The following is a 72,089-nucleotide window of genomic DNA, read 5'->3' on the forward strand; positions in this document are numbered from 1 at the left end:
TGCTAAAACGTATATGATAGTAGCAGCAGCATCAGCAGGTGTACCCTGTTTGTACAAGTGACTTATAGTGTCTCTGGTTTAGCCCACTAAAGGCACATTATACATACTCTGAACAATAGTCCTCTACTGGACGTTCACCTTGCTGTAATCTGGTTAGTTGTCGCAGAGAAAAACCTGTTGACTGTCTGCACGTCAGGGGAGTCAGATGACAGGGAGAATGCTCATTCCTGAGGGGGCCCCTGGAGACGGAACATAGCTATGCCCACTCTCTGAGCCTCGTCTCCAGAGGAGCAAGGGCGTAGCCTGAAAAACAGTTTACAACCCTCCCGGAAGGTACAGAAGCTTCTCCTGTCCCCCTTGAATTTCTCTGTGAGCTGGACTGGAGGCTCAGGAGGTAAGGGGGAGGTCATAGTAAACTGTCGGGGGGCAATCTCCTGCTCTTGGACTCTTTCAGCGAGCTCCTGCACCATGGTGTTGAGCTGCTACATGTGGTCTACTATGGTGATCATGGGGTTCATGTTGTCCGTGAGGCAAAACCAGTTGGCTGGCTATTCTGTCAGGACAGGGGGGGAAGGGAAAAGACATGGCAGTGAGCCCTGATGCTGAACCCACCAACTGTCCCTACCTACTTGCCTTAAACGGCCCTAGGCGGCCGTGGACAACCACGAAGACGTTCCCTGTACTAGATACGTGCACACAGAATGAGACAGACAAACAAACAAACAAACAAACAGAATAGTGGATAGTAAATACAAGTAAACAAATAAATAAATAAATAAACATGTTTGTTATCGCCGCGTGCGTAATCACCCGAACTATTAATTAATCACATTCCCGATCTCGCACAGTAAACAACGTCAGCAAAAAAAAATCCCAAAGTGCAAAATTGCACATTTTCGGTCGCATCAAATCCAGAAAAATGTAATAAAAAGCGATCAAAAAGTCGCATATGCGCAATCAAGGTACCGATAAAAAGTAAACATCATGGCGCAAAAAATGACCCCTCACACAGCTCCATAGACCAAAGGATAAAAGTGCTATAAGCCTGGGAATGGAGCGATTTTAAGGAACGTATATTTGTTAACAATGGTTTGAATTTTTTACAGGCCATCAGATACAATATAAGTTATACATGTTATATATCATTTTAATCGTAACGACTTGAGGAACATGCATAACAAGTCAGTTTTACCCCAGGGCGAATGGCGTAAAAACACATACCCCACAAATAAAAGAAATGCGTTTTTTTTTTTTTTTTTCAATTTCACCACACTTTGAATTTTTTCTGGTTTCACAGTGTACTTTATGCAAAAATTCAGCCTGTCATTGCAAAGTACAATTAGTGACGCAAAAAATAAGGGCTCATGTGGGTTTCTAGGTGGAAAAATGCAAGTGCTTTGGCCTTTTAAACACGAGGAGGAAAAACCGTAAATGCAAAAACGAAAATGGGCCCCGTCCTTAAAGGATTAAAGGGATCCATTTTGCTCTTAAAGGAATATATTTCACTCCTAAAGGGAAGAGGAAGAGGAAGAGGAAGAGGAAGAGGAAGAGGAAGAAGAAGAAGAAGAAAAAAAATAGGTTTAGTTCATACTAGGTTACAGCACAATCCTGACAAGATGTTTGAAAATAGGGCCCATTCTCCAGGCACTAACATATTTCTGCTCAGGCGATCTGCTAGAACATTGTGGGGCCTCCTTATATGGACTTCCATTATGTGGGGTACATTCATTTCTGCCCAACTCAAGATCTTTCCTACTAATGAAAGAAGAGGTTTCAATCGGGTACCTCCCTGCTTGTTGATGTAGAAGACTGATGCCATGTTGTCTGTCTTCACTCTCACCACCTGACCCTAAAGATGAGGGAAGAAGTGTAACAGGGCTCTGTATATAGCTCTCAACTCTTTTTCATTGGAAGAGATGATTCTATCTAAGGATGACCATATTCCCCGAACTGTTAGGTCATGGAGGTGTGTCCCCCACCTACAAACTAAAGCGTCTTTGGAAACTAAATCCCAAACTGGATCTTCTAGAGTGATCTTCCTGTCTAGATCTTGTAGATATTGTGAAAGATAAGACGCTGAGTGCTGCTTCTAGCCCAGGACCATGGCTATTAGCGGGCATGGTCCGATTGCCGTGTCCGCTTATAAAGTTTTCAGATGCAGCTTTCAAGGTTGACAGCTGCATCTGAAAACTTACTGCAGCCTCATCCGTGGTGTCTAGTGGGGTGGATCGACCCCCCGCGACATAGTCATGGATGGGTGATCCTTGCTTCCGGCACCTGCCGGGGTCTGCGCCGTAACGGCGCTCATCCCAGCTCGGTACTCGATTGCTTTCGGCTGCAGCAGCCGAAAGCAATCCAGTGGCTATCTCATTGATCTATGCAGTATAACTATACTACATAGATCTCAATGAGAGATCAGTGTAATTATACTAGAAGTTCCCCAGGGGAACTTCTAGTATAAGTGTAAAAAAAAAGTGTTATTATTAATTAAGAAACCCTCCCCTAATAAAAGTTTGAATCACCCCCTTTTCCCATGTTATAAATAAATAAATAAACATGTTTGGAATCGCTGCGCAAACTATTAATTAATCACATTCCTGATCTCGCACGATAAACGGCGTAAGCGTAAAAAAAAAAAAAAAAAAAAGGTGCAAAATTGCGCATTTTTGATAGCATCAAATCCAGAAAAATTTTAATAAAAAGTGATGAAAAAGTCGCATGTGTGCAATCAAGGTACCAATAGAAAGAACACATAATCGCTCAAAAAATGACACCTCACCCCATAGACCAAAGGATAAAAGCGCTGTAAGCCTGGGAATAGAGCGATTTTAAGGAACATATATTTGTTAACAATGGTTTGAATTTTTACAGGCCATCACTTAAAATAAAAGAACATATATAACAAGTCAGTTTTACCCCAGGGCGAACGGCGTAAAAACAAATACCCCCATATATATATATATATATATATATATATTTTTTTTTTTTTTTTTTTTTTTTTTTTTTTTTCAATTTCACCACACATTGAATTTTTTCTGGTTTCGCAGTGTACCTTATACAAAAATTCAGCCTGTCATTGCAAAGTACAATAAGTGGCGCAAAAAAATAAGGGCTCATGTGGGTTTCTAGTTGAAAAAAATGCAAGTACTATGGGCTTTTAAGTACAAGGAGGGAAAAACGGAGGTGCAAAAATGCTAATTGGCCCGGTCCTCTTAGAGTTAATAGCACTATCTTTTGTTTATGCAATTCTGACATTGGATAATTAGTAGATTGTATGCTATTAGGTTATGTTCCTCTGGCATAACCTAGAACCATTGGTCATCATCCCACAACCCTATAAGAACTGTTAGCTGACTATCTTCATCCATATTTTCTGGATGTCTTCCCCAATCCCAATGCTATTTTTCAAAAGGGAAATGCTCCCTTTCATCTACCTATAATCACTAGGGATTGGTTAGAGAAAACATAACGCTGCCTTTCCCCCTATACTTACTGGACTCATTGAGCATGTCTGGGATATGCTGAAATGGGCTACATGGTTTCTTCTTACTCCTCCAAAAAAATGCACCAATAGAGCTGCTGTAGCCCAAGAATGGGTCAACCTGAGTATGGAGAATATTTGCCATCTTGTGCAATCTGCCCATCAATCTGCCCGTCTGTAAACAACGATTAACCAGAAATGTGGCCCATCCCGTTAATGAGTGACATCATTCAACTATAATGTGTGAAGGTGTGATTTCACCTGTATGTCATGTTTAAGATGTACATCCACCACCTCATGTCTCAGAAGGTGTTATTCCGAGCCTTGGTGAAAAAAGGAAGTAAATGATGAGGAGCAGAAGGCATCAGCCATATTCTACTGCTTAGACAACCCTGTTGAGAGACAAACTCAATAACAATTCTTATCATGTTTGAAATTACCCCAACAGTTTCCAAAATCAAAATGTCAGAGCTCGGCCACATGCTGCTCCCTGCACTATTGAAGCGCACGATCGGCCCTCTGGTAACGTCAACTGTGCCCCTAATAACAGGCCCGTCCGGTTGTTAGGGATGGGCTGATGACGTCCCTGGCGACTGGCTGGGCAGGTCACTAGGGGAGTGCAGATGGCTTGGTTCTACACAGGAGGTTGGAGTCCCAGCCCCAATCATTTCTGGGGCTAGGACTTCACCTCCTATATAATCTACCCAGTCCTCTCCCTCCTTGCCTGTGATAGAACCTTGTTTAATAGTGTGTCTTCACCTAGCATTCAATGCATTGTGTGCTTGGTATTCTGACTTTTGGCTTTTGGACTTTTGACCTCTCTGTTAGATCACAATTTGTATTGCGCTGCCCTCTTGTTACTGACTCAGACCCTTGACCCTGATTTATTGTGTTGTGTCTATCTTGTATTTGTTCCGTGTTCACACTTATATAGGATTAGGGAGCGTACACCAGTTGTCCGCTGTCGTTAGGGCTGTTGAGGCAAGTAGGCAGGGAAAGCGAGGCGGGTGTCAGAATCAGGGCTACATCTGTCCTTTGTTGTCCTGGTGCCATATCCTGAAAAAAAAAAAAAAAAAAAACAGTTGACCCCCACATAGACACTTATATCATTCATATCACTCAACAGTGTCAACAAATTTGTAGGCTATTCGTCTGGTGACAAACATTTTTGGTTGTCTTAAGCTAATATAAGGATTGTCTGTGTTATGAAGAATATGTATATTTTTTTTCTAAATATATATATATATATATATATATATATATATATATACTGTGAGATAGTGACTGGAGAAATAATAGATGGCGGGTATGTTTCTCAGATTTCTGTCATACGTGTTATAGCTCCAGGGAGTGCCCAGTGTGTGTTTGGAAAAACATTATCTGGCTTTGTAAGGAAGCCAGAATAGGGCCTGGAGTTTTCTGGATTGGGGAAGAGTTGGGCGGGTTCCCCAATCCATAGTCCACTGCTGGTAGTGGACTAGGCTGAGACCTAATCAGCTGCACCTGCAGCCGCTGCATATAGAGAAGCCTGGCAGAGTGGTCAGTCTCCTCCTCAGTCCTGTGTCATGCCTGAAGATGCTAAACCGCTATGTGAGTAGCTGAACCAGTGCCTGGTGGTAAAGTAATGGAGTTAGTTAGAGGTGATATGTTTAGTTAGTGCTCAGACGAGCAGGGTTTTGTTTTGTGTTTTGCCATTGAATCTGCCTGATGTGTAAAGGCTGTTTACTGGACTGGACTTTTATTATTGGACTTTATGCCTGAGTGTCCCTGTCTCTGTCTGCCAAATGAGCCAATCCTGCGTATACCACAGCTAATTCCTACAATACACACACACACACACACACACACACACTTTGTCTACTCTTTTTTTCTTTTTATCAAATTACTTAATACTCTGTACATGTATGAAATTTATTACTGTGAGCTGCCAATTCTTTATTCATATGTGTATATATTTCTATCCTAGATCAGTTACGGGGCAAGAGATCCTCTTCTAAGTGACAAAAGGCTTTATCCAAACTTCTTCCGCACAGTCCCCAATGACAATATACAATATTCGGCATTTGTGAAATTATTGAAAAGATTCAATTGGAATTGGGTCGGGATCATAACATCAGATGATGAGAGTGGACAGCGAGAGCTACTAGAACTACGGAAATTCTTCAAATCTCATCAGATCTGTGTAGAATTCCGTATTCTTGCACATGAGAGCCTTTATCAGCGTGGCATTTTACAATTATTGGCCTCAACTACTGATGTTATTATTATATGTGGCTCCTATAGTCTGTCTTACATCAGATTTTTGAACAGTGTAGTTCCTGTTCTAAATAGTAAGACTCTTATACTTCCAAGTTCATGGTCACTTGCGAAAGACCTTTTACTTGACAATAAACGTGGAGTTCCTGCTAATTGTAGTTTAGTGTTTTCCACTTTCAGTCACAATATTCCTGGAAAAGATTTTTTTAATGTTCTTCACTTACCTGATCGGCCTTCGGATGGGTTGCTGGAAGATATCTGGATGACTTTATTCCGTTGCTATTCAGGAAATATTGTAAAAGATAAACTTTTGCCTATTTTTCAAAAAAATACATATCGCCATTGTTCTGAGGAGATGCAACAAAAGTATACATTTTATGGAGACACGACTCCTTCACAGGTTTATACTGCTGTCTATATTATAGCTGAGGCTTTGCACAAAGCAAATATTTTTCCAAATAACAATGGGAGGCTAAGTGCTTCATACATAAACAACTATAAAAGAAGAGTGAGTATATAATAATAATAATAATAATAATAATAATAATAATAATAATTAGAGATGAGTGAAGCGAATCTGGCGAATCGCATTGTCAATCAACTTTTTCTGTGAAGTGAATTTCTGCCGATTTGTTAAGGGAATTCGCAAAAAAAAAAAAAAATGGTGGCTGCTCATGCTGTCTGGAGCATCACTGGGCAGGAGAAAGGGGTTAACCATTATCTGTCTGTCCAATCAGCTGCAGGTCCCTCTGGGATGTCACCTCATCCTTTGTAGAAGTCGGTTCGTTAACGGAGGTGGCCAACCGGCTGTGTGTGGAGGAGAGAGCAGGATGGACGCAGAGCAGGGAGAGACTAACAGAGCGATAAAGGGACAGAGAGGAGAGGAGAGGAATGGCCGAAAGTGGATGATTGACTGGCTGATTGACTATTTTTTTAAATTGGGATTTTCCGTTTTTTTTTACACTTTTATAACAACATGCTTTACCAAATGTGTCCTTCTGTAATAGTTTAAGTGCAGTAGCTACTAACATTTTGCCTGTTATAATAAAATTTGTTTAGATTTGATTTGCCAATATTAACAAATTTGACGAAAATTCATGAAGCTTGTGAAAAAAATTGTCTGCTGCTTCCCTCATCTCTAAAAATTCTACTACTACTACTACTACTACTAATAATAATAATAATAATAATAATAATAATAATAATAATTATTCCTTAATTTACAAAATTTATATATTTTTTTATATTTCTACAGTGTTTTACTTAGGGGTGGTGGCATCCCGGAGGAGATTCACCCAATATACTGTAAGGAATGTGACTTTGCGCTCCTCAGTCCATGCCGGGCTGCCGAGAAAGCGCTGAGTTTCTTTCTGCATTTTTTCACTGTCTGAATTGTCTGAAATTTCCAGGCACAACTGCCTTGGCTGCCAGACTTCTGGCAGTGCAGGGGTTACTGCACTGCTAGATCTGCTCACCTGAGCTTGGTTCTGGGATCAGGGCTGGTCCAATCAGCTGCTGGACCCAGTCTCTGTTCCTGTGTAAATAGCAACAGGCTCCTCATTTCCCTGCTTACTATTAAGAGTTTACTCGCCTGCTCTGCTCCCTTTCCCTTCTCTCTGTGCTCAGTGTTCCTAACCTGCTGCAACCCCAGACCTCTTGCTAATGACCCCGACTATTCTCCTGCTTATTGTTTTGTACTACGCCGCCTGACTGTTGATGACCTGGTTTGTCTGACATCTCTTATTGTGTTTTTTTGTCTGTCAGTGTTCTGTGTTCCACTTATTGAGAGTAGGAAACATCTTGTAGCACGTAGGCAGGGACAGTGGTCGGGTTCAGCTTTGGGTTTACTGTCCATGTCTTGTCAGACTGCCTTTTCCACACCTGATCCTTACATATACATTGTAAGTAAGAACAGACTCATTCCCAAACCAGAGTGGGGTAGATTACCTAGATAGGACTTTGTTGGGTCCAATAGGGACTAGTACCGACATTTTTTGGTTGCTCTTTATAATCTATATTGCCTATTTTGGACCTTGCTGGTATTAATGATTATACATGTACATTTACCTAATGTCCTAATACATAACATATGCACAAGCCTAAAGGACAGAAGTGTCTGAACATCGCACCCATGGTTGACATGAAAGCTTGTTCAGCTACATTAAAAACCAACATCAGAAGTTAGTATAAAATTTGATCAAACCATATTGCCTCATGTATCACATGCAGATCTCTGATGCACATGAGTCCATAACCAAACAACACTATGCCGGTCAGTGGGCGCACACCCCGCAAAGCGTGCGCAAGCAGGGAAGGGAGACCACAGAATGGTTCCTTGCTCTAGTACATGCAGTAGTTAGATCCCCTGTGCCCCTATATAGTAGTTTGGCCCCTCTGTGAAACCCTTTTAGCACGTGGCCCCCTCAGTGCCAACTTCATATAGTGGGCACCCATCCATTCTGTGCAATCTACTATAGTAATGCCTCCCCATGCAGTCGCCTCCACATATAGTATTGGCTCCCTTTGTGCAGTCCCCTATAGTAACTAGGGTTGATTGAACCCTGGAAAATCCTAGGTTTGATCGAACTCAAACATTACTTAACCTTTCACATTAGATTGCTGAAGTCTTCACGATCCATGTGGAAGGAAGAGCGTGCCCTTGGACCACCTGGAATTCTGGGATTTAGCCTAGGTAATAGGCTGAATCCAGGAATTCTAGGCAGTTCCTGGGCACTCTCTCCCTTCCCCACAGACCAGGAAGGCATCAGCAATCTAATGCGGAAGGTTCGGAAATGTTCGAGTTCGATCGAACCTATGATTTTCCGAGGTTCAATCAACTCTAATAGTAATAACCCTGATGTAGTCCCCATAGTAGATACTCCCTCTCTGTCTATTCCCCTTTAGTAGATGACCCCCTGTGTAGCCCCCAATGTAGATGCCACTTCTGTGTATTCTCCACAGTAGAGACCCCCTCTCTGTCCAATCCCCTATAGTAGATACCCACCAGTTTTTTAAATCCCCTATAGTAATGGCCCGTTGTGTAATTCCCTAACAGTAATGCCCCCGGGTACCCCTCTCAAATGCCCCTCCCCCGTGTGCCCCCCCTCAAAGTAATGGCCTTGTTGGTGTGCTCCCCTCAAATTCATGCCCCCCACGAGCTGTAATTCACCAATGTGTGCTCTCCTTATAGCAATGCCCCCCCACCTGCTCCCCTTATAGTTATCGCCCGTGTGCTACCTTTAAAAAAATACCCCACCTCTGTGTGCTCTCCTTATAGTAATTTCCCCATTTGTGCTCTTCTTATACTAATCTCCCCTTATAGTAATTCCCCCTGTGTGATGTTATTAGAGTAATGTCCTCCTGTGTGGTATCCTCGTAGTCATTTCCCTTACGTGCGGCCCTTTATAATAATGCCCCCCCCCATGACGTAATGAGGTTCCCCCATGTGCACACCAGAAACAAAACAAAACAATTAACTTACCTATTGCATGCTCCATCGCAGCAGCGTCTCTCCATGAATGGCTATCTGCTTCCATCCGACACAGGCTGTGTCTCTGACGCAACGTCTGTGCCAGAAGTTCCGGCTGCTGGGGCTGGCACAACAGTTGTCTTGGCATCCCAGGTGGCCCTGCAGTTGTCGGTGCCCACAGGAGGATCTTCTGATCTTACAGACGTTGCACAGGTTGCACACCCCTAAGGCTGGCCCTGAGTAGGTGCATACGGAAGCGCTCATAAGTCGACACAAAAAAGTTAAGCCTTGATTTCCTTGTGATAGGGTTCATCAGTTGTCTTAGCCCAGTTCGGGTATTTGTTTTATCATTAGGTCTGCATTCTGATGAGCACAGTTTAGAGGAATTTAGAGTATTTTAGAGGAAGCCTATCCTGAGGTGACTCATTTCCAAAGAATGCTAAATTATGGATGGGCCACATCTTAGGGTCCCCGGCAAAGAATGGTAAGACAGGTATTTTTATCCTTTTTCATAAAATCCTAAATTGTTCTCAGGAATATGATGAAGATGGGAGACTGGTACATGTGGTCTTAGAAGGCCAAATGGGTAGACTCAGTATGTACGGTAGTTATGATAACAAATCTTAATTTTTAGGATGGTAGAACAATGTCTTTTGGTAGGCAGGGGTGCTTTTTCCATATGTATGTAATTATTGAATGCAAAGTTAGGTGCCGGCACGCTAATAGATCCAGTCAATGGTATTTCTTTGTCTGGAACAGATACAGTAAAGTGGTGCCTTGGATTATGAGTATAATTTGTTCCGGGACCGTGCTTGTAATTGGTTCCACACACCCCAAAATGATAATTTTTTTTATGCTGAATAACATGTAAAACAAATGAAACAAACATTTAGAAACAGCTGAATATGTCATATTATAAGTTATTGTACAGTATAGCAATCAGCATGTGGTGTATAATGTATAGTAAGTGAATAAACCTGAAATACAGCAGCACTTTGTAGATACAGGATGGAACTGCAGATCCCCATAATGCAGTAGCGTAGTACAACAGACTAGAATTACCTCCACAGTCCTGTCCCCTGATGCAAGCCCCAGCCTGAACTGAATCTGCTATGATTTGGACAGTGAGGGAGACTTCCTGTGTCAGAGTACAGTGCTGTAAACCACACTATGCAGACCATGCCCCTCCCCAACTCCCCCTCCCACCCAGTACAGGGAGCTCTTAAACCAAAGCAATGCTCTTAAACCAAGTTACAATTTTGAAAAACTGTAAGCTCTTCTTGCAAAACGCTCTTAATCCAAGTTACTCTTAAACCAAGGTACCACTGCATAATACTGGCTAAAGGAAATGGCCATGACAATTCTCTGAGGAGGGGTGGGCAGGAGTGTTTTTGTAAAAGTATAATGTTGGAATGTTTCATGATCTCATGACATCAATTTCTATATTTTCTGCCTGAGACATAGATTCAGGAAAACTGGATCTTGGCCAAGTATGTTCCTGGCAATGTTTGCCATTTTATTGTATTTTAATTTACCTTAAATTGCCTAAAATTAAAAACAATAATAATGGGGAAAAAAAAGTAGTGGTTCAGTGGGCAGCTAAATAAAAGTGCTCATCAGAGACTCCAGGCCTCCTTTGATTACTGTTGCTCCTCCCCCTTGTTGCAGTTAAGCGACGGGAAAGTGAGCCCCTATGGTCCCATCTAAATATGAGCAAGCTTTTGGAAACATTCAGTTTGGCAAGTTTTGCCCTAACTTTGCCCAAAATTTCGGGATTGTTTATAACTGAAACTTAAAAGAACCACACTAAAACAGCTAAGCAATTGCAGCTAAAATAATGGGACACAAGTTTTAATGCCGAGAAATGTGTGAAATGCCGCGGAATAGGGAATGCCGCAAAAGAGTGAAATGTCACTTCTTAGGATCTGTCTGCTTGTTTCAGGAATTAAGAAGTAGTTTTGTGTCAAATCCGCACCTAAAAATACCTAAAAAAAGGTTGGCCCTTCTCAGGGTATGACTACTGGCAGTGGCAAAACTAGCAATAGAAGTGGGAGAAGCAGAGGCACAAGCAGCCAAGGTGCTGGTTTTAGTAATGGTGCACATACCTGTAAAATCCAGGGGCCGTTTGTTTATCAGCCAGCCTGCAGTCCTGGATTGGTTACACAGAATACCAGCCCACACCAAGCAGTAGCTAAACTTGCAGTAATCGATCCGCAGGATTATCAGACATCATCATTCCGTGGCAAGAGGAGACCCATTCCTCTGCCAATTCTCCTGTCCTGAGTGTGCCTCCAATATTTGGAGCACCGTCATCCTGAGAGTTTTCTGGAAGCCTATACCCCTTGTGGATTCTCAACGACTGTTCAGCCACGTCTAAAACTTTAAAGATCAGTAGAGTCAGTATTCATTTGAATACTACACTCTTAGAAATTTTTGTTTTCGAACAACCATCAGACCGAAAACACAGTAAAAATTTCCTTCTGCTTTTTTTGTTTTTTAACCATTAATTATGCGAGGGGGGGGGGTGACAGGCCCTAGGAGCACTCTGACATTGTGAGAACAGCATCTACATTCTTTGGTTGGCTTACTCTTGTTGTCTGATGAATATAACAACTTGGCTTTTTCTGCTTGTCGTCAAATGCCATCTTGAAAGTAGTCAGGAAGAGAAGCTGGAGCAGGGAGAGCGAGAATTTAGCTGATTCTAGGCAGGAAAGGCCGCAAAAGCCCTTCTTAGGGGTACTACAATAAACAGCACAGTATATTTCTACAGATTTCCTGTAAATAGGTCGGCTACAAAACATCTGCAGCTTATTCTCACAGACAGTCAGGCATCTGCTCACTGTGAAGAATTAGCTGCAGTTGATCTATTTACTCCTAGAGTGTATGCAAGTAGTGAGGGATAGAAAGATTACAGTAGGGACAGTGGGCATCTTATCAGTTTGTAGGCAGGAAAGACCCCAAAAGCCCTTCTTAAGGCTACTACACAGCACAGCATATACATACGCATATACAGTGCATAGACTAGCCACACATCAGCAAGTAAGATATACAGACAGGAAGGCATGCAGCTAAGAATTTTCCTGAATTTACCTGTGTCCGTCTATTTTGTCCTACAGTTGTATTGTTGTGCCTGTTAAAAAAATAAAATAAAAAATAAATATATATATATATATATATATATATAAAAAAATAAATAAATAAATATATATATATATATATATATATATATATATATATATATATATATACACATATGTAGTATATAGTTGGTGGAGTTCCTGTATACGTGTAGTGTATAGTTTTGGGGTCCTGTATACCTGTAGTGTATAGTTTTGGGTCCTGTATACCTCTAGTATAGAGTTGGTGGGGGTGCTGTATACCTGTAGTATAGAGTTGGTGGAGGCCCTGTATACCTGTAGTTTATAGTTTTGGGGTCCTGTATACCTGTAGTATATAGTTGGTGGAGGTCCTGTATACCTGTAGTATATAGTTGGTGGAGGTCCCCTGCACCTGTAGTGTATAGTTTTGGGGTCCTGTATACCTGTAGTGTCCTGCATACCTGCAGGGTCGTATTTACCATTAGGCACCCATGGTCTGGTGCCTAGGGTAGCACCTTGCAGAGGGGCAGTAGCCTTCCGTTCAGACTTGCCAGAAAATCTGGTGTCTTTTCGAGGGGGGGGGGTATGGCGGTATTGGTCAGGTCTGGTATGGCAGTGTTATCCAGTCAAAGTGTGTCGGTATTGGTCAGGTCTGATATGGCGGTGTTATCCAGTCACAGTGTTTGGGTATTGGTCAGGTTTGCAGTAGCGGTGTTATCCATTCACAGTGTTGCGGTATTGGTCAGGCCTGGTTTGGGGGTGTTAAATGTGACGTGGGGAGCTATTACCTACCTATCCTGATGCTAATTGGTGAGTGAGGATGGGGCATCTTCAGGTTTAGTGCTTAGGGCAGCAGCAGCTGGTAATACTGCCCTGTATACATGTACTGTATAGATGGAGTAGGGGGCCCTGTATACATGTAGTGTATGGATGGAGTAGGGTCCCTGTATACATGTACTGTATGGATGGAGTAGAGGGCCCTGTATGCATGTACTGTATGGATGAGGTAGGGGGTCTACCATATATTTCTGTGGATCTGTTGTGAGGCAGCTGCCCATAGCAACCAATTACATGGTTGCTAAGGCTCCCAACTGCCATTTTCTCTGGGCAGCTGCAGCTAATCACCTGTGTGTGCAGTGAGGAGATTTTCCCATTCATTTCTATGGGGCTCTCTTTCCCCTCCCCCTCCCCTCCTGTACATCTGGCGGGGACAGGACCTTAGCTAGAACCTCCACGGCACCAAATGTATATGTGTGCCAAATTTGGGGTCAAACAGTTCAGGCGTTTGGAAGTCTATACGGGACAGACAGACAGACTTTCATTTTTATTATATATAAATATATATATATATATATATATATATATATATATATATATATATATACTAGTGATGAGCGAGTACTAAAATGCTCGGGTGCTCGTTACTCGAAACGAATATCTCCCAATACTCGAGTGCTCGTTTTGAGTAATGAACCCCATTGAAGTCAATGGGAGACTCGAGCATTTTTTGAGGGGACTCAGGTTTGGTAGAGGGAAGGTCGTGTGGAAACCTGTCAACCTCAGAAATTGATGGAAACACAACGGAAATGGACAGGAAACAGCAGGGGCTGCATGTATGCATGCCTCTGAGGCTGCCTAATGGCACCATTATGCCTAATTCTGTGCAACAGCCTGGTTAAAACAGAGGTAGGCATATGGACCACCCCAAAACTCCAACTGACACAGCATGGCGGTGAGGACAGAGTGAACAAGGTAGAAACGGTAGCCAGTCAGCCTTCCAAAAATTATACCAGACCTAGCATGGCAGTTAAGCTCACAGAGAACGATTAAAAGTGAGTGAGGAAGAAAGAGAGCCTCCCCAAAATTAGTCCAAACACTGCATGGCATTAGGCACACAGAGAACTGCCAGGATCAGCAGTAGCCAACATGGAGGCCAGGCAGGAGCAACAGTAACCAACATGGAGGCCAAGCAGGAGCAACATTAGTTAACATGGCGGCCAGGCAGGATCAGCAGTACCCAACATGGAGACAAGGGCAGGCACACCAGTAATCAGCAGTAGTCAACATGGATGCCAGTAAAGGCCCAGCAGTAGTCTACATGGATGCCAGTTAAGGTCCAGCATTAGCAAACATGTAGGCAGGGCAGGCACACTGTGGGTTTCCTACGGGTACTCCGGTTTCCTCCCACACCCAAAAACATACAGATTGGTGAAGCGCTGCGGAATCTGTGTGCGCTATACAAATAAAAAAAAAAAAAAAAAAAAACAAGGGCAGGCACACCAGTAGTCAACATGGATGCCATTTAAGGCCCAGCAGTAGCCAACATGTAGGCAAGGGCAGGTACACCAGTAGTCAACATGGATGCCAGTTAAGGCCCAGCAGTAGTCAACATGGATGCCAGTTAAGGCCCAGCCAAAAGGAGGCAAGGGCAGGCATAGAAGTAGTCGACATGGATGCCAGTTAAGGCCCTGCCAAAAGGAGGCAAGGGCAGGCATAGCAGTAGTTGACATGGATGCCAGTTAAGGCAGTCCATTCCATTGGTTCTGCGCAGATGGGGAGAAGAGAAAGCGGAGGAGGAAGAGGAGAAGATGGAGAGTCATCCTTCCAGTGGAGGCAGCAAGGTCATGCCTATTCAGAGTCTGACACACATGGCTTCTTTTCCTGGGACAAACACTTTGTCCACATAATGGAGAGCAAAAGATATTGGATTTTGTCTATCATTGACTCCCGGTATAAGGGTAAAATCTCCTCCCTTATTCTGGTAGAGGAGAGGAGCAATAGACTCTCGGAATACCACAGGAAACTGCTGAAGAACATGATAGAAATCTTTCCACTTAACATCGCTGGCGGCAGAGATAAGAGTTCCTTCCAGAGCCTGAGAACATCCAGTAGGTCCACAGACATCAGTGGAACACTCTCCAAGGTGTTGGACACTTCCATGGCACCCCCTCCAGAAACTTTCACCACTGCGGGGCCTGTTGTGAGCAGGATGGACAAGTATCAGCGGATGTTGAGGGAGTACCTTGCTGACCGTAACCCTGTCCTCCCTGATCCCTCTTAACACTTAACAAAGAGGTTTTTACCTACAGTAGAAATGAATTGTCCGTATTAAACATGGTTTTTATTGCCTACTATTACTCAACATTCGCACTGCACCTGTGCTACGACTTTGCTGTATCAGTGCCTATGTACCTGAACCCTTGCTACCTGTGGGCCTCCACTCGTCTTACCTGCTCTACACTTATTGGGTGTCCAAGCTGGACATGTGGCTGGAACTGTCCCTCTACACCTTGGAGATGTTGGCCTGCCCTTCCGCCAGTGTTCTTTCAGAGAGAGTACTCAACGCAGTCAGGGGCATTATTACCGATAAGCGCAGCTGCCTCTCAACTCTCAAGTTGACAGGCTGATGCTTATCAAAATGAACAGCCATTAGAGTAACCCAGAGTTTACTTCTCCACCGGTGGAAAGCAGCAAAACATGAAGTGCCATGTTTGCTGAAGCTCATTTCTTCTTCCTCCTCCTCAACCGCCGTATAACTGGGCCATTTAAAAAATGTCTAAAGGCAGGATGACACAAGACTCACATTTTTTTAGAGGGCTCACCTCAAGGGCCTAAAAAATAATTTATCCACACAAGGCAACAATGTTGGCACTGTCCAAGTATTCAGAAACAAATATATGGACCTCCACAAGTCCCATAATCGGTATCACTCAACCGCTGGTGGTGCTCAGTTTTAAAAGTCCAATGATGTCCTTACACAAGAGAATATAAAGAAGGCGGCACTCACCAGATACGGTAAAAGATGCTTAATTAGGACATTAACCCCTTAACGACATCGGGCGTAAACTTACGCCCTCGCGCCCTGGTACTTGGCGCATCAGGGCGTAAATTTACGCCCGATGTTTCCCCGATCGCTGCGTGTTCGCACACAGCGATCGGGGAAGATGGCCTGCTATAAATCTATGCTATTTTTATATAAATGCTATTTTTTTTTAATTTTTTTTTTCTATTTTCCGCACCCTATCGCCGCTGAGTGTTGATCAGCATCGCACGAAAGTGCGCTGCCAATCAGCAACTCCTTCTTTTTGGCGTAGGGTGTTTTTTTTCTATATTCTACTGCCACGGTCTGCTGATAAGTGCCGTACATAAGTGCGGCATTTATCAGTAACTCCTTTGTTGGCGTAGGTTTTTTTTTTAATACTTACTGTAAAAAAACACGTAAAAAACACTACATTACACCACACTACATTGAATAAAGTTTGACACTACACCACGACATACCCCATATACCAATCTCCGTATAAAGATGGCCCCCAGGGTGTTTTCGGCGTCAGAGGGATACGTTATTGCCTCCGACACCGAAACAGCCAGTGAGGATGAATGAGGGGATCCTTCTTTCCTCCATTCATCCTCATCATCCTCATCATCCAGTGACGTGTCTGGGGGGTAGCGTAGTGTACGCTGCCCCCCAGACACGTCTTTTCGCCAGTACCGTCCCAATAAGAGATCACGGTATGGCGTGAAATTCTACAAACTGTGTGAGCGTACCTCAGGGTACACTTACAGATTTCGGGTACGTGCACACTGCGGAATGGCGAAGGATAACTCTTTGTGCATTCCGCAGCTGGCACCCGCCGGTGGACTGATGCGAGCGCATGTCTCTACCCGTGTCATAGACTCCATTCTATGCACGGGCGGATTCCGTCGTCCATCCAAAGAATGAATACGTTGGACGGAGAGCGGAATCCGCCCATGCATAGAATGGAGTCTATGACACGGATGGAGACGTGCGCCCGCATCAGTCTGCCGGTGGGTGCCAACTGCGGAATGCACGAAGGTTTATCTGTCGTGATTCCGCAGTGTGCACATACCCTTAGAGTGTATGTAGGAAGGGACACCCGAATGCAGCCCCCAGATGCCCCCTCCCCCCCCATCCTCGGAACAAGTGGGAAGATCGTCCGGGAACTGATCTTCCCACTGCTGGATAAAGGTCACCACCTGTATGGGGATAACTTTTATACCAGCACCCCCTCTTCCGGTCCCTCGCTGCCCGAGCTACGAAAATATCAGAAGTAGTAATAGAGCCCTAATATTTAGCAGCCATGGAGCGGACCCAGCGCTTCTGGATATGAGGGACCCCGTATCGCACCAGGACAACATTTTCCAGGTGACGTCCCCCACACTGGAAAACAGGAGACCCCAGAAGAAGTGCAGAGTGTGGCGTAACAGGGGGATCAGGAAGGACACCATTTTCCAGTGTGACACCTGTCCTGATCACCCCGGCCTCTGCATACTGGATCGCTGCAAGGCGTACCACACGTCATTGGGGTTCTACATTATCTAAATTCTGTCCCTTATTCCTATTTCAGGGGTCACGTTGATCCAGGGATTATTCTGATCGCCATTATGGAGTCGGGAAGGAATTTTTCCCCTGTGATGAGGCTACTGTCGTCTGCCTCACGAGGGTTTTTTGCCTTCCTCTGGATCAACACAGATTGAGTTTGATGGACACCTGTCATTTTCAACCTTATAAACTAATAATTGGCCTAATACCCCCAAATAAATTAGAATTGTCCCTTTTCCCCAGCTAAGTAGGTATGGCCGCCATTCCCATTAGAGGATGCCATGATGCAATTATAAACCCTCTGTATGGCCAGGACAGTAGAAACCCCCCACAAGTGACCCCATTCTGGAAACTACACCCGATAAGGAATCTAACAAGGGGGGCAGCGGGGATATGGCCCCCTGGTGACGGCCACATTTGGGACGTGAAAATGAAAAAAAATATATTTTTTGTTTTCTCGGCACATGTTCTACGTAAGTGCCCGTCACCAGTGGGGTCCATATGCTCACTGCACCCCTTGTTAGATTCCTTATGGGGTGTAGTTTCCAGAATGCGGTCACTTGTCTGGGGTTTCTACTGACCTGGCAGCACAGGAGCTTTGTAATTGCGACATGGCCTCCATCCTCCATTCCAGCCTCTAAATGGCGCTCTGTCCCTTTGGTGACTTGCCCTGTGCCCATATGGCACATTATGCCCACTTGTGGGGTATTTTCGTACTCAGGGGAAATTCCCCTACGCGTTTTCTGTTCATTTTCTTTTTTAACCCCTTGTGGAAATGGAAAAAAATCAAGGCTAGACCAACATTTAGTGTAATTTTTGTAAAATTTTTACTCTAAATCATTAATCTTGTCATGATTTTTTCATTTTCACAAGGGGTTTAAAGATAAAAAAAAAAACATTTAATGTGTAGCCCAATTTCCCCTGAGTACGGAAATACCCCACATGTGTACATAAAGCGCCGTGCGGGTGCAGGGTAAGCCTCCGAAGGGACGGAGCGCCATTTGGTTTTTGAAGGCTGGATTTGGATGGAATGGATTTCGAGGAGCCATGTTGCATTCAAAAGGCCCCTGTAGTGCCAAGACAGTTGAAACCCCCCACAAGTGACCCCATTATGGAAACTGCACCCCTCAAGGAATGTAACAAGGGGTGTAGTGAGCATATGGACCCCACTGGTGACGGGCACAAATGTGGAACAATGTGGCGTGAAAATGAAATATTACATTTTTTACACTATAATGTTGGTTTAGCCTTGAATTTATCATTTTCACAAGGGGTTAAAAGAGGAAAAAAAACAAAATGTGTAGAGCAATTTCCCCCGAGTCCGTAAATACCCCACATGTGGACATAAAGCGCCATGTGGGCGCAGGGCAAGCCATTTGGATTTTGGAGGTTGGATTTGGCTAGAATGGATGATGAACGCCATGTCGCATTTACAGAGCCCTCGTGCTGCCAAAACACTGGAAACCCCCCACAAGTGACCCCATTCTGGAAACTGCACTCCTCAGGGAATCTAACAAGGGATGCAGTGAGGATATGGAACCCTTGATGACGGGCACATTTGTGGCATGAAAGTGAAAAAATGAAATTTTTTACTTTTACGTCACATTGTTCCACATTTGTGCCCGTCACCAGTGGGGTCCATATGCTCACTGCACCCCTTGTTAGATTCCTTTAGGGGTGTAGTTTCCAGAATGGGGTCACATGTTGGGGGTTTTCAGTGTCTTGGCAGCACGATGGCTCTGTAAATGCGACATGGCCCTTGAAATCCTTTTCAGTGAAATTCAGCTTCCAAAAGCCAATTGGCGCTCCTTCCCTTTGGAGGCTCGTCCTGCGCCCCCTTGGCACTTTATCGCCACATGTGGGGTATTTCCGTACTCGGCAGAAACTGCGCTACACATTTTGTGTCTTTTTTTGCCTCTTATCCCTTTAAGAAAATGATAAATTGAAGGCTAGAACAACGTTTGTGTAAAAAATATTTTTTTCTTTTTTCACGCCATATTGTTCGGAAAATCTGTGAAGCACCTGTGGGGTCCAGATGCTCACCGCACCCCTTGTTACATTCCATGAGGGGTGTAGTTTTCTAAATGGTGTCCCTTTAGGGGTGTTTTTTAGGTTTTGGCACCCCAGAGCCTCTGCCAACCTGAAGTGGTACAGTCAAAAATGACCAAATATAACGGAGGCGTCGAAATTCACTAGGCGCTCCTTTGTATCTGAGGCTTGTGGTTGCGTCAAATAGCGCAATAGGGCCACACATGGGGTATTTCTATAAACTGCAGAAACGGGGCAATAATTATTGGGGTGCATTTCTCTGGTAATAGGTTTATAATTATGAAAAATATTGGATTACAATAAAATCTCTGCACAGAAAATTAAAATTTTCAAATTCCTTACACACTTAGTTTTTATTTCTGTGACTCCCCTAAAGGGTTAAAACACTTTCTGGATATGCTTTTGCAGAGTGTGGGGGGTGCAGTTTCTGAAATGGGGTGCATTGTGGGGCTTTCTAACATACAGGCCCCTCAAATACACTTTAGACCTGAACAGGTCCCTAAAAATATCTGATTTTGAAATTTTACTGAAAATTTGGAAATTTGCTGCTAATGTTTTAAGCTTCCTATCGTCTAAAAAAAATGAAAGATAGTTTAATAAATGCCGCCAACATAAAGTAGACATGTTGCTAATGCTATTTAATATATAATTTACGTGGTATAACCACTTTCTGTATACGCAAAAAAGTTTCAAAGTTGGAAAAATGCATTTTTTCACATTATTTGGGTTTTTTTTCATAAAGATTTGTTATGAGTATCGACTCCAATTTACCAGAAATGTAAAGTACAATATGTCACGAGAAAACAATCTCAGAATCAGCCGGATAGGTAAAAGCATCCCGAAGTTATTAATGAATAAAGTGACACTGGTCATATTCATAAAATTTGTCTCTGTCATTAAGGCCATTTCAGGCTCTGTCCTTAAGGGGTTAAAGGCATCAGCAACAGGTGCTATCCACAGAAATACAGAGCGACGGACGTTTCACATTTAAAACATTTCTTCTCGGTGATCCAAGCGTGAATATCTCGTGCTGCTACCCAGGTGCGCTCCTCGGGACCATACCTCTATCAGTGGGCAAAGTACTGGACGGAGTTACGCATCTTTCTGGAGTCTAAGATGCTTTCAGCTTCAAACTCAATTTCTTCCTGGATCACCACTGGAGAGGAAGGAGAGCGAGCACTCAGTGGAGGAATATATTTTTCAGCAGACTTTTGTGGAATATAGGGTGCACCCTAAGTGAGCGTGGCAATTGTAAGTTGTAGGAGACCGGATTATGGATTTCAGTTATGAATAAATCTTGGGGCCAGCTTGGCAGATGGTAAACGGAGATGTAAATTTTTAGTCGATAACCACTTTATCTTCCACAACATAATCGGGTCCAGGGCGACGTTTACGATTAGCGAATCTTGTATATTGTTCCTCTGAGACAGTTAGGGGGAGATTTATGAAAGGGTGTACATATACACCTGGTGTAAACTGCCCACAGCAATCAATCACAGCTCAGCTTTCTGCTCTGGTAAAATATAAGAGGAGCTGTGATTGGTTGCTGTGGGCAGTTTACACCAGGTGTATATTTACACCCTTTCATAAATCTCCCCCTTAGAGTTGTCAAACTCTCTGCCCACACTGTGCACAGTTTCCTTGTTAGTTGTTTGATTGATTTGAATTGTGCTTCAGAATTGGGTAATGCAGAGTATTTGGGGTGAAATGCATAATTACTAGAGATGAGCGAATACGATTCGATCGAGTAGGTATTCGATCAAAAATTGCTGTATTCGAAAGATTCAAATACAATCGAGTAGTGTGTTGAATACGCGGCCAACATTCGAAAGCCCTCCCATCGCACTTGGCACTTTTTTAATCCAATCACCATGCAGGGAGGCTGTGAGGGACCCTGGGAGTACGCATGCAGTGCGAAAACGGTGTATACCCTCATTGGTTGGCTGAACCACATGGCCTCGAATATTCGCAAGAAATACGAAGGAAATGTGTGAACATTGCCGTAAATGTTCGTAAAGCGTTCGCAAATATTCGCAACTGCGGACAGTGGCATTATACTGATATTTTGGGCATGTTGGGTGCACCCCGGCATGCTCCCCCTGATGTCACAGTGTCATTCCGGAGGTGTTGGCATCATTTAGGGAGGTTTCATGGGGGACTTGGTGACCTCCAAGTGGTCGAATTTGGATCTCCAAGCGCAGAGAATTTTTTTCGCATAGACTATAATGGGATTGAGTTTTCGTTCGAATTGTTGAATCTCGGTGCCTACTCGATTCGAATTCTCGAAAGTCGAATATTTCACTACTCGCTCATCTCTAATAATTACAAAAGAATGGCGTTTGTTGGGTAGAGGCATTCACGTGATTATTAAGAGCAAACTCTGCCATAGGCAGGTATTCCAACCACTTAGACTCATTGTCAGAAACATGACACCTTAGGTACTGGATTACTGACTTGTGCACTCAGCCTGACCATTAGTCTCCGGATGGAACCCCAAGGAATATGATAAGGAAGTTCCTAGAAGTTCACAAAATTCCCTCCAAAACCGAGAAAGGAACTGTACACCACAATCAGAGACAATATTAGTAGGAACCCCATGCAACCGGAGGATATGACGTACAAACAACTTAGCCAATGTTTTAGTGTTAGGCAGTTTTTTTATTTTTTTTTATAATTGTATCTTTATTAAAGTTTTGAAATTTTTTTTTTAACAACACAAATTACATCAACATTGTAGTAATGTACAAACACAAATAAGGCATTCAAAGACCTCCAATGCGGGGGTCTAAGCTACTGGTCACAAGGTAGTTCCAGCAGGAAAACAAATATCTGGAGGATTTCAGTTCTCGTAATACAGATGCCAGTGACAAACAGACAAGACTAAAAGACAGTCAACAGGGGGAAGGGAGGGGGGGGGGGGAATGGGGGATCAGAATAGGAAACAGGTGAATCGCCATCACACGAAGCCTTGTGTAGAGGAGTAGGTATCCCACGGGGACCAGATCTGTTCGAACAGGTCTGTCTTTTCATTTATCGAGGCCGTAAGATACTCTAATGAGCGTATCTCCTTAATTCGGGATACTAGGTCCACAAAGGGGGGAAGGGTCCTTTGCTTCCATTGTCGGGCGATCAGGGTCTTAGCCGCGGTTAATAAGTTCAGCAGAAGTTTGGTAGGTTTTTTTCCAAAGTTTTTGGGAGTTAGGTTCAACAGACATACTACTGGGTCATAGGGAATGGGCCGTGGAAATATCGCCGAAAAGTTATTACAGAAAGCCCTCCAATATTCTTTAACAACTGGGCATGTCCAAAATAGGTGATAGAGAGAGCCCACGGCCTGGAGACACCTCCAACAAACCGGGGATATGCTCGCATTCAGTTTGTGTAAAAGCTCTGGGGTGTGGTACCATGTCATAAGCAACTTATATTGGGTCTCTTTATATGTTACACATATGGAGGAGGTGGCTGCTCTATCCCAGACAATTTTCCAGCATTCCGGAGATATCTCCTTCCCTAGAGCTGTTTCCCACCTATCCATATACTTATGTCGGACAGGGCTATCGTCTCCCGGGGATCCTAGTATTTTATAGATATCTGAGATTAAGCCTTTGGCAGATGGGCCCGTTCTAACCCGCTGCTCGAACGCTGTTGGCCTTGAGACCGTAGTGGTGCCTATGCACGTTCTCATGTAGTGCTGTAGCTGCAAGTAAGTATACCGCTCAGAGGAGGGCAGGTTATACTTATCAGCCAATTCTGCAAAGGGTAACAGCGTGCGGGTAAGCGGGTTAACCACGTCAGCAAATTGGAAAAGTTTTCTCCCCCCCCAAATCCGAACAACCCCTGACTCAAGGCCTGGGGCAAATGCCGGATGAAGCAAAAAAGAGGCTAATGGAGGGGCGGAGGATACAAGACTAAATTTAGATATGCAAGTAGCCCATACCGATCTAGTAAAGGCGATGGGGCCTAGTAGGTGAGTTGTAGGGGAAAGAGGAGGGGTCCGATGCCAAAGCAGGGTGTTAGGGTGCATAGGTGCCAGCCACCGCTTCTCAATCTCCGTCCATTTATTGTAGGCGTGGTATCTGGCCCAAGAGACCACATGTCTCAGGTGAGCAGCCCAGTAGTAGTGAATGAGATTAGGGACGGCCAAACCTCCCTGTAATTTGCTAGACATCATAACCGACTTAGGTATTCTGTGACGTTCGCCACCCCAGATAAACTGAAATATGGCGGTTTGGAGAGACCTAAGTTCACGCAACGGTACTTTTACAGGTAATGTCTCAAAGTAATATAGTATCTTAGGTAAAATAGTCATTTTAATTGCCGCAACTCGACCCAGGAAGGAGATATAATGATCTTTCCACTTAGTGAGCAAAGTTCTAATATCTTTGAACAAACCAGGATAGTTGGCTGAGTATAGCGAGCCATATGATGGCGCCAGCCTAATGCCTAAGTAACGTATAGAAGTGGAAGACCACCTGTATTTAAAGTTAGCGCTCAAAGTTTTAAGAATCGGGTCAGGTATATTTAGGGGCATTGCTTCAGTTTTAGACGTGTTCACTTTATAGCCTGACACCAGACCAAATGTATCCAGCAGATTCCTCAGAACGGGGAGGGTGACATGCAAATTCGTCAGTGTGAGGAGTACGTCATCTGCAAATAACATTATCTTGAATTCCTTACCCCGAATGTTCACCCCCGCAATATCTCTATTATTCCTAATGGCCGCCGCCAGGGGCTCTATACAAAGAACAAATAACAACGGAGATAGGGGACAGCCCTGGCGGGTGCCATTGGAGAGAGAGAACGTCCCAGAGTGGTGGTGGGCAGACTTAATAGATGCAGTCGGCCTAGAGTAGAGGCCCATGATGGCTTTTAGAAAAGGGCCAGAAAAGCCAAAGTGTTGAAGGGTTTCAAAAAGAAAAGGCCAGCCCAAACGATCAAATGCCTTTTCAGCATCAAGGCTGAGCAGCAAGGCTTGATCCGATTGCAAATTAACCGCATCCACTATGTCTGCTGCCCTTCGAGTATTATCTGCCCCCTGCCGTCCAGAGACAAAGCCCACCTGATCTGCATCTACTAGGGAGGGTAGCCAATAGCTGAGGCGATTAGCCAGGATTTTGGTAAATAGTTTCAAGTCGGCGTTTAGCAATGCTATAGGCCTATAACTAGCACAATCATGTGGGTCTTTGTCTGGCTTAGGGAGCAAGGTAATAAGGGAATGAAGCATATTAGATGGTATTTCAGCGCCCCCAAGGAAGGAATTAAAGAGATGGACCAGGCGCGGGACTAATTCCACAGCATAAACCTTGTAATAAAGATAGGTAAAACCGTCTGGACCTGGCGACTTGCCCGTTGGGAGAGATTTCAGGACCTCTTCCAACTCCTCCGAAGTAATTGGGGTATTGAGGTCAGTCAGGGCTTCCGTGGGGAGTCTGGGTAAGTTACACTGAGCTAGGAAGTCTCCAATCTTTTGGGCCCGTTCCTCAGGGTTTATGGGCAGAGAAGATGGGAGAGAGTACAGCTGTGAGAAGTAATCAGTACAAATGGAGGCGATGTCCGCAGGGTGGAATTTAAGTGTGCCAGTACGGTCTTTTAGGGCTTGCGGAAATTGGGCAGCAGAACGCTCAGAGAGTTTACGAGCTAACAATGTGTGCGCTCTATTTCCCTTTTCATAGAACCGTTGCTTTGAGTAGAGTAGCATACGCTCCACTTTATGCATAGCTAGGTCTCGGAGGAGGGCTCGTGCTGCTACCAATTTGCGCAGGGTAGTTACTGAGGGACAGGCCACCAAAGCTGACTCTAAGCTCTTAATTTTATTTCTGGTATCTACCATTTGAGCCTGCCGGTCCTTTTTATACTTGGCGCTGAGTGCTATACAATGACCGCGGATCACAGCCTTATGGGCCTCCCACAGAACAGTGTAGGATGAGACAGAGCCTTCATTTTCTAGGAAGTATGTTGTTAGGCAGTTTTTAATGGAATCTCTAGAGATTTGATGTTTCAGGAGGGACTCATTGAGGCGCCAATGGCATTGGCGTGTAGGTGTGAGAAGGGATGCCAGAGTAATGGTCACTGGGCCATGGTCCGACCATGATATAGGGCCCATATCCGCCTCTTTAAGGAGCCGCACTACAGGGGTATTACCAAAGAAATAATCAATCCTGGTATGGGTATTATGAGGGTGTGAGAAAAAAGAGAAGGTAGCCTCAGTAGGGTGCTCAATGCGCCAAAGATCATAGAGGCCATGAAGGCGGATCAGTTTTCGAAACTCAGTGGAGAGGCGGCACTGATCAGGGGACGGAGGGTGACCAGACACTGAATGCCTGTCAGCTTTTTCAGAAAAAGGCAAGTTAAAGTCGCCCCCAACTACCAATGGCGTGGGGGGGAATTTAGCCAGGCGCTTGAGCACCCTCCTGAGGAAGGGAATTTGTAACTTATTAGGGGCATAGAGATTACATAGTATTACCGGTTTTCCTTGTATTGTACCTTCTAGGATAATATATCGCCCTCCCGGGTCAGAAATTGCGGTAGAAACTTGAAGAGGACAAGTGCGTGAAACAAGGATCGCCACCCCAGCCCTCTTACAGCCTGTGGAAGCGGAGTATACCACTGGATATTGATGTCTAGCAAAATAGAAGTTGGCAGAGGAATCAAAGTGAGTTTCTTGGACGAACGCTATGTCAGCGTGAAGGGAGCGCAATTCCTGTAGGAGCAAGCGCCTCTTTGGATTGGAATTAAGTCCCTTAACGTTCAAGGATATTAACCTAATCATTGGGAGGCAGGTAAATGATCAGTGTCTGTCGAACCAACTCACCCAGCATGTCTGATAAGGGAAACAACCCGATATGGGACGGCAGATGCCCAACGCCCAACAACAGAAGCAAACAAGCAGGCCAGACAGCGAAGAGCACCTGTAAGGGAAGGGTAGGAAACAAAAGGGAAAGGGGGTAACAAAGACACCATAAGACAGTTGACAAATGCATACATAATACAGCAGATGGGTTGGTGGCACTAGGCCAAAAACCTATGTCTAAAACACATAGGTAGGGGCTACACCCCCGGTGGGATGTTAGACAAATAGCTCTACTCATATCCATAGTGGCTAAGAGAGGACAAAAAAGAAGCCCCATGGGGGAAAGGAGGAAACCAGCAAAAAGCAAAACCAGAACGTATATCATAACAGTGAGGTTGTGGATCTCGTCCACACAGCAATATAGCTATAAACAAGAATAAGGATAAGGCCTGTAGCAACTATGATAGGAAAACATATGAAAACCTGTAACAGAGCACACAGCTCTTCGTAGCTTAATTCAGTTATGGGGGGTGGTCATTGGCACCCTGAGCGGGAGGAGGGGTCGTGCGAGAGTTCGATCTGCGTCGTTTCTGTGCAACTGGCTGCCAAACAGCTGCAGGGGGTGGTGGAGGAGGGGAGAGTGTCCAATCTACCAATTTCGGTATCGGGATCTCCAGAGATGTACAAAAGGCTGTAAGGTCCCTTAGATCTCGAAGGGTCGCTGATCTTCCATCTCTGCGTGCCACCAGGGCGAAGGGGAAATTCCATCTGTAGGTAGCCTGATGATCTCGTAGGACCCCCAGCAGAGGGCGCAGGCATCTTCTTTTTTGGAGAGTGAGCCAGGAGAGGTGTCTGGATAAAGTTGGACGGGCGCTCCATCAAAGTCAAAGTCTTTTAGTTGGCGAGATTTTTGCATGATACGTTCTTTCAAAGCGTAGTCGTGGACACAGCAGATGACGTCTCTTGGGAAGCCCGTAGTGGATTTGGGTCTCAGTGCCCGATGGGCCCTGTCCAGTTTGACTTTGTGGGAGGACGGCTCCCCCAGTATACTGTTAAAAATAGCCTCCAATGTCTCCTGCAAGTCCTCTTCCCGGGAAGGCCTCTCACACGTATGTTGTTGCGCCTACCCCTGTTGTCAAGGTCCTCAAGGTGGCGGTGCATATCATTTAGAGCGTTAGTTTGGAGGTCAACTGTATCTCGGAGCTGGGCTACATAGGAGCGAGAGTGATCATGTTGATCCTCTAAAGTCTCAACTCTGGAAGTAATATGCTGGATATCTTTCCGCAGCTCAGAGATTTCAGCTCTGCAGGCATCTTGTACTTTGGTAATAAGAGCATTAAAGTCATTTTTTGTGGGCAATTGGGACAACAAACGCTGCATATCTCTGTTGGACTGAGTATCAGGGTGAGAGGAGTCAGAATCAGAGCCTCTTTGTTGTATCCAGGAATCAGATGATAAGGCCTCAGTCCCTCCTTGTACATGCCTGTCCTTTTGTTTATGGGGGGTCTGCAACAGTTTCTGGGCCCTGGTTTTATCCCCTCTGGGTGGCTTGGGAGCAGCGGACATAGTGGGATTACAGGAGGTGATGCACAGTGCAGGGCCTGCAGGTGGTGATGAGGCCAGGTAAGAGTCACTAAAAAGATCTTGAGACCCCAGCTGTGGGTCAGTCAGAGGATGGGAGCAAGGGATGAGATTGTCCCCCTCAGGGAAGGCAGGGAGGGGAGGAGTGGGGGTGCTCAGGGGGGGTATAGAGGCGTCTAGGACCTCAGTAGGCTTGTGCTGCAGCCAGCCGCTGTTCCCCAGGGAGACTAGGGGAGTGATGGAGCCGGAACAAGATGGCGCCTGTCCCCCTCCACATGTGGTCCCTACAGTACTCACTGCTGCCGTCTCCGGTCCCAGGGGGGTTCGGGCCGGTGATGAAAGGCCGGCGGAGCTCGGGATACCGGAGCGTGGGGTAGGTAGCTGGAGACTGGAGGTCGGGCTGGAAGCTTGCAGCGGCCGATCCTCTCCTTCCCGGTCTTCAGGTGGTGCCGCGCTGCAGGGGCAAGATGGCGCCTGTTGTTTGCGGCCTACAGTCTCCTCACCCCGTTCCGCTGCAGATGCTGGAGTGACGGCAGTCCGGGCCCGCGGGGAGAGTCCGGCAGCGTCCGGAGCGCTCGAGCAAACCGCAGCCAGGAGGGAACTGGGAGTTCGGTGCTGTTCCGAGGCCGGATAACGGCGCGGCCTCCTGAGATGCGGCGGAGAGCGCCGGGGCAGAGCGGGGCTTGGCAGCAGGTACCAGTCCAGCGTCCGTTTCCCTGATTTCAGGTGGGCAGCAGGTTCGGGCTGTTGTGAGCACCTCTTGGACGTCTTCCCCATATAATTGTTGGGCAGGTGTGCTGATTATAGGCCTGTTTGCTGGCTGTGTGGACGGAGCTCACCTCATGTGCGTCTGCTCACATTGGTAGCTCGCTCCGCCCCCTAGGCAGTTTTTTTAGAGCCTCCAAGTGGCACATTTTACTAAAACGGTCAACCACCACCCACAGTACAGTCTTGCCCTGTGACGACGGGGATCAGTCACAAAATTCATCGACAGATGGGACCACGGAAGTGTAGGCAAGGTTGCAACAATCCTTCTGGTAGGGACCTCGGGGTCTTTGCCCTAGCACAGATCTCACAAGCTTTAACATACTCAGCAACATATTTTTGCCATTTGGGCCACCAACATGACTGGGACAGCAGATACCCTGTACCGGCAATCCCAGGATGACCTGTGAGGCTAGACTCATGTGCTTCTTTCAAAACTGCCAATCTGAGATGTAGAGGCACAAACAGCTTCCCAGTGGGGACTACTGGTGGGGCATCCTTTTGAGAATTTAAGATGAAATTCGTCAAATCCACCCCATGCTGGCCACGACTGTACCAGGAGATAGGATGGTCTCAGGTTTCCCTTCAGTAAGCCTGCAATTCCCAAAACTCCTGGACAGAGCTTCAGCTTTGATATTTTTATTACCAGGATGGTACGTGACAATAAAATTAAAACGGGCAAAAAAAAAAAAAAGAGCCCAGCGGGCTTGTCAGTTTAGCCTTTTAGCCTTGTCCAGGTATAGCAGATTCTTGTGGTCTATAAGGACTGTAACCTGGTGCCCGGCTCCCTCCAGGAAATGTCTCCATTCTCCCAAAGCCCGTTTATTAGCTAGTAATTCTCTGTTCAAAATGGGAGAATTTCCTGGAGAAAAAGGCTATCTGACGCATATTAGTATATTTTTCCCCACCTTGAGATAACACCGCCCCCACACCTGATTCCGAGGCATCGACTTCGATAACAAAGGGTAGCTCAGAATCGGGGTACGAGCTCTTCAACTGAGTAAACGCAACTTCAGCCTCTGGAGGCCAGGGGATTGGGTTCAGACTTTTATTGGTGAGGTCAGTCAGCGGTTTAGCAATGAGGGAAAAAATCAAATAAACGTTCTTTAAAAGTTTGAGAACCCGAGGAACCTTTGTAGTTCTTTCAGTGTAGTGGGTCTAGCCCATTCCAAAACCGCTGAAACTTCTTTGGGTCCATTTGGACTGACTCAGGAGTGATAATATACCCCAAGAACCCAATCTCCAGTACTCCAAACAAACATTTGGACATTTTTGCACAAAGAGTATTTCTGCGTAACCTGGACAAAACCTCACATACATGTCCAACATTTGATTCCCAGTCAGGTGAATATATCAAAATATCATCCAGGTCTACCACTACGTACTGACCAAAAAAATCTTGGAAAATGTTAATTACAAATCTCTGGAAGACAGCAGGAGCGTTACTCAACCCGAAGCTCATAACCAAATATACAAAATGCCCCTCGGGAGAGTTAAATGCCGTCTTCCCTTCATCTCCCTCTCTGATCCGGATCAAGTTGTAGGCGCCTTGTAGGTCTATTTTAGAAAGCCATCGGGCACCCACCATCTGGTTAAGCAGTTCCAGGATCAGAGGAAGGGGGTGTAGGTCTTTGACGGTTATTTTGTTTAATTTCCTGTAGTCGATACAGGGACGCAATCCACCAGCTTTTTTTTTGTACGAAAAAGAACCTTGCACCCAGAGGAGACACAGAAGGTCTAATATGTCCCTTTTTCAAACTTCATGGATGTATGTGCGCATTGACTCTCATTCTGGGGGGGACAAATTAAAGATATGACCCTTGGAGAACCTGGCCCCAGGCATGAGGTCAATGGTGCAGTCATACGGGCGATGAGGAGGCAAAGCGTCAGCAACCATTTCATTAAAAACATCAAGATAATCTTATTCCTGAACTGAACATACTGTAGGGACAACACGAGAGATAGGAATCACAAGAACTCCCCCACCTGAACAGTTCTGTGGTTCTCCAGTCAAACACGAGATTGTGTTGGCGCAGCCATGGCAACCCCAATATAATATCCGCTACTTGATTCTCCGAAACAAAAAAGGAAATCTCCTCCCAATGGAGACAGTCCACCTGCATGGTGACCTTGGGGGTACGATAGTTCACTGATCCTGTCTATAAAAGATTGGAATCAGCGCCAGCCACTGAAAACGGATAACATCATAACACCATGTTAAGACCCAACAAATGGGCCACTGATGCCCGAACAAAACTTAGGGCTGCCCCTGAGTTCACCATGGCTGTACCATCAATAGAAAGACCATTGTACCATAAAGTGACAGGTAACAGAAATTTTTCAAAATTCTTAGGAGGTACCTGGGTGCCTGAGTGACCCTCCGGACCATCACTCAGGCACTGGAGTTTTCCGACTTCTGGGAAGGCTTAACCGAAAATGATCTCAGGAAGTGACCAGATTTCCCACAGTACAGGCAAAGATAATTCTCCAGGCTGCATTTTCTCCTGGCCAAAGTGTTGCCCAAGACCATGGGTTCCTCCTGATTCTTGGGATCAGCGGGTGTAGATGCCCTAGATGCCCTTTCCCTCAGCCTTCGGTTTATGGTTACTGTGAGAGTCATGAAGTCACTGAGGGAGTTGGGAATGGGGTGACTAACCATTACGTCTTTTATGGTTTCAGACAGTCCCTGTCGAAACAGTGTTCTAAGTGAGGAATCTGGGCATCCAGTCAGGGTGCACCATTGGCGAAACTCTGCACAGTATTTATCTGCTGTGCAGCAACCCTGCTGGATGGACAGAAGGTGAGTTAAAAAAAAAAAAACAGGAGAAAAAACTTTGCCAAAAATGGGGGGGTGGCACATCCACAGGTAATTAAAAAATATGGATGAAATAATGGTCTATAGTCCAAACTATAAGTAATTTAGAAATCTTTATTAAAGTACAAACAAAAAAGCAGGTGCATTACATACAAGTTAAAATCATTTAAAATACACAAAACACAAACATGGAACTGTGCAAAGTAAGCATAGATCCAACAGGTACCCCGACATCTGCAAGTGTAGAGACCCCTTCAATGGCTCATATAATGTTACAAGCTACAGTGCAAAAAACCTGACATAAGGTGTATGTAAGTATGTATGTAAACCTGTATTCAGTAAGTACAAGACAAGAAGTAGCAGAGAATAAATGTGGCCAAATAGGCCCAAATAACAGGAATATATATCACCATAGAGGGGAGTCCATGTCGGGGTCCAAAGAGCCCTTTTAAATGCAGCTGTCAGCTTATTAGCGGCAATCAGACCATGCCTGCTAATTGCAGTGGTCCCGGGCTGCAGATCGCACCTGGGACCGCGGCGGTTCAGAGCGGGGTCACCGCACGGCCCCCTCTAAACTCCCCAACCCGCATGAGGACGTACAGTTACGCTCTCATGCGGGAAGGGGTTAAAGGATTAAAAGTGTGATCATTCAAATTTTAGGGCCTCTTACAAAGACTGTATTGCTATTTCTTTGTTACTACCTCCAATACTTTTAGTGAGGGTAACTACCAGGCTACCGCACTTGCCCTCTCTTAGATAGTTGTTAAAGTATTAAAAGTGTGATCATTGAAATTTCAGGGCTTCTTAAGAAGGCTGTTTTGTTTTTTACTTTGTCACTTCCTCTAATAATTAGGCTTTCATGCAAAACTGCATTAGGGTATGGGGCAAAAACTTGGCATTTTACCTTTAAAGCAAGGTCAGAAAATCTATTTTTGGAGAGCTCATCTAGAGGGCCTCTAACTCCATTTTGTAGGGCTCACCTCAAGGGCCTCTAAATCCATTTTTGAAGGTTTCCCAGGAGACTTACAACCCTTAATGTGTAATGAAGGGCTTCTGGAAGTGCCAGACGACTTTGAAAATTTAAATAAATTTAAATAATACATACACATGCGCGCACACAGACACACACACACACACACACACACACACACAATGACAGTGGTGGGTGTGGTTTGATTCCCCCCCTTGCCTATGCCATCTATAGTTGTCATAGGCAATGTGATTTAAAGGGGTTCATGAAAATGTTTCTTTTGCTTAAAATTTGGTCATGCTAATGTAGAAGAAAGAAAGTTCCCAAGTGTTTTTTTTTCCACTTTACATATAGGTTATATTGTGTTTGGAGTGTATTGTTGAGAGGCTGTGATAATGGCGTAATACTGTGACTTGGGCGTGTTAGATACACTCAAGCCTGTTTCTTCTGCTGTCCTAGTTCCATTCCAGGGGTGTTTGCATTATTTTCTGAGGTGTCATTGAGGACTTGGTCACCTCCAAGTGGTCGAATTTAAGTTTCCAAGAAAGTAGCATTTTTCTCCCATAGACTTTAATGGGGTTCAATATTCAATTAAATAGTCAAACATCGCAGTCTGTTCAAATTGAATTTTGAGCTCTTAAATATTTCACTACTCGCGTGTTGGGAAGTGCGGTGGCTGCTTTTAGGGTTATGGATGGCAGGACTGTGCCAAGCAGCTAGGGCTCCTGGTACACTTCTAAATGAGGAGCTTCTCTCAGCGGCAGCGAGAAGCAGTGTCTGCCCGAGTTGTGGGGGAGCCGACGGGTGCTGGATGAGTGGTGCCTAAGGCTGATGGCGCTGGCACGAGGGTGTTCGGGGCCAGAAGGAGGTTCCCGGGAAGCTTCTTCATGCAGGAATGACAGGCTTGGGATACTGTTTCTACTAGGCAAGTGCGCAGGGCTGCCCCAACAGCAACAATGGTATTATCCCGTGGGATATGCACCATAACTGAGTCAGGGGCAGTTAGAAGTGTGCCAGAAGCCCTGGGAGTAGAATTAGCAGCTGCTTGGCACAGTCCTGTCATCCATAGCCTTAGCAGCAGCCACCCCAAAGCCCAGCCTGCACCTCTGGGACTGAAGATTTCATGAAGTAGTAAGTGCAGGGAATTAAGCAGTTCATGTGCATTTCTAGTCAAATAAGGGTCTATTGGTAATCTGTATAACTTTTGTTTTGGCAATAACATACAGTACTTTGATGGATTACTTAATGGATGGTATATAGAAAACTAAATTCATTTATCAGCTCCACCTAGCTTATATTTAGGACACTGCATCCTGTTATTATCCACACCCTGTATAGAGTTAATTACATTGCCATTTCCTTGGCCCCCTTTTCACAGCCATGGTTTATCTTTTAAAGCTAACCCGGTACATGAAAGAAGAAAGGACTTTTTTAAATAAGGACGGAGATTGGATAGCTCCACTTCACATTATGAATTGGAAAATAAGAAGAGGTGAAGATCATCATACCATCTTTAGGACAGTAGTTGGAAAGTTTGACCCATCACTTCCAGAAGATGAACAGTTGTATATTAATCCACAGATAACATCTTGGAGAAAAAACTTGGTAAATTAGATAAACTTCAGTACTAAATAAAAGAGAAGTCTGATTACGAACTTTTTTTTTTTTTTTCAAATTTGCTTAGGAGGAGGTAGGTAAAGAAAACAACATATATACACCTCCACATCTCCAGCTCAGGAGTCCGCTGTCCTTCGTTTCAGTCCCTGGTGCAGGTACGCTTCCCGGTCTAGAGAGAGGACTTGGGATGTGACTTTCCAAGCCCGTCCAGCCAGTCAGCGGCTGTAGTGTGCTTCCACTTTGTCCACTGACTAACTGAGTGGGCCTGACACTTTACTTCTCAGATCCCACCCAGACCTAGAAGCTGCCAGGCAATGGAGACCAGAGCAGAGGACAGCAAAGCCCTGCACTTGAGCCGGGGAGGTGTTGTTCTCTTCACCCTCCTTCTTCCCAAGCAGATTTGAAAAAAAAGTCAGTGCCCGGACTTCTCCTTTAACCCCTTTCCGTAGATGGACGTACTGGCAAATCCAAATCTGCATACCGTTCCGGAAGATGGACGTGCCGTCATGTCACAGGAATGACATGGGCGCAGGAGCTGCACCCCTGTCATCCGAGGGTGGGGGGGCACGGCTGACAGTGATCACTGACAGCCAGGCAACTGCTGAGCCCAGATCTTGGCAGTTAACGCTATAGGTGCTACAATCAGTGCGATTGCGGCACCTATAGTGCTGCAAGAAGGGAGAATACTCCCTTCATTCCCCATCGGGGCTGTGCAGTGAGATCGCCTAAGGCTGAGTCTGATCAGCTTTGCCTATAACAGGCATAGTGCATCCTGTTATTATCCACACCCTGTATGGAGTTAATTACATTGCCATTTCCTTTGCCCCCTTTTCACAGCCATGGTTTATCTTTTAAAGCTAACCCGGTACATGAAAGAAGAAAGGACTTTTTTAAGAAGGACGGAGATTGGATAGCTCCACTTCACATTATGAATTGGAAGAGTCCACTCCTAAATTTTCTATATTTAATCTTATTACCTTACGATAATATATATATATATATATATATATATATATATATATATATATATATATCTTATGTCTAATCTACTACTCTTTCAGTAAATAAACATTTCTCCATGCTGTTTTTGATCTTTTCCCCAACTAACCTGAGTGTCAGGATATATAGGACCAGCAAGACAAAGGACAGGTGCAGCCCTAACACTGGCATCTGCCCCGCTTTCCCTGCCTACTTGCCACAGTAGTGCCAGTGACAGCGGACAACTTGTCGATGGTCCCTGTCCTATATAGTGTGAACACCAAACAACAGACAGGACAAACGCAACACAATACAGAAAGGTCAGAGGTCCAAGTCAGCAAAAGGAGGGTGGTGCAGTACAAAATGTAGTCCAGGAGAAAAGTCAAGTCCAAAAGCCAAAAGTCAGATAACCGAATATACAATGAAGGGAAGATTGCTAGGTCAGGAAATACTATAAAAAAGGCTCTATTGCAGGCAAGGGACATGACACAAGTAAGGATACTTATGTTGGAGTTCCAGCCCCCAGACATGATTGGGTCTGAGGCACCAGGTCCTGCCCAGATACCGACAGCTGAGTGGTGAGTCAGCTGTCATTCAACAATCAATGAATTCGCTACACCTATGTTGATCAGCCAGGGAGTGAAACTGGCCACTGCTACAACCAGGAAAAGCAGAGCAGAGCAAAACCTGAGCAGCAGTCTGGCTAGTATTGACGCTGAGCCGAACCCACGATCCGAGTCCTAAGACTCAGAGTGTGTCCCCTTAAAAACAAAAAATGTATTAATATATATTTTACTGGTGATCCACATATGGCTCTACATCATCATCTAGTTTTAAGCCCAGCAAACAATTTGCTATTCCTGACCCCTGGCTGCAATAATGAGGTGTCAAAAATCACTACCCTTAAATCCTTCTTTTATGAAGTCTTTGCTAATAAAGAACTGCCGATATGATGCTTGCAAAGAGGATTCCTTCTACCCAAGTGCATTATTTTACATTTGGAAACATTGAACTGTAGTTTTCATTATTTTAACTACTTATCTAGTTTGTCCAGTTTCCTCCTATTAGTGCAGATGCAACAAGACTAGAAGACAAGTGTTAGCGCAAAAAGCCAGATGGATTATATCTGATTCCCTGTTGGCCCCCTACCCTTCATTCTTCAAGCACTCACTGATCTGCAGCTGTCCATCTTACTTGGTCACCCATTTATCCTACAGCAATACTTGCACCTTTTTTCTTCTATAGCGGCTCATACCTTTCCCTTTTAAATGATCATTAATCTAATTCATGTATCTAATCTCTTATATGTAGATGCCTAAAGGACGATGTAATTACCCCTGTCTGCCAGGAACCCATAAAGTCCTTCAAGAAGGATATCAAATGTGCTGCTATGACTGCATTCCATGCTCAATCGGGGAATTTACAAATCAATCTGGTAGATTATATATATATTTCTATTCTAGTAATATTGCAGCTGTGTTGATAAGATATCTATTGTAAGAAATCTATTGTAATGAAATAAATGTGGTATATTCTCAAATAATATATAGTAGTTATATGCATCTTCAGGGCCGGATTAAGATTGGTGGAGGCCCTGGGCGACAATCCCCCCCCCCCAAAATAAAAAAAAATAAAAAAAAAAAATAAAAAAAAAAAATTGAAAATAAACTATGCCACGATCTTTACAGATGGCTGCTTACTGTAGGCGACTTAGCACAGACCCCTCCTCGCTTCTGGCTGTATTGTTCAGCATCCTCCCCTGTTGCGCACATGATGGTCACTAGAGGCTGCAGTGCAGAGGAAGATGCCAGACCCTAGAGACAGGAGCGGGAAGGGCTAAGTATCAGAGTGTATTCCCACATTGTGTTTGTGTAAATAACACAATGTGAGAACACAGCACTTTCTGTGTCCTGTTGCCCACCGTGTTAGGGTTCTATTACACGGTCTGATATCCTGGGTAAGCAGCACCGTTCTGCTAGGGTTACAGCTGGTGCCCTGGGTGCCCTCTCTTTAATCTGGCTCTCTGCATCTTACATACATAGCTCCACAACAGATTTCTGATACTGTAATGATAAAGTGTTATCTCACTTCATAAGGCCGGGGCATTGAAGCATATTGTAAGCCCCCCCCCCCCCCCCCGGTGTGCTCCTCTCCCATATAATTCTAAATAAAAAAACATTTATACTCACCTGGGTCCATGCGTTCCTATTCTCTTCACTCTTGTGGCCGCACTGCAGCGTTCACAAGAGGTCTCACTCCCCTTACCCTGGAAGAGTGACTGACAAGGGTGACTGACAGGGAGGAAGCCAATGGCTCTCTCTGTCAGTGCTGCTGCTGCTGCTTAGGGTAACTATGAGCACTTTTTACGAGCTCTCATAACTACAATGTACAGCACAGCAGCGAGCGGGGGGGGGGGGGGGGGGGGGCTGCAGGGAGCGCCATGGATGGGTAAGTAGATTACCCATCCATGGCGCTCCCCACTGACAGGCTGGTAGCCGGAGCCCTGTGCGACTGCTCTGGTCGCATATAGCAAAGGCCAGCCTGCTCGGGGACATTTAAACATTTATACTCACCTGGGTCCATGCGTTCCTATTCTCTTCACTCTTGTGGCCGCACTGCAGCGGTCACAAGAGGCTGCACTCCCCTTACCCTGGTGTCGGCGCTCCAGTGATGTCCCTCAACGCAGACACCAGAGGGAGAGTGTGGCCTCTTGTGACCGGGGGAAGTGCGGCCACAAGAGTGACTGACAGGGAGGAAGCCAATACACTTCATTTAATAATGTTTTATTACAACTTACTAAATTACAACTTTACTAAAGAGATATAAAAAATCTTGGTGAAATAAAATGGCTGCAGAAGTGGGTAGCGCTCATTCTTTACAGGTTCCCCATACTCAGTAGACTTTACTTCTGCATCCCCAGTAGAATTGAGGGTAAACTGATGGGATTCTGAGCATTGCAGGGGGCCCCATTGTTTGAACTCCTGGATATCTCGTATGCCTTATCTTGTGCATACTCTGGATAGGGCATAACTAACCCACATGGGAGAAACTTTTTAACCACCTCTCCTTCGGCGACTTGCTCTTAATACCCCAGTCAACCTTCTTATACAGCTTTAGGCTATGTTGACACATTGTATGTTTTGCATAAAACTCGGCCATTGTTGCAATTTGCAACAGCGGCCATGATTTATACAAAACATACGTTGTATTGGAATGAATGGAAATCTGTCCGGAGCTAATACACATAGTATATGCTCTGTCTGGGATTTTTTCCGGCCGAGCCCGCACGCTCCATTGTGTGCAGCGGGAAATTGGGATTTCCCAATTTATCAGAAATGAAGATCATCTGGCCAGTACTGTAGTACTGGCTGAGGTGATCTTCAGTAACAATGGCTGTTCTGTGACCCGGCTACATGTTATACCTAGTGTGAAACCAGCCTTAAACAACACCCGGCCTTACTAGAAAGACCAACACTGCTTTAGACTAACACCGGTAAAAGCCGGCCACATTCTCCTCTGTGCCAAATATTAGTATTTAAAGCGACTCTGTACCCTCAATCTGACCCCCCCAAACCCCTAGTACCTTTGGATAGCAGCTTTTAATCCAAGATCTGCCCTGGGGTCCGTTCTGCAGGTGATGCAGTTATTGTCCTAAAAAACAACTTTTAAACTTGCATCCCCATGCCCTACGGCTGGGGCTTAGATCGTGTATGCATTAGGCTGGCACAGCCTCTCTGTCCCTCCTCTCCACCCTCCTAATCATTAGGAATGCTCCAGGCAGATTGTCCCTCTTGCCCACCTGTGTGAATACTGAACATGAGCTGGATCGTTAAGGCACCTGTGCAATGTTCAGACAGGAGGAGGAGGGCGGGGAGGAGGGACAGAGAGGGTGTGCCAGCCTAATGCATACACAATCTAAGCCCCGGCTGTTAGGCACAGGGCTGTAAGATTAAAAGTTTTTTAAGGACAATAACTGCATCACCTGCAGAACGGACCCCAGGACAGATCTCGGATTAAAAGCAGCTATCCGAAGGTACAAATGGTTTGGGGGGTCAGATTGTGTGTACAGAGTCGCTTTAAAGAACATGGGGAAATTTTCTAAGACCTTTGTATTATATACCATATATAAAGTCTGGGTCATGCCATCTGTACCAGATAATTGAGAGTTAAAAAAAAAAAAATAAACATAAATATTATGGTGAACAAATGTATTTATACATCTAAAATAGAGATAGATAGATAGATAGATAGATAGATAGATAGATAGATAGATAGATAGATAGATAGATAGATAGATAGATATTGACTGGTCACTTAGCTAATCTTTTTTATATTTATAGACAGTGAGAATTGCCAGAGATGTCCTGATCATGAATGGCCGAATGAGGGGAAGAACAATTGTGCTGTGAGGGATGATGAGTTTTTGTCCGATGAGACTGATGTTGTCGCTTTAGTCTTTTCTATCATCTCCATATTACTCTCTCTTATAACTTTATGTATAATTGGAATATTCACTTTATTCCGGAACATTCCCATTGTCAGAGCCAATAACCGGAACCTCAGCTTCATTCTCCTGAACTCTCTCATGTTCAGCTTACTCTGTGTGTTTCTCTTCATCGGTCGCCCAGTGGATATAACCTGCATGCTGAGACAAATCTTCTATGGGGTCTTCTTCACAGTAGCCGTGTCTTCTGTCCTGGCCAAGACCATCATAGTCTGCATAGCATTCAAGGCCACCAGACCTGACAGTCCCTGGAGAAAGTGTGTGGGGGTTAAGCTTCCTTATACTGTAGTGTTGGTCTGTTCATCTATTCAGATCGTGAATGCAGTTATCTGGTTGTCACTGTCTCCTCCATATCAGGAGTATAACCTGGATTATCCTGGGAAGATCATCATTCAGTGTAATGAAGGGTCAGTCTTGGCCTTTTACCTCATGTTGGGTTATATGGGGTTTCTGGCAGCGGTGAGCTTTGTTCTAGCTTTCCTGGTGAGGACATTACCTGATATCTACAATGAAGCCAAGTACATCACCTTCAGCATGCTGGTGTTCTGCAGTGTCTGGATCTGTGCCATCCCGGCCTATCTGAGCAGTACAGGGAAACACATGGTCACTGTAGAGATATTCGCCATATTGGCCTCAGGGGGTGGAATATTGAGCTGCTTGTTTTTACCTAAGTGTTATATTATTCTGAAGAACAGCACATTCAGTACCACTAGTCACACTATGTACGCGCATGCTTCCATAGATTCAAGGCAGAAAAAGAAACAGAAGAATTCATCAGCACACGGGAGAGGATGAAACCTTCGGTTAAAATACATATTTACAATTTCCAAACTGTTATAGAAAAATTAGAAAGAAACAAGGGACTTAGCACACCATTTGATCAAACAGTGTGATCCATCTAACCACCACCTGCATAGGGAAAATTGTATAAGATGGCCATTTTATTTTGTTTGTATGTGGTACAATAAATCTAAGTGTTGGCAGAATTAGGCAGTGAGTGCTGTGGTCAATGAATCCAGATGTCATAAGAAATAGTCATTTAAATAAACATGACCGTTTCTAGCACAGTGCCAGCCGGGTTACCGCACGGGGTGCTTACAGCTAGGGGGCACGGTACACCATGGACTCAGTAGAGATGACAGACATCATCAGAGCAGCGCCCACAACCCCCCCCCCCCCCCAGCACTGAAATCACAACCCTCCCCCGGACACATTGCACCTCCCTGACAGCTTTCAACTGTACCCCTCTGTGCATAGTGCACATCAACACCCCTCCCCATGTGCGCCGCCCACCACACATTGCCGGCAGCACAACATGCTGTATCTTCAGCATCTCCCCCAAGCATACACTTATGGCGCCGCTGTCAGGAGAACGTCAGTGTCGCTCAGCAGACCCGGACAGCGCCCGTAATCTCTCTAGCAGGCGCAGTCATATGACTTCTTTGTGCTTGCTGGAGGGTCAATCCCTTTGGCTCACAAGCTGGAGCTGGATAAGTTGAGTATGTGGTTTTGTTTTATTTGGGTTTAGGCACAGCAGGACAATGACATTTACTATGGAGCCACAAAAGGATAATGGGCATTTACTATGGGGCACAGCAGGGGATATTTACTATGGGGGCACATAGAAGTATGGAGCTGGACGGCACTGTGTAGGCTCTGTGGCTCAAGTGGGTGCTTCAACCTCAGTGGGCGGGCTCCAAGACCACTTAGGTAACAGAAAATTCGAGAAGAGGCGGCACTCCAATATATGGTGAAAAATGAAAATGATTTATTCACCCATCAATGTGCAACGTTTCGATCTCCCAATGAGATCTTTTTCAAGCAACACACAAGAGTGGAACATCAACAGGTATATAACCCCCAAGGGTCCACCCCCAGTGCCTCCCCCAATTAATTACATCATACCATATAATAAAGTAAAAATAAGTGCATCAGTGTACATCGTACAAAATTCATGTGCATACAGACATAGTAATATATAAGGGCTGTGGAAAAAGTCCATGATCGGTAAGCCATTGCTTCATATAGTCTAAATAAAACTAATAATCAAAAGAGTCCATGATCCTTAGGGTTAATGGAGGGGGCCGTCACTCACCACGTAGACCTATCAAGCAGCTGTTCCTTCTCACGCTCCATGTGTCCGCTTCTGTTTGTAAACATCGCTAATGGGCATGCGTGAGAGAACGCAAAAAGGCTGGGACAGCCGAAGAGAACGTCATCACATCGGGTCATCGTCCGGAACTTGCGCATGCGCGCCACGGAAACCTAGGTCATGGAAGCCATCTTAGAAATGGGAAAAGGACCCTTGCATGAAGCATTCTCCCAGGATCCATGGCAACCACCCTGGAGCCACCTAGTTGATCGCAACCTATTCAGGTAAGGGCATTTCATCACACACAGAGCGCTGTAGCACGCGGGACATGTATCCCAGCACCCGCACGGTGTCACTCAGGGAATACGTCCAGCTGGTTGGTACCCTGTCTTCATGGGGAAAGAGAAAATTAAAATCTTCCATCTTCCCTGGACCGGGACCTTCCTTGTTCGCTATATGCAACTCCATAATATGCAATGTCGCCCAAACCCTAGTGGAAAGGTGGAGTATGGGTGGTGCAATCCGGTATATGACTAAGCGATGACGTCCCTTGGGCACTCCAGTAAAAAAATCATATCAGGAAAAATACTAATGGTGAGCATACGAGCCTCGATCCATAACCAGATCTAAAATAAAAGGAAAGGCAAAGGAATATCATTAGTACCGATCAAGTAGAACCACAATCCAAAAAACATTGTGCTAGTGTTATTGTTAGTGTTGGAAGTGTATAAATATTAAAACTAAAGGGACTAATACACAATATCACGGACTAAGTAGAAAATAACCTGGGAAGTTCTGGGATCTGTCACATAAAGGCTCTCAACGAGAAATCAATATTCAACCCCATAGGGTGTAACGTATTTAGTTTAGCTATCCATTGTGCTTCTCTTCTTTTTAACATATTCTGTCTATTCCCACCTCTCCGAGGGGGTGGTATGTGGTCAATTATACAAAATTTCAGTTGCTGTAATGAGTGTCCATGTAGTTTAAAGTGACGTGGTACTGGTAATTCGCATTTTTCTGTACGGATAGACGATTTATGATTGTTTAACCTCGTGCGACACTCAGTTGTCGTTTCCCCCACGTATAACATGGGGCAAGGGCATTGCAGGACATAAATAATATACTCCGATTTACATGTGAGATGATATTTTTATCTATATTGTTTTTGTGTGATGGGATGTATAAAACGATCCCCTTTCATCATAAGTGGACAGTTCTCACAGTTCATGCAAGGGAAATTCCCGGGTTTCAAGGAAGAGGCAAGATCAGTTTTGGGGGGGACACAATCTGCATGCACCAGTTTATCTCGAAGATTAGGGGCCCTCCTGTAAGAGAATAGTGGTGGTGATTGTAATAGGTTAACATTAGGATAAAATCTGGACAATACACTCCAATGTTTCCTAATAATAGCTGCTATTGCTGGACTCTGTTCACAAAACATCGTAACAAACGGTATTCTCTCACTGACCTTCCTATTCCTAGTAACCTGTCCTCCCACGGACTTCTCTGCCTTCACCATCTCGATACTACGCTTAATGAGTTTGGTCGGATACCCCCTTGTGGTGAATTTATTCCCCATTTCCTCTAACCTTTTCTCATAAATGGTCTGGTCATCTACTATGCGTGTAACCCGCAATAGCTGACTACGTGGGAGGGATTCTACCATCTTTCGTGGGTGCAGACTATTATACATCAATAGATTATTTTTATCCGTGGGTTTAAGGTATATGTCAGTGAGTAGAGCCCCATCCTGTATATATACCCATGTATCCAAAAATTGCACCCCCACCTGTGATGACGTCATGGTAAATTTAATGTCACTATCCGTCTCATTCAGAAAGCAAAAGAAATCTTCCAATTCGGTCTGTGTCCCCTGCCAAATGAGAAAGATATCGTCTATGTATCTCCACCACCCGAGCACTTTGCCAAAGTGGTGGGACACATAGACGACAGTCTCCTCAAGGTCGGCCATAACAATATTTGCATAAGTAGGGGCCATATTGGACCCCATCGCCGTCCCCTTGCATTGGACATAGAACCTGTCCTCAAATAAAAAGTAGTTACATGTTAGGAAAATTTCTAACAAGTTTATCAGAAATTCTTTGCAGTCAGGTGTATAGTGGGAGTCACTGAGTGCCTTTTTAACACTGTCGAGGCCACGATCATGTTTTATGCAAGTGTATAAACTGGTAACATCAAAAGATGCCAAAATGGCTCCCTGTGGGACTCTGATCTGTTTCACCTTGTGTAAAAAATCAGATGTATCACGAATGTATGACTTTGCTCCTGTTGCATATGTCCTAAGGACTTTGTCAATGAGTGTGGCTGCCGGACTAAAAATGGAGTCTGTACCGGAAACTATTGGGCGTCCTGGGGGATCATTTAAAGATTTATGGATCTTAGGTAAGCAATATAGTAGAGGTGTAATCGGGTATGTTGGAAGAAGGAAATCATGTAATCCTTGATCAATGATGTCACTCGCTAGGGCATCATCAATCAATAGTTTTAATCTTCTCAGGAAGGTTGGTCCAGGGTCAGTGGGGGTAGTCTTATAGACCTCTACATCACTAAGTTGTCTGTGAATTTCTTGTAGGTATTTATCTTTATCCATAATGACGACCGCTCCCCCCTTATCGGCGGGTTTAATCACTATGTCGTCATTGCGGGAAAGATTTTGAAGGGCCACAAAATCCTGTCGGCTAAAATTGCCATGCTTCCCTTGTACAGGTCGGTCATTTTTCAATTTGTCGATATCCTGTTTTACAAGCGTCACAAATGTATCAATAGCAGTTGATGTGATTGGAGGTATGAATTCACTTTTGTTTGAGAGTCCCCACTCCCTGAGCTTCAGTTCGGAGGGATCCTCAAACCTACCAATAACATTATCAGGTTTATCAGAGAACCAAACTTTCAATTTGACACTACGTAAAAACATGAGAAAATCCACATCAAATTGTAACCAGTCCATCTGTGTAGTTGGACAAAAAGATAAACCTCTGTTTAACACCCGTAATTCCACATCAGACAACACGTATGAAGAGATATTTACCACCAACTGATTGTCCATTACATCTTGTTCACCGTTGTTTTCACCGATTTGTTGCTCCTGGTGTGTCTGTTCCCCGTACTTCCTTCGCCCACGACCACCTCTTCTGATTGGTCGCCTCCTCCTGGATTTTCCATCTTGTCCTGAGGCAAAAAAGCCACCTTTCCTTTCTTTTTAGACTCCTTCTGTGTGTTGTCACGTTTTGGTTGTGATTTATCATCCATTTTGTCAACACGTTGCCACTCATAGACAAAGCCATTCTTATAGTCCTCACAGTCACGATGCCATTTGTGTCGCTTAATTTCCTCCTGTTCCTGTTGGAATTTGGAGAGGATAGATTTAGTTTTCTCCTTGTACCTTGACAATTCTTCGGCCTCCATGACTCCTGCCAATGCATCCTCACTCCGTTCGATTTTCTGTTGTATTAGAAGAATCTCCTTCTGTAGGTAATCAATATTCAACAACACCAAATCAAGAGCATATTTATTTGTTAGTCCTTCAAACTTCTCACAGAACTCTTTATTACGGGGAAATAAATTAGGTTTAAGATGTGGACGTAGACCACGTGGGATCATCTTGGTCTGATGATAATTACTCAATAGTGACAGATGCAAGTTTAAAGTGATCAGTCTCTTGGATTCAGTTTCATAATTCCTTTTAATATCAATTTTAGATGGAACACTCAAATATGCGCCATCACCCAGATTGCCACCCAGGATACGACCAACTTCGTCCGTGGTAAAGGTAAAGGTAACGGGTGAACTTGAATCCGAGGATTCCATAACTCACGTGCTCAGTCCTGCAGAGTCAGATCAGCAAATAGAAGTATGGAGCTGGACGGCACTGTGTAGGCTCTGTGGCTCAAGTGGGTGCTTCAACCTCAGTGGGCGGGCTCCAAGACCACTTAGGTAACAGAAAATTCGAGAAGAGGCGGCACTCCAATATATGGTGAAAAATGAAAATGATTTATTCACCCATCAATGTGCAACGTTTCGATCTCCCAATGAGATCTTTTTCAAGCAACACACAAGAGTGGAACATCAACAGGTATATAACCCCCAAGGGTCCACCCCCAGTGCCTCCCCCAATTAATTACATCATACCATATAATAAAGTAAAAATAAGTGCATCAGTGTACATCGTACAAAATTCATGTGCATACAGACATAGTAATATATAAGGGCTGTGGAAAAAGTCCATGATCGGTAAGCCATTGCTTCATATAGTCTAAATAAAACTAATAATCAAAAGAGTCCATGATCCTTAGGGTTAATGGAGGGGGCCGTCACTCACCACGTAGACCTATCAAGCAGCTGTTCCTTCTCACGCTCCATGTGTCCGCTTCTGTTTGTAAACATCGCTAATGGGCATGCGTGAGAGAACGCAAAAAGGCTGGGACAGCCGAAGAGAACGTCATCACATCGGGTCATCGTCCGGAACTTGCGCATGCGCGCCACGGAAACCTAGGTCATGGAAGCCATCTTAGAAATGGGAAAAGGACCCTTGCATGAAGCATTCTCCCAGGATCCATGGCAACCACCCTGGAGCCACCTAGTTGATCGCAACCTATTCAGGTAAGGGCATTTCATCACACACAGAGCGCTGTAGCACGCGGGACATGTATCCCAGCACCCGCACGGTGTCACTCAGGGAATACGTCCAGCTGGTTGGTACCCTGTCTTCATGGGGAAAGAGAAAATTAAAATCTTCCATCTTCCCTGGACCGGGACCTTCCTTGTTCGCTATATGCAACTCCATAATATGCAATGTCGCCCAAACCCTAGTGGAAAGGTGGATTTTTCCTGATATGATTTTTTTACTGGAGTGCCCAAGGGACGTCATCGCTTAGTCATATACCGGATTGCACCACCCATACTCCACCTTTCCACTAGGGTTTGGGCGACATTGCATATTATGGAGTTGCATATAGCGAACAAGGAAGGTCCCGGTCCAGGGAAGATGGAAGATTTTAATTTTCTCTTTCCCCATGAAGACAGGGTACCAACCAGCTGGACGTATTCCCTGAGTGACACCGTGCGGGTGCTGGGATACATGTCCCGCGTGCTACAGCGCTCTGTGTGTGATGAAATGCCCTTACCTGAATAGGTTGCGATCAACTAGGTGGCTCCAGGGTGGTTGCCATGGATCCTGGGAGAATGCTTCATGCAAGGGTCCTTTTCCCATTTCTAAGATGGCCTCCATGACCTAGGTTTCCGTGGCGCGCATGCGCAAGTTCCGGACGATGACCCGATGTGATGACGTTCTCTTCGGCTGTCCCAGCCTTTTTGCGTTCTCTCACGCATGCCCATTAGCGATGTTTACAAACAGAAGCGGACACATGGAGCGTGAGAAGGAACAGCTGCTTGATAGGTCTACGTGGTGAGTGACGGCCCCCTCCATTAACCCTAAGGATCATGGACTCTTTTGATTATTAGTTTTATTTAGACTATATGAAGCAATGGCTTACCGATCATGGACTTTTTCCACAGCCCTTATATATTACTATGTCTGTATGCACATGAATTTTGTACGATGTACACTGATGCACTTATTTTTACTTTATTATATGGTATGATGTAATTAATTGGGGGAGGCACTGGGGTGGACCCTTGGGGGTTATATACCTGTTGATGTTCCACTCTTGTGTGTTGCTTGAAAAAGATCTCATTGGGAGATCGAAACGTTGCACATTGATGGGTGAATAAATCATTTTCATTTTTCACCATATATTGGAGTGCCGCCTCTTCTCGAATTTTCTACTATGGGGGCACTGTAGGACAAGGGGCATTTACTTTGTGAGCAGAGCAATGCAAGGGGAATTTTCTATTAGGACACAACAGGACAAGTCGCATTTACTCTGGGGGCATGGCAGGGGGCATAATTATTATTAGGACACAGAAGGGGCATTATTACTCTATGGGGGCAAAACAGGCACATTATTACTCTATGGGAGCACAGCTATGGGACATTATTACTATGGGGGCATTGCAGGGGCATTATTACTCTATGGGGGCACAGCCAGGGCACATTATTACTATGGAAGTACGGCACAGGCATTATTACTCTAAACGGGCACAGCAGGGGCATTATTACTCTATGGGAGCACAACAGGGACATTATTACTCTATGGGGGCACAGCAGGGGCATTATTACTCTATGGGAGCACAGCCAGGGGCCATTATTGCTATATGGAAAAATAGATTATGGGCAGGCACCTGGAGAGTGGCTATAACTAAAGAACAGAATAAGACCAGTTGACCTGGTCCGATATAGACTCTTAATTTACCAAGTGCCCAAAGGGAAATAGTGCATGAAATAACCTTTATTAGGATAGGGTATTATTCTCGAAAAGCACACGATTTAAAAACAATGCAACTAAGTGTAGGGAGGGAGGAATATGTATTGTATTTCCTGGTCAGGACAGATCCATGCAGGTTATTACACTGAAGAGCAAATGCTCATACTACTTGTGTCAGACTATGCTAGGCTAGACTCTGTCTGTGGTCTTTCTCTTCCTCGTTTGGGGCTATGTTCACACTACGGATGAGACCGGACGTTCCGTGACTCCGGCCGGGTCAAGGAACAGCCGGTCTCAGTCGGATCATCGCGGCCGGTACTTAAGTACCGGTCGGATGATCTTTCCTCCATGGAACTCTGATTCAGGCGCATCAGCGCGCGCCCGCATCAGGGCTTCCCATAGCACAGAGTGAAGCAAGTGGCCGGAGCCGCTCGCTTCACTGTGTGAACTGCCAGGTCCTTCTGCGGATGGAATTAATTGAATTTCGTCCGCAAATAATGGACCTGTCAGTTGTTTGCGGTGCCGCATGGGAACCGGCTGGAGCGTATACGATGTGTGTACGCTCCGGCCGGGATCCCATAGCAAACAATGCTATGTTCCACCCCGCACATCTACGGCTTTAGTTCTGCGGCGAGAACTACGGCCGTACATTTACGTAGTGTGAACATAGCCTAAAGCTGGATGGGACAGCTTCCTGCCAGCCCCGGGAACAGGGACTCAGATTAACGTAGTATCACACAACCAAGGATCTGAATTAGTATCTTAACATTCCATATATGCGGGCAACTGCTGCAGTCCGTAGCTCACAATGAACACACAATTGCACATTGAAATCAATACGACAGGCCCCCTCAGCCTACTCAAGTTAGACCTCCTCCAATGGCTGCTGATTTGCCATTAATCAGTATCACGCCCCCTTCACTTCCAGTGTATAGTCAAACCCCGGGGAGGGATCTCAATGACATGTGTCTGCGCAGAGTCTCCTGCGCTAAGACTTGGCCATATGAGCATATGTGCATCCACCCAATCGTGCCCGACTGCGAAGTATCCACTGCGGGTGGACTTAGAAGCTGTGAGCATCCTAGGCTACTCATGTCTAAGGGGGATGCTTGTATCATACCTTTCTGCGCACGGTCCAATGAGTGTGGACTTAGATGCTGCGATCCCTCTCATCCCTGTATCTCAAAAAGAGAGTCCCCCACAAGAGAGCAAGCTCTTAAAACGATGAGCAGGGAAAGGACGGACATCCATTAGTCCCAACCACAGGGCACATCACATAAGGATATCGCTATGGTTCAGATACAACAGATCTATTAGGCTTCATGTACAATGATCTTTCTTTTCTTTCTTATCTAATTACGGCCATGAGGTGGTACAAGGGTACAAACCCACTTGGCGTATTTGCTGCGTGAATCAGTCTTAAAAATAAGAAGGCAAAACACAGGTTGGCTTTATACTATTGTTCTGCGTTAAAATACGCAATAGCGTATTTTTGAAGCGTGAAGCTTGTTGTTAGCAAAGCATCAGTTGTTAAAATACGCAATTGCGTATTTTTGGAAGCGTGAAGCTACATGCGTTTTTCGCACAGGTTGTTAACAACTGATGCTTTGCTAACAACAAGCTTCACGCTTCAAAAATATGCAATTGCGTATTTTAACGCAGAACAATAGTATAAAGCCAACCTGTGTTTTGCCTGCTTATTTTTAAGACTGATTCACGCAGCAAATACGTCAAGTGGGTTTGTACCCTTAAACTGGATATCGGGCACAAATGTGCTGCTGATGTGTATATATGACATAGATCTGTAATATTTCAACGTAATGAGTAGGGATGAACAAAGCGATTCTGGCGAAGCCAGATTCGCAGCGAATCCGGGGATAAAGTCGCTTTGCATTGCGAAGCGAATGTCACCCAATTTGCTTAAAAAATTGCGATTGCGGCTGTCCATGTTGGCATACAGTTATATGGTTACTCTATGGGAGAAAGGAATTATTAATAATCCCTTTCTCCCATAGAATAAGGAAAAAATCATTATTCAGCAGCTCTGTGTAGTCCCCACCCCTCCCCCTGTACACAGAAGCAGACGGCACTCTGTCTGGAGATAGGAGAAACAGTTGGTTCAGATGTCGGCAGCATGGCAAGCCAGCAGCACCACGAGTCCCAACCTCCCGCAGCTGCCATTGTCGACAAGCCAGAGGGCATGCCCTTAGCCTGTCTCCACCTCCTCTGAGCAGGTCTGCATCAGCATGCCTCGGGATAAGGCACTTGTGGCTCCCGACCCAGAAGTGGCAGGGGCGCCAGGTCCCTGTGATCCCCTGGGAGGAAGGGATAGTGATACAGCCCCGACTGATGGACAGCAGGCTTCCGAGCCCAGAGGGGCCTGTGATACCATAGTGGTTCTTCGGGGATGAGGACTGTCCGCAGCAGCTCCTCCAGGAGATCCACAGAGCCTGTAAGGTACAGGAGCCCCGTTCCAGAGAGCAGACCTGCACCCCAGCTGACCTTACTCATCAGCAGTTCTGCAAAGCGTGGATGGACCGTGAGCGGGAGATCTGCCAGAGACTCCGTGAGCCCACTGAGAAGGATGCTCATCCCTTGCGGCTGCAGGGGGCTATACGTGAGTTCAGCCGTGACCAGCGGTATGGCTTCATAGAGGACAACAATGGACCCAAATGGTACTTTGTTAACCAGGCCTTGTGAAGTGTTGTGAGCTGCCAGAGTCTCTGCATACCCTGTTCCCAGGAGAGCAGGTAGAGTTAACCCCCATGCTGGGGCCCCGAGTTTGGTGGGCAACGGGTGTGGAGTATGGAGTATGACTGGTCTGAGGATCCGCAAAGGCCCTCTGCGAGACTCCGGAAGGGCTGCACTTGCTACAGCTGCCACCCTCACGCTCTGACAGGAGAGCCTCCGTGTCCAGCACAGCTGAGCCAGTGCCTCTCTCCCCTCTGGCTCCAGCTCCAGCTGCAGAAGCAGCTCCAATGGTTCCGGTCCCAGCGCCTCTCTCCCCTTTGGCTCCAGCTCCAGCAGCAGCTACAGAAGCAGCTCCAATGGTTCTGGTCCCAGCAGCTCCACCAGTTCCAGCGGACCCTGCAGCCATTCCAGAGGCAGCCATCGAGGTACCAACTGCACCAGCAGAGTCCATCCTGGTGGTTGAGAAGCCAGAGCCTGCAGTTCCACTGTGTCCTGGTCCACCAACCCTCCAGGAGTCCGGGATGTCGTCACCATCACCAATGGCATCACCTGGCATCTGCACTTCTCGCCGGGAGTGAAGGTGCTCAGCGGTTCTGAGCACTGCCACCAAAGTGGAGAAAGCTGTGTCCACAATGCCTGTGGGGGTTTTCCACCCCAGCACCATAGGGAGCAGCAGCAGCGGCATGGCTCCCACCAGGAGAAGAGCATTCACCCTTGTTCAGCGCCAAGGGCAGAGCCATCATCTTGGCTCTCTACCAAAGGCAGTTGCGCTGAGTCCATGGCAGAAATTGAATGATTGACAGGCTGATTGACATTTTAAAAAAATCGACATTTTTCAACTTTTGACACTGTCACAGCAAGATGGGGTAAAAAAATCGGCCCCTTTTTAATAGTCCCACTATTGTAGCTACTATAGATTAACTGTTTTAATTGACATTCGGTTATTTGCAATTCACGAATATTCGCAAGTTCGTGCAAATATTTGCGAATATTAGCTAATAGGCTGCATGACAGGACTCTTAATAAACCTTCGTTTAAACCAAGGGGACTCAGGCAGGGCTGGCCTTAGGGTAGACGGCGCCCTGTGCGAAACACCACCACCAAAACCTATCGCCCAACCCCACTCTCAGCTGCAGTGCTGCATGACTACAACCCCATCCTACCCTATCAGGGTACAAAAATCCAGTAATAGTAGCAAATCCTTGCACTACTTATCCTCACCGGTCATCCACCCAAGTGTACAGACGCTGGGGCACAGAAAGCTCAGGCAGGTAAATGGTGGTATTACAGTGACACACAGCGGTGCTCAGTCCATGAGCGGTACTTACAGGAATACAGTAGAAAATGTAGAAAATAATAGCGAGGCGGCACTCACCGGATTCAGCTGGATGCCATCTCGCTATTATTTTCTACATCATACCCTATCAGGGGATGATGGGGGTTGTGTTCATGTAACACTGCAGCTTTTAGGGGATCATGGGGGTTGTAGTCATATAACACTGCAGCTATGAGGCTATGATGGGGGTTGTGGTCATGTAACACTGCAGCTATGAAGGGGGTTGTAGTCATGTAACACACACCAGCTACCAAGGTATGATGGGGGTTGTAATCATGTAACACACACCAGCTACCAGGGTATAATGGAAGTTGTAGTCATGTAACACACACCAGCTACCAGGGAATAATGGGGGTTGTAGTCATGTAACACACACCAGCTACCAGGGTATGATGGGAGTTGTAATCATATAACACACACCAACTACCAGGGTATAATGGGGGTTGTAGTCATGTAACACACACCAGCTACCAGGGTATAATTGGGGTTGTAATTATGTAACACACACCAGCTACCAGGGTATGATGGGAGTTGTAATCATATAACACACAAACTACCAGGGTATGATGGGGGTTGTAGTCATGTAACACACACAAGCTACCAGGGTATGATGGGGGTTTGGGAAATACTAGCAGCACTCAGCAACCTGACAGACAACACATTGATGATGACACTCACTGTCAGTGCTGCTGCTCCTCTTCATAGTCCAGTCCCTGGTAGGAGGCCTCCAGCTGCCGCCATTACTCCCCCTCCTCCCTCCTCACACACAGCAGGAGAGGGGGAGGGGCCGTCAGCAGCTCCGTGCAGCATGTGAGTGTGAGGAGAGAACCAGCTTGGGCCAGAGGCGGCATCCCGGGGCTGAGAGGGCCGCACCTGCCAGGTACTGATGGTCTGGCAAGTGCCTGTGTGGCCCGAGGGCGCTGTCAGGAAGGCAGGAGAGGGGAAAGGAGCAAACCCCTGCGGAGGAGGAGGGCGCTCCTGCAGACAGAACATCTAGCAGCAGGAGTGCCCCCTGCTGTCCGGGAGTGATGCTGCGCCCTGTGCAACCGCACTGGCTGCACACCCCTAAGGCCGGCCCTGGACTCAGGCTTTTAAGCCTGTATATCCATTGTGATTCTTGTTGTAGAAGCCTGGTATCAAGATTGCCACCCCACGGGCCCAAGGTAAGTTTACATATACCCCAGACTTAAAAGTTTGTCTGTGAGCCCCCATGTGTTTCTTTCGCATGTATAGCTATCGCTGTGTCTGAATCGGTGTTAATATTACTTATATGGCGAGAGATGCGGGGTCTTAGTTGTTGCGTTGTTTTACAAACATAAAGCTTTGGACAAGTGCACTGAATCGCATACTGTATATGACGCCCATGGACTGACAATTAATGTAGTCTCTGATCTTATAGTTTTTGCCATCAACTGGATTTATGAAAGATTTCGTTTTTGACAGATACCCTGCAAAGCTTGCAGTGCCCATAAAGGAAGGAGTCGACAATAGAGGATGAGCCAGCTAGATGCACGTCCTTCGGTGAAATGACTTTTTACCAGATGTTCTCTCAAATTTCGACCTCTCCTATATGTTATCACCGGGTAGGGGCTAATTACGTTCTTGAGGTCAAGGTCTGCTAACACAATAGGCCAGAATTTCTGGAGAATAGCTTTTATTTGTGAACTGCTTTTGTCATAAGTGCCAATACATCTATTGGTCAGTAGGTCCTGCCCAGAAGTCGTCCTGGCAAATACTTTGTGTAAGATTTTTGTGGGATATCCACGAGCTATGAAGCGTTTGTACAACATATTACATTCTTCCGAGAACGCCTCATCTGGGGGCAGTTACGGGGTGCACCCTTAAATAATGCCCCACAGGAATTCCCTTTTTTAGAGGAAGTGGGTGGCAGCTTGACCATTCCAATAGACTTTTCGTGGATGTTGGCTTCCTGTAAATGTGAGTATGGACGCTGCAGTCAGGCTCAAGGGTGATAGTAAGTTCAAGAAAATTGAAGGTCTGTGGTGAATTTCATGATGATAGCATTCTCACTCAGTCCAAAAACAAAATCAGAAAATTCAGATAAAGTGCCATCCCAAAATAATAGAATATCATCAATGAATGTCCCCCAAAATAAAATGTAATGTGGGAGTGATCTGTTGTAATCTGTTGTACAAACGTTTCATAGCTCGCGGATATCCCAAAAAGACCTTACACAATACATTTGCCAGGGCCAGGGCGACTTCTCGGCAGGACCTGCTGACCAACAGATGTGACTCAGAGACTAATCAAACATCAGTGATTAGATGTATTGGCACTTATCACCAAGGCAATTCACAAATAAAAGCTATTCTCCAGAAACTCTGGCCTATTTTGTTAGCAGACTCTGATCTCAAGAACGTAATTACCCCCTACCCGGCGATAATATATAGGAGAGGTTGAAATTTGAGAGAAGGTCTGGTAGAAAGTCATTTCACCAAAGGACGTGCATCTAGCTGGCTCATCCTCTATTGTCGGCTCCTTCCCCTGTGGGCACTGCAAGCTTTGCAGCTATCTGCCAAAAATGAAATCTTTCATAAATTTAGTTGATGGCAAAAACTATGAGATAAGAGACTACATTAATTGTCAGTCCACGGGCGTCATATACAGTATGCAATTCAGTGCACTTGTCCAAAGCTTTATGTTGCTAAAACAACGCAACAACTAAGACCCCGCATCTCTCCCATATAAGTAATATTAACACAGATTCAGACACAGCAATAGCTATACATGCGAAAGAAACACATGGGGGCTCACAGACGGCCTTTAAAGCCTGGGGTATATGTAAACTTACCTTGGGCCTGCGGGACGGGAATCTTGATACCAGGCTTCTACAAGAAGAATTGCGATGGATATAAAGGCTTAAAAGCCTGAGTCCTCTTGGTTTAAATGAAGGTTTTGCCTTTTCTGCATTTATCTAAAATATACAGAAAATAAAATATGAAAATCCAAATAATTATTACTTGTAACAGAAGAGTCCTGTCATGCAGCCTATTTAGCTCATTACGTTAAAATATTACAGATCTATGTCATATATACACATCAGCAGCACAGTTATGCCCGATATCCAGTTTGAACCTCCTCATGGTCGTAATTAGCTAAGAAAGAAATGAAAGATCATTGTACATGAAGCCTAATGGATACTTATCTGTTGTGTCTGAACCCTAGCGATATCCTTATGCAATGTGCCCTGTGTTTGGGACTAATGGATGTCCGTCCTTTCCCTGCTCATCGTTTTAAGAGCTTGCTCTCTTGTGGGGGACTCTCCCTTTGAGATACAGGGATGAGAGGGATCGCAGCATCTAAGTCCACACGCATCGGACCGTGCGCAGACAGGTATGATGCAAACATCCCCCTTAGACATGAATAGCCTAAGATGCTCACAGCTTCTAAGTCCACGCTTTAAGTTACATTTACCCTCAGTTGGTAAAAGTTTATTTTTGTCAGTTTTGGGGGTGAAATACCATTCAAATATACTGTGTGTTATTGTGATATATATATATATATATATATATATATATATATATATATATATATATATATATATATATATGTATGTATAATGTACCCGGCGTTGCCCGGGTATAAAGTGTCAGTGTGTTAGTTAGATTTGTTCCAAGGTCACCCAGGAGGCCAATCTATGCCCTTGTTTTTTTTGTTTTTTTTTTGGTTTAAGGGAAAATCGCCAGGAGCCATATATACAACTTTATACGCTATATACCCTGACAGTTCTGCACTGTTTATGTAAATTGTAGCTTATGCACATAAGAAATTGAAAACTTTAAACATCCTAAATACCTGATAGCCAAACTGAGATGTCATGTGATCAGACTGTATACAGAGCCTGGTTATATACAACATTGTCAGTGTTATATACAGCCTGGTTATATACAACATTGTCAGTGTAATATTCAGCCTGGTTATATACAACATTGTCAGTGTAATAAACAGCCTGGTTATATGCAACATTGGTAGTGTTATACAGAGCCTGGTTATATACAACATTGTCAGTGTTATATACAGCCTGGTTATACACAACATTGTCAGTGTAATATACAGTCTGGTTATATGCAACATTGGTAGTGTTATACAGAGCCTGGTTATATACAACATTGGCAGTGTTATATACAAAGCCTGGTTATATACAACATTGGCAGTGTTATACAGTATACAGCCTAATTATGTACAACATTGATAGTGTTATACAGTATACAGCTTGGTATACAACATTAACAGATTAACAGTGTTATACTGAGCATGGTTATATACAACATTGGCAGTGTTATATACAGTCTGGTTATATACAACATTGGCAGTGTTAGATACAGCCTGGTTATGTGTAACATTGGTAGTGTTATGCTGAGCTTGGTTATATACAACATTGACAGTGTTAGTGGAGGTCATGTATACCTTTAATGTATAGTTCTGGGGTCCTGTATACCTGTAGTGTATAGTTTGGGGTCCCCCTCCTCCCGACTGCAGACCATAAGTGTGTGTGTATGTAGAAAACCTGCAGCTTATAATAAGTGCATACACAATCCTGCCTCATCACAATCTGTCCCTCTTAGGCACTACCATTCATCCTTGGTGAGGAAAACACAGAAGAGTTTTCAAAGTTTCTAATACTGTATACACCCCCCCCTGCAGGTAGCCCCTGTACTGTATACATCCCCCCCCCTGCAGATAGCCCCCATACTGTATACATTCCCACCACCTGCAGGTACTCCTATACTGTATACACTCCATCCCTGCATATAGCCCCCATATTGTATACACTCCCCCCCTCCGCAGATAGCCCCCATACTGTATACACCCCCCCCTTGCGGGTAACCCCCAAACTCTATACACCCCCTACCCCTTGTAGGTAGTGCCTATACTGTATACACTCCACCCCTGCAGGAAGCCCCCATACTGTATACACTCCACCCTTCTTGCAGGTTGCCCCCATACTGTATACACTCCACCCCACAGGTAGCCCCCATACTGGATACACCCCCACCCCTGCGGGTAGCCCCCATACTCTATACACTCCCCCTTGCAGGTAGCCCCCATACTGTATACACTCCGTCCCCGCAGGTAGCCCCCATACTGTATACACTCCCTTTCCCCTTTGCAGGTTGCCACCATACTGTATACACTCCCCCCTTCTTGCAGGTTGCCCCCATACTGTATACACTCCACCCCACAGGTAGCCTCCATACTGGATACACCCGACACCCCTGCGGGTAGCCCCCATACTGTATAAACTCCCCCTTGCAGGTAGCCCCTATACTGTATAAACTCCACCTCCGCAGGTAGCCCCCATACTGTATACACTCCCCCTCCCCTTTGCAGGTAGCCCCCATACTGTATACACTCCCCCTTTCTTGCAGGTAGCCCCCATACTGTACACTTCACCACCCACAGGTTGCCCCCATACTGTATACACTCCCCCCTTGCAGGTAGTCCTTATACTGTATACACTCAACCCCTCGCAGGTAGCCCCCATACTGTATACACTAGCCCCTCCCCTTTGCAGGTATCCCCCATACTCTATACCCCCCCCCCCCCTGCAGGTAGTCCCTATACTGTATACACTCCACAGGTAGCCCCTATACTGTATACACTCCACCCTGACAGGTAGCCCCCATACTGTATACACCCCCGCCCCTGCAGTTAGTCCCTAAAGTGTGTACACTCCACCCCGGCAGGTAGCCCCCATGCTGTATACACCCCCCCCCCTCCTGCAGGTAGTCCCTATACTGTATACACTCCACCCCCGCAGGTAGCACCCGTGCTGTATACCCCCCCCCCCCCTGCAGGTAGTCCCTGTACTGTATACACTCCACCCCGGCAGGTAGCCCCCCAGCCTGTATACACACCCCCCCCCTCAGGTAGTCCCTATACTGTATACACTCCACTCCGGCAGGTAGCCCCAATGCTTTATACACCCCCCCCTGCAGGTAGTCCCTATACTGTATACACTCCACCCCGGCAGGTAGCCACTGTATACATTCCCTAACAGGCCCTTACTGTATACATTCCCCAATATCACCACCCAGCAGGTAAACCCCTTACTGCATACACAATGGGTGAGATTTATCAAACATGGTGTAAAGTGAAACTGGCTCAGTCGCTTCTAGCAACCAATCAGATTCCACCTTTAATTCCTCACAGACTCTTTGGAAAATGAAAAGTGGAATCTGATTGGTTGCTAGGGGCAACTGAGCCAGTTTCACCTTACACCATGTTTGATAAATCTCCACCCGTATATACACTGTTAGGGTGCCTTCACACCTACCAGAGCCACAGCAGATTTCACGCTTTGAGTTAGCAATGAAATCCGCTGTGGATCCAGTAGTGTGAAGGTGAATGGGTCTCATACACGCTGCATGTATGGGATCCGGCCCCTTTAACCCCTGCGCCGATCTGATAATGTATGCTTTGGGCCGGGGGCTGCGGACTGCGGGCGGGCGACCGGGGGTCAAAGGGACTGCGGGTGAGCAGGCGTCCGGTGGCACGGGGGTTAAAGGGGCCGGGTCCCATACATGCAGCGTATATGGGACACATTCACCTTCACACTACTGGATTCGCAGCAGATCTTGTTGCTAACTCACAGAGTGAAATCTGCTGCGGATCCGGTAGGTGTGAAGGTCCTTACTGTATTTATTTCTGTGGATCTGTTGTGAGGCAGGTGGCCCTAGCAACCAATCCCTGTGAAAATGAAAGTAGTGATCCTATTGGTTGCTAAGGGTCCCAACTGCCGTTTCTAATTATATCAACTGTGTATGCAGTGTGGAGATTTCCCCATTCATCTCTATAGGGCGCCGCTCTTCCCCCTCCCCCTCCCCTCCTGTACATCTAAGGGGACGGGACCTTCGCTATAACCTTTCCGGGCACCCATGTATCTGTGTGCCAAATTTGGGGTTAGACGGTTCAGGCGTTTGGAAGTCTATACGGGACGTGGGTTATTGTCATACAGATATATATCCAGGAATAGTTCTCTCTGTTACTACATTTTTCTCAATGGCTAAAAGTGTCATTTTCACAGGGGGATCCCCCCAAAAATCATTTTTTGTATTAGTAAATAGCCCACCCATAGCGTTACATCTTTCCAGTATCAAAGCTGGGTGACCTCCATTATACTGACTACTATAAAAGATGCTGGGAAAGATGGGTTATATACAAAGCCTGGTTATATACAACATTGGCAGTGTTATACAGTATACAGCCTAATTATGTACAACATTGATAGTGTTATACAGTATACAGCTTGGTATTGGACCCAGTTCTTATTTCTATAATACCCTTGCCTTTTTTGAACATTGACACGGTGGGTCCTGGTAACCTGATGTCCTCTTATGCACTTCATTTTTTGCTTTTATTTTTTGCTTTTGTTTTGGTAATTCCGTCAAGTCCATCTCCTTCCCATTATTCTAAGTTTTCGCGCATGCGCGGGAATGATGACGCGTCGGGCACGTGACTGGTTGGTTCACGTGATGACGCCGATGGCAACGAGACATGCGCAGATGAGATTTATACACGTCACCGGCGGCCATGTTGGCAACAGGTCGCACTATTTTCCCACCGTCAGGTAGATCATGGGGCTGCTTAGATTATGTATGGAATTATGTAATCATGTAACCGCATATGTAACCTGGTAATCTGATGTCCTCCTATGCATTTCATTTTTGCTTTTGTAATCTCGTCAAGTCCGTCTCCTTCCTATTACTTTAAGTTTTCGCGCATGCGCGGGATTGATGACGCGTCGGGCACGTGACCGGTTTGTCCACGTGACGACGCCGATGGCAACGAGTCATGCGCAGTTTAGATTTACACACGCCACCGGCGGCCATGTTGGCAACAGGTCGCACCACTTCCTCACCGCCAGGCAAATCATGGGGCTGCTTAGATCATGTATGTAATTATGTAATCATGTATTAAATTATGAGGGTATATATAGGAACACTAGACTCTAATCTTCACTCCTGACGAAGTCACCGGAGGGTGACGATACGCGTTGGTGTGCGCTTGTATAGTTTGTCCAGCTTTTCTCTTCTTTGGTCTATTACAGCTTGGTATACAACATTAACAGATTAACAGTGTTATACTGAGCATGGTTATATACAACATTGGCAGTGTTATATACAGTCTGGTTATATACAACATTGGCAGTGTTAGATACAGCCTGGTTATGTGTAACATTGGTAGTGTTATGCTGAGCTTGGTTATATACAACATTGACAGTGTTAGTGGAGGTCATGTATACCTGTAATGTATAGTTCTGGGGTCCTGTATACCTGTAGTGTATAGTTTGGGGTCCCCCTCCTCCCGACTGCAGACCATAAGTGTGTGTGTATGTAGAAAACCTGCAGCTTATAATAAGTGCATACACAATCCTGCCTCATCACAATCTGTCCCTCTTAGGCACTACCATTCATCCTTGGTGAGGAAAACACAGAAGAGTTTTCAAAGTTTCTAATACTGTATACACCCCCCCCCCCTGCAGATAGCCCCTGTACTGTATACATCCCCCCCCTGCAGATAGCCCCCATACTGTATACATTCCCACCACCTGCAGGTACTCCTATACTGTATACACTCCATCCCTGCATATAGCCCCCATATTGTATACACTCCCCCCCTCCGCAGATAGCCCCCATACTGTATACACCCCCCCCTTGCGGGTAACCCCCAAACTCTATACACCCCCTACCCCTTGTAGGTAGTGCCTATACTGTATACACTCCACCCCTGCAGGAAGCCCCCATACTGTATACACTCCACCCTTCTTGCAGGTTGCCCCCATACTGTATACACTCCACCCCACAGGTAGCCCCCATACTGGATACACCCCCACCCCTGCGGGTAGCCCCCATACTCTATACACTCCCCCTTGCAGGTAGCCCCCATAATGTATACACTCCACCCCCGCAGGTAGCCCCCATACTGTATACACTCCCTTTCCCCTTTGCAGGTTGCCACCATACTGTATACACTCCCCCCTTCTTGCAGGTTGCCCCCATACTGTATACACTCCCCCCTTCTTGCAGGTTGCCCCCATACTGTATACACTCCACCCCACAGGTAGCCTCCATACTGGATACACCCAACACCCCTGCGGGTAGCCCCCATACTGTATAAACTCCCCCTTGCAGGTAGCCCCTATACTGTATAAACTCCACCTCCGCAGGTAGCCCCCATACTGTATACACTCCCCCTCCCCTTTGCAGGTAGCCCCCATACTGTATACACTCCCCCTTTCTTGCAGGTAGCCCCCATACTGTACACTTCACCACCCACAGGTTGCCCCCATACTGTATACACTCCCCCCTTGCAGGTAGTCCTTATACTGTATACACTCAACCCCTCGCAGGTAGCCCCCATACTGTATACACTACCCCCTCCCCTTTGCAGGTATCCCCCATACTCTATACCCCCCCCCCCCCTGCAGGTAGTCCCTATACTGTATACACTCCACAGGTAGCCCCTATACTGTATACACTCCACCCTGACAGGTAGCCCCCATACTGTATACACCCCCGCCCCTGCAGTTAGTCCCTAAAGTGTGTACACTCCACCCCGGCAGGTAGCCCCCATGCTGTATACACCCCCCCCCCTCCTGCAGGTAGTCCCTATACTGTATACACTCCACCCCCGCAGGTAGCACCCGTGCTGTATACCCCCCCCCCCCCCCCTGCAGGTAGTCCCTGTACTGTATACACTCCACCCCGGCAGGTAGCCCCCCAGCCTGTATACACCCCCCCCCCCTCAGGTAGTCCCTATACTGTATACACTCCACTCCGGCAGGTAGCCCCAATGCTTTATACACCCCCCCCTGCAGGTAGTCCCTATACTGTATACACTCCACCCCGGCAGGTAGCCACTGTATACATTCCCTAACAGGCCCTTACTGTATACATTCCCCAATATCACCACCCAGCAGGTAAACCCCTTACTGCATACACAATGGGTGAGATTTATCAAACATGGTGTAAAGTGAAACTGGCTCAGTCGCTTCTAGCAACCAATCAGATTCCACCTTTAATTCCTCACAGACTCTTTGGAAAATGAAAAGTGGAATCTGATTGGTTGCTAGGGGCAACTGAGCCAGTTTCACCTTACACCATGTTTGATAAATCTCCACCCGTATATACACTGTTAGGGTGCCTTCACACCTACCAGAGCCACAGCAGATTTCACGCTTTGAGTTAGCAACGAAATCCGCTGTGGATCCAGTAGTGTGAAGGTGAATGGGTCTCATACACGCTGCATGTATGGGATCCGGCCCCTTTAACCCCTGCGCCGATCTGATAATGTATGCTTTGGGCCGGGGGCTGCGGACTGCGGGCGGGCGACCGGGGGTCAAAGGGACTGCGGGTGAGCAGGCGTCCGGTGGCACGGGGGTTAAAGGGGCCGGGTCCCATACATGCAGCGTATATGGGACCCATTCACCTTCACACTACTGGATTCGCAGCAGATCTTGTTGCTAACTCACAGAGTGAAATCTGCTGCGGATCCGGTAGGTGTGAAGGTCCTTACTGTATTTATTTCTGTGGATCTGTTGTGAGGCAGGTGGCCCTAGCAACCAATCCCTGTGAAAATGAAAGTAGTGATCCTATTGGTTGCTAAGGGTCCCAACTGCCGTTTCTAATTATATCAACTGTGTATGCAGTGTGGAGATTTCCCCATTCATCTCTATAGGGCGCCGCTCTTCCCCCTCCCCCTCCCCTCCTGTACATCTAAGGGGACGGGACCTTCGCTATAACCTTTCCGGGCACCCATGTATCTGTGTGCCAAATTTGGGGTTAGACGGTTCAGGCGTTTGGAAGTCTATACGGGACGTGGGTTATTGTCATACAGATATATATCCAGGAATAGTTCTCTCTGTTACTACATTTTTCTCAATGGCTAAAAGTGTCATTTTCACAGGGGGATCCCCCCAAAAATCATTTTTTGTATTAGTAAATAGCCCACCCATAGCGTTACATCTTTCCAGTATCAAAGCTGGGTGACCTCCATTATACTGACTACTATAAAAGATGCTGGGAAAGATGGGTGACCGCCATTATACTGCGTACTATACAAGATACTAGGAAAGCTGGGTGACCACCATTATACTGACTACTATATAAGATGCTAGGAAAGCTGGGTGACCTCCATTATACTGACTTCTAAACAAGATGTTGGGAAAGCTGGGTGACCTACATTATACTGCCTACAATACAAGATGCTAGTAAAGCTGGATGACCACCATTATACGGACTACTATGCATACAGTATGCTGACTACTATATAAGATGCTAGGAAAGCTGAGTGACCTACCGCTTCAACTCTGCTATGTCACTACTGCCTTAACCCCTTAATGACCGCAGGCGTATAAGGGTGTTTAGAGAAGGGCTGCGCAGCAACCCCACTCTGAACCGCAGCGGTCCCGGGTGCCGCATGTAGCCTGGGACAGCGACTATTAGCGGGCACGGTCCCATTGCCGTGCCTGCTAATAAGGTAATCAGATGCAGCTGTCAATGATGACAGCTGCATCAGGTACCTGATTACCTGATGCAGCCGTTCCCTGGTGTCTAGTGGCAGAGATTGCCCCCCCGGGACGTTGTCCAAGAGGAGCGATCCCCGTGCCTGCTGCCGGACAGGGTCTGCGCCATAATGGCGCTGATCCCGGCTCAGCATTCGGTTGTTTCCGGCTGCAGCAGCCTATGTCATCGATCTATGCTCTATATCTATACAGCATAGATCTCAATGAGAGATTAGAGTGCTTATACTAGAAGTCCCCCAGGGGGACTTCTAGTATATGTGTAAAAAAATAAAAAAATAAAGTGTTGTTATTAATAAAAAGCCCCCTCCCCTAATAAAAGTTTGAATCACCCCCCTTTTCCCATGTTATTAATAAAAATAAATAAATAAACATGTTTGCTATCGCTGCATGCGTAATCGCCCGAACTACTAATTTATCACATTCCTGATCTCGCACCGTAAACGACGTAAGTGCAAAATTGCGGATTTTCGGTCACATGAAATCCAATAAAATTGTAATAAAAAGCGATCAAAAAGTTGCATATGCGCAATCAAGGTACGGATAGAAAGATCACATCATGGCGCAAAAAATGACTCCTCACACAACCCCATAAACCAAAGGAAAAAAGTGTTATAAGTAGAGATGAGCAAACCGGGTTTGGGTTCGAGTTGATCCAAACCCAAACATTCTGCATTTGATTAGCGGTGGCTGCTGAACTTGGATAAAGCGCTAAGGTTGTCTGGAAAACATGGATACAGCCAATGACTATATCCCTGATTTCCACATAGCCTTAGGGCTTTATCCAACTTCAGCAGCCACCACTAATCAAATGGTTCGGGTTTTACACCAGGGCGAATGGCGTAAAAACAAATAACCCCCCCCCCCCCCCACCACCACCACCAAATAAACAACATGTTTTTTTGTTTTGTTTTTTTGTTTTTTTCGATTTCACCACACATTGAAATTTCCCCTGCTTTTGCAGTGTACTTTATGAAAAAATTCAGCCTGTCATTGCAAAGTACAATTATTGGCACAAAAAAATTAAGGCTCATGTGGGTTTCTAGGTGAAAAATTGCAAATGCTATGGCCTTTTAACCCCTAGACGACCCAGGAAGTCTGTCCCCAGACGACCTAAGGCGTAACTGTACGCACTGGGTGTTTCTCCCGCTATGAAGCATGCTCCGGAGCGGAGCGCGCTTCATAGGAGGTGGGGGCCGGCTGCAGTGAGCAGCCGGGACCTCACCGGTAATGACACGCTGCAGCGATCGCGCTGCCGCGTGTCATTAACTCCTTAAACGCGACGGCGGCGTTTAAGTGTAACTGACAAGGGGAGTCCCCTGTCACTTACCGATCGGGACTGCGGGGGTCCCGATCGGTAAAACGGACCGTCGGAGGTCTCTCACCTGCCTCCGTGCGGTCCCATCGGCGATCTGCTACACTAAACCTGCACAGGCAGGCTCAATGAGCAAATTCGCCGATAACACTGATCAATGCTATGCCTATGGCATAGCAATGATCAGTGTAAAAATCCAAGTACTGGATGTAAAAGGCCCCCAAAGGGACTTCAAAAAAAGTAAAAAAAAAAAGTTAAAAACACTAACACACAAACCCAAAACCCCTCCCCCAATGAAAGTTGAAATCACCCCCCTTTCCCATTATATAAATAAAACATATAAAAATAAATAAACAAATAAACAAATAATATACCGTAGCGTGCGTAATTGTCCGATCTATTAAAATATATCAAGCGTCATTGCGAACGGTAAACGGCGTACACGAAAAGAGGGGGAAAAGTGCGCGGATTACCGATTTTATGTTACATTATATATAAAAAAATTAATAAAAAGTGATCAAAACGTCCGATCTTCACAAATATGGTATTAATAAAAACTAGAGATCATGGCGGAAAAAATAACACCACATACAGCCCCATAGGTGAAAAAATAAAACCATTATAAGCGTCACAATAGGCCCATTTTATTTATAATTTATTGCTAAAAAAAAAGCATTTCATTTTTAAAAAATATATAACATTAGAGAATCTGTGTAAACCTGCATATGGTTGTGTTTGGGCTGACCTATAGAATAATTGTATCATGTCGCTTTTACCATATAGTGTATTACGTAGACACAGGACTCCCCCAAACGTTACCATATTGCATTCTTTTTTGCGATTTCACCAATTTATATCTTCATAAATAATATATTTGGGATTCCATCATACATGTTATGGTAAAATGAATGACGCCATTACAAAGTACAACTATTCCTGTAACAAATAAGCCCTTACATGGCTTGTAGATAAAAAACTGAGAGTGCTAGAGCTCTTAGAAGAGGAGGAGGGAAAAACGGAAACACTAAGATCAAAATTTGCGCGGTCCACTGGGTCATTTTGGGCCTGGTCCTCAAAGGGTTAAGCACAAAGAGGAAAAATGAAAAAGCACTACCTTACTACCTTACTACTTAAACTCTGGTATGTCACTACCTTACTACCTCAACTCTGCTACGTCACTACCTTACCACCTCAATTATGCTATGTCAATACCTTGCTACCTTAACTCTGCTACGTCACCGCCGCCTCAACTCTGCTACGTTACCGTCACCTAAACTCTGCTATGTCACTACCTTACTACCTCAACTCTGCTATGTTACTACCTTACTACCTAAACTCTGGTACGTCACTACCTTATTACCTCAACTCTGCTATGTCACTACCTTACTACCTCAACTCTGCTATGTCAACACCTTAATACCTCAATTCTGCTACGTCACTGCCGCCTCAAATCTGCTACCCCACTGCCGTCTCAACTCTGCTACGTCACTACCTTACTACCTCAATTCTGCTACGTTATTACCTCAACTCAGCTACATCAATAGCTTACTACCTCAACTCTGCTACATCACTACCTTACTACCTCAACTCTGCTAAGTCACTATCTCAACTCTGCTACCTCAGTTATCCATTAAAAGGATTCAAGTATTTTACCCTCTATTTGGTCATGCACTCCACCTGTCTCACCCAGGTGGTGCAATTATTTTTGCAGGTATTAGACGGATCTTGCATGCCCAGAGCATAGGCGTATTATACGCCATGGAGAGGCCATAGTGTACATACAGTGTAGGGTCTGGCTCCATATGAGTCCACCTTATCGTGGTGAGGCAGTTTACGCTGTTTGCAAATAGTAACCAAGAGACTCATTATTTTTGTGGTAATTTTTTGGGCAGTTGGGGGGGCTGCTTTTAATTATTTTCATGTCTATGGTGGGTCTGTATCTTGCTGTTGCGGTGAGCTGTTGCATTTTTGTGTGTTTTTGTGTGTTTGCAATTTCAGCCATGGCAACGTGCTCCTGCCTAGTGTGAACAGTGTTCCAGGAGAGCTGACCAATTTTTTCCTTTTTTTTCTGTGTTCCAGTTGGGGGAGTGGCTGCCTCTATTTGGTCGTGCACTCCACCTGTCTCACCCAGGTGGTGCAATTATTTTTGCAGGTATTAGACGGATCTTGCATGCCCAGAGCATAGGCGTATTATACACCATGGAGAGGCCATAGTGTACATACAGTGTAGGGTCTGGCTCCATATGAGTCCACCTTATCGTGGTGAGGCAGTTTACGCTGTTTACAAATAGTAACCAAGAGACTCATTATTTTTGTGGGAATTTTTTGGGCAGTTGGGGGGGCTGCTTTTAATTATTTTTATGTCTATGGTGGGTCTGTATCATGCTGTTGCGGTGAGCTGTTGCATTTTTCTGTGTTTTTGTGTGTTCTCAGACAGTGATGTTTGTTGTGACCCAAGTGCTAGTCCAGCAAATAGGTGTGATGTTGGTACCTGCCTTTTTTGTATGGCTGGCTGTATTACCCAAAATGGTCGGTAACCTTTCGGGTCGTTGTGGGTCCCTTGGGCTCTTTTCACTGCAAACTTGAGTGGCAACTGATGCACCCGGATTGTTGGTAGCGCCACACACAGAAGGGGGGGAAATAGCCCCAAGGTGTGAGATGGTGTATGTATAGGTGCTGGTGCGAACAGAGTTAGGCAGATCCCCGTGCGTTTTTGTAGAAATATAACATCTTTAGGGTGCCTTCACACCTACCGTTATTAACGCTGCAAGTCGGCTAGGTCCTGGCAGATCACTGTCATTACATACACGCAGCGGTCTGAACAACCGCTGCGTGTATGTAAATCTGCCAGCCGCTTAATCTCTTCTGACGCCTCCCGCTCCCGCTCTGTATACATTATCTGTGCTCGCTCCACGGGGTCCCGGCGTCCTGCTCTCGCGCCTGGCCAATCAGTGCGTTGCCCTGCCGCAGCCACTGATTGGCCGGGCGGGAGAGCAGGGCGTCGTGACCCCGTGGAGTGAGGACAGGTAATGTATACAGAGCGGGGAGCGGGAGGCGGGCGGCATCAGAAGGGGTTAAGTAGCCAGCAGATTTACATACACGCAGCGGTCATTCAGACTGTAGTGATCTGCTAGGACCTAGCCGACTTGCAGCGTTATTAACGCTGCGAGTCAGTAGGTGTGAAGGCACCCTTAATGTAAGGCTTTGCATTTTCACAATATACGTTTCAAAGAGAATAATCTTGATACAGACCCTAGTGCTAAACTTAGTGCTTGAGGTAGGTGCTTGAGAGAAGTTGAAAGATTAGTTGTAGTAATGCTTGGTAAGAAGTAGAGAGTAGAGAGTTTGGCAGAGGAGCCCCAACCCAATGTAGCCTTGTACTTTGCTGGAACCTTAGAAGATATCTTTAGTGAAGTGATACTCGCACTCACATTTAGATTGTGTCTGACCGACTTTTGCACCTGGTATCGTAGAACCCGTTCAAGTGGGGTAGCATGAGCCCCAGTCGTGGTTATCTGGGTGTAGCTAGGTGACCCAGTTACCTGAACTGCACAGTAGGATATATAGACCTTTACGATAGCGTTGTCCTAAAGAGACCAGCTCCTGGCTTAGCTTCTGCAAGAATGGTTTGCTTTGGGTCCTCTTTCACTGAGAATCAGACTAGAACTAAACTGCACTTCTTTCACCAGTAACTCCTCCTACAGGGGACTTTTGTGTGCCTGCCCGTGAGTGGTGGGGATGAGTGTGTGCAGAAGAAAGGCAGAAGGGGATAGGACAAAGAGAAAGAGCACCTCCTAGTGGTCAGCACATAACACATGGTATAAATAACATTAACCCTTTGCTTCCTTCAGCTGTGCAATACTAACAATATATAGGCACATAAGAAATACTGACACCTAGTGGGTACTTAATACCTCATACACCACTTAACCTGATAACTTTTTGTGCAGAAATGAGAAAAAAACATCAGTGGTGGGACACCACACAAGGAGAAGCTTTATCAAATAATATTGAATTTCATTGTAGCTGTGAGATCTGTAACGGGACTGTCAGGTATGGGACCCAGAGACAATTGACAGGTGATGCCCTAACATTGGCATCCGCCCCACTGTCCCTTCCTTTCAGAGTTATTGGCTCCTTAGCAGGCTGGCCCCCACCTGAAGACCGGTACTCCGCTTATATAAGTGAAACACAAAATAGAGATAAGACGAAACAAAAACAACATAAGTAAGGTCATCTAGCCGGTTCAGAGTCTATCGATCGTTGTGGTACAAAATCAGAAGTCAGAGGGATAGTCAGAAAGTCAAGCCAAAATCAGATAAACCAGGGAATAACAATTAGGATACAAGGATTGCAGGCATCACAGGATCGCAGGCAATGAGACCTGATAGGGGTCATAGTTTTCTTAAGGCTAGATTCCAAGCCCCAGGCATGATTGGGGCAGAAACTCCAGCCCCCGGGGCCGAGCGTGATGGTCAGCTTCTGATGGGAACACAGTAGAGTTTATATACTATGTGCTTGCGGTGTGGTTCCAGTCCTGCTGTCGACTGATGTTATCTCTCCTCCTTGCTTGGGATCCATGATCTTAAACGTTCATCTTTATAAGATAAAAAAAAAATCTCCTTAACCTAATAACCTTCCAGGAAATATTAATGCTTCTTTATTCAATTCCCAATCTAAAAAGTAATGGGCCTGACATCTTTCTCATTTACTAGTATAAAAAATTCTTCCATATACTTCAACCTTCTCTTGAACACCTCTTTGAAAAGCCTATTGTTTCCTGACCAAACACAACAGAAAGTACTCATTACCATTACCTATAAGAAAGGTAATAAATCTATTAAATATGTGAGTGACTGTATCCCTCTTAAGGGGGTTATCCAGGCTTAGAAAAACATGGCCACTTTCTTCTAGACACACCATGACTCTTGTCTCCAGTTTGAGTGTTGTTTTAACTCAATTCCATTGAATTGAATGGAGCTTAACTGCAAAAATACACACAAACTGGTGACAAGAAAACTGCCATGTTTTTCTAATACTGTATAACCCCTTTAACCTCTTAAGGACGGAGCCCAAAATGGCCTTAACCCCTTAAGGACAGAGCCTGAAATGGCCTTAATGACAGAGACAAATATAAGGAATATGACCTGTGTCACTTTATTCATTAATAACTTCTGGATGCTTTTACCTATCCGGCTGATTCTGAGATTATTTTCTCGTGACATATTGTACTTTACATTTCTGGTAAATTGGAGTCGATACTCATAACAAATATTTATGAGAAAACCCCAAATAACGTGAAAAAAAATGTGAAAAAATGCATTTTTCCAACTTTGAAACTTTTTTGCTTATACAGAAAGTGGTTATACCACATAAATTATATATTAAATAGCATTAGCAACATACCTACTTTATGTTGGCGGCATTTATTAAACAATCTTTCATTTTTTTTTAGAGAATAGAAAGCTTAAAACATTAGCAGCAAATTTCCAAATTTTCAGTAAAATTTCAAAATCAGATATTTTTAGGGACCTGTTCAGGTTTAAAGTGTATTTGAGGGGCCTGTATGTTAGAAAGCCCCACAAAGCACCCCATTTTAGAAACTGCACCCCCCACACTCTGCAAAAGCATATCCAGAAAGTTTTTTAACCCTTTAGGGGAGTCACAGAAATAAAAGCTAAGTGTGTAAAAAATTTGAAAATTTTAATTTTCTGTGCAGAGATTTTATTGTAATCCAATATTTTTCATAATTATAAACCTATTACCAGAGAAATGCACCCCAATAATTATTGCCCCGTTTCCGCAATTTATAGAAATACCCAAAATGTGGCCCTATTGCGCTATTTGACGCAACCACAAGCCTCAGATACAAAGGAGTGCCTAGTGAATTTCAACGCCTCCGTTATATTTGGTCATTTCTGACTGTACCACTTCAGGTTGGCAGAGGCTCTGGGGTGCCAAAACCTAAAAAACATCCCTAACGGGACACCATTTAGAAAACTACACCCCTCAAGGAATGTAACAAGGGGTGCGGTGAGCATTTGGACCCCACAGGTGCTTCAGAGATTTTCCGAACAATATGGCGTGAAAAAAGAAAAATTTATTTTTTACACTAAAACGTTGTTCTAGCCTTCAATTTTTCATTTTCTTAAAGGGATAAGAGGAAAAAAAAAGACACAAAATGTGTAGCGCAGTTTCTCTTGAGTACGGAAATACCCCACATGTGGACATGAAGTGCCAAGCGGGTGCAGGACGAGCCTCCAAAGGGAAGGAGCGCCTTTTGGAAGCTGAATTTCACTTTCATGGCACAAATGTGCCCGTCATCAAGGCGTCCATATCCTCATTGCCCCCCTTGTTAGATTCCTTGAGGGGTGTCGTTTCCAGAATGGGGTCAATTGTGGGGGGTTTCCAGTGTTTTGGCAGCACGAGGGCTCTTTAAATGCGACATGGCGTTCATCATCCATTCTGGCCAAATCCAGCCTCCAAAATTCAAATGGCGCTCCTTCCCTTCGGAGGCTTGCCCTGCACCCATATGGTGCTTTCTGTCCACATGTGGGGTATTTACGGACTCGGGGGAAATTGTTCTACACATTTTTTTTTTTTCCCCTCTTTTAACACCTTGTGAAAATGATAAATTCAAGGCTAAACCAACATTATAGTGTAAAAAATGTAATATTTAATTTTCACGCCACATTGTTCCACATTTGTGCCCGTCACCAGTGGGGTACATATGCTTACTACACCCCTTGTTACATTCCTTGAGGGATGTAGTTTCCATAATGGGGTCTTTCGTGGGGGGTTTCAACTGTCTTGGCAACACAGGGGCCTTTTGAATGCAACATGGCCCCTCGAAATCCATTCCATCCAAATCCAGCCTTCAAAGACCAAATGGCGCTCCTTCCCTTCGTAGGCTTACCCTTTATGTCCACATGTGGAAAATTTCCTTACTCAGGGGAAATTGCGCTACACATTTAGTGTTTTTTTTATCTTTTAGCCCCTTGTGAAAATGAAAAAATCATGACAAGATTAATGATTTAGAGTAAACA

The sequence above is a fragment of the Dendropsophus ebraccatus genome, chromosome 7 (genome assembly GCF_027789765.1).
Source record: "Dendropsophus ebraccatus isolate aDenEbr1 chromosome 7, aDenEbr1.pat, whole genome shotgun sequence".
Lineage (NCBI taxonomy): Eukaryota > Metazoa > Chordata > Amphibia > Anura > Hylidae > Dendropsophus > Dendropsophus ebraccatus.